The sequence below is a fragment of the Lampetra planeri genome, chromosome 61 (genome assembly GCF_965212315.1).
Source record: "Lampetra planeri chromosome 61, kcLamPlan1.2.h2, whole genome shotgun sequence".
Classification (NCBI taxonomy): Eukaryota; Metazoa; Chordata; class Hyperoartia; order Petromyzontiformes; family Petromyzontidae; genus Lampetra; species Lampetra planeri.
This window is the reverse complement of record NC_136167.1, coordinates 1,985,815-2,049,749: the sequence shown is the minus strand read 5'-3', so window position 1 is coordinate 2,049,749 and position 63,935 is coordinate 1,985,815. Positions and strand designations below refer to the sequence as shown.

The 63,935-nt window shown below is 51.1% G+C and overlaps 2 protein-coding genes across 2 annotated transcripts; both read left to right on the top strand.

Annotated features, from left to right (window-relative positions):
- The first annotated feature begins 6,560 nt into the window (after positions 1-6,560).
- CEL (carboxyl ester lipase) lies at positions 6,561-26,058 on the top strand. Its single transcript, XM_078619176.1, has 11 exons — positions 6,561-6,662; positions 7,025-7,172; positions 8,921-9,040; positions 10,031-10,228; positions 10,747-10,877; positions 12,766-12,873; positions 13,585-13,702; positions 14,188-14,371; positions 17,905-18,105; positions 19,782-19,982; positions 25,462-26,058. Exons 1-11 carry the CDS (start codon positions 6,597-6,599, stop codon positions 25,688-25,690), a joined length of 1,704 nt encoding a protein of 567 aa, XP_078475302.1. The 5' UTR covers positions 6,561-6,596; the 3' UTR covers positions 25,691-26,058.
- Positions 26,059-33,390: 7,332 nt separating this feature from the next.
- On the top strand, positions 33,391-50,346 carry LOC144736549 (uncharacterized). The gene is made up of 6 exons (XM_078619098.1): positions 33,391-35,137; positions 38,700-38,756; positions 41,755-41,991; positions 43,096-43,233; positions 47,125-47,290; positions 50,069-50,346. Exons 1-6 carry the CDS (start codon positions 35,105-35,107, stop codon positions 50,344-50,346), a joined length of 909 nt encoding a protein of 302 aa, XP_078475224.1. The 5' UTR covers positions 33,391-35,104.
- The last annotated feature ends 13,589 nt before the right edge of the window (positions 50,347-63,935 follow it).

Here is a 63,935-nt window from a genome sequence, read left to right as displayed (position 1 = left end):
CACTCACCATAGACTCAATACTGCCCATAGACTCAAGACTGCCCATAGACTCAACACTGCCCATAGACTCAACCCTGCCCATAGACTCAACACTACCCATAGACTCAACACTGTCCATAGACTCATCACGGTCCTTGTATATTAAGCAGTCCCTCTCCTTAACCTCCTTCCGTGCCTTTGATGATGTGGATGCAATTGTCACGGAGTCACACTGCATTGAAGACGTGGATGCAGCTGATGACGGAGGCGTGCTGCATTGAAGACGTGGATGCAGCTGATGACGGAGGCGCGCTGCATTTAGGACGTGGATGGAGCTGATGACGGAGTCGTGTTGCATTGAAGACGTGGATGCAGCTGATGACGGAGGCGTGCTGCATTGAAGACGTGGATGCAGCTGATGACGGAGGCGTGCTGCATTGAAGACGTGGATGCAGCTGATGACGGAGTCACGCTGTATTGAAGACGTGGATGCAGCTCATGACGGTGTCGTGTTGCATTGAAGACGTGGATGCAGCTGATGACAGAGGCGCGCTGCATTGAAGACGTGGATGCAGCTGATGACGGAGTCGTGCTGCATTGAAGATTTGGATGCAGCTGATGAAGGAGTCGTGTTGCATTGAAGACGTGGATGCAGCTGATGAAGGAGTCGCGCTGCATTGAAGACGTGGATGCAGCTGATGACGGAGGCGCGCTGCATTGAAGACGTGGATGCAGCTGATGAAGGAGTCGCGCTGCATTGAAGACGTGGATGCAGCTGATGACGGAGTCGTGCTGAATTGAAGACGTGGATGCAGCTGATGATAGAGGCGCGCTGCATTTATTGACCCTGCAGTAGTATCTACCGACTCTATAGTGGTAACTACTAACTCTACAGTAGTATCTGCTGACTATAGTAGTAACTACTAACTCTATAGCAGTATCCACTGACTCTAGTCGTATCTACTGACTGCAGCAGTATATCCTGACTGTAGTGGAATCTGCTGACTGTAGTATTATCTACTGACTCTATAGTAGTATCTACCGACTCTAATGTAGTATCTACCGACTCTAATGTAGTATCTACCGACTATAGTAGTAACTACTGACTGTAGTAGTATATAAGGACTATAGTACCTACTGAATCTATAGTAGTATATAGTGACTCGAATAGTATCTGCTGATTCTATAGCAGTATCTACTGACTCTGTAGTCATATCTACCGACTCTGCAGCAGTGTATACTGACTATAGTGGTATCTGCTGACTGTAGTAACACATTCCTGCAGAGGGAGCTGGTAGGAACGTTGGGTTGCTCGGTCAATGACCAGGGTCAACGGCGGCGTGGTGTATTCCGCAAATATGCCCGACTGTGAGGGCGGGCTCAAGTCGGCTTGAGTAGGTTAAACGTTGAGTTTTATAAGGGCACCACGGGGTGACCAGCCCCTCCCCACCTAGCCCCACCCCTCCCACCCTCCACCTAGCCCCACCCAGCCCCTCCCCACCCAGCCCCTTCCCACCCAGCCCCACCCTCCCCTCCCCACCCAGCCCCTCCCTCCCCACCCAGCCCCTCCCTGCACGATGGACACAATAATCCCCTGTGGGCTGGTGTAACCAGGAGGTTCCTACCAGTATTATCTACTGACTGCATTAGTATCTACCGACTTTATAGTAGTAACTACTAACGCTACAGTAGTATCTACTGACTCTATAGTAGTATCTACTGACTGTAGTATTTACTAACTTTACAGTGGTATCTACTGACTAGTAGTATCTACTAACCGTAACAGTATCTACTGACTGTTTAGTAAAGCTACTGACTTTAGCAGTGTTTACTGACCATAGTGGTATCTACTGACTGCAGGAGTTTCTACTGACTCAATCGTATCTGCTGACTCGATAGCAGTATCTACCGACTATAGTCGTATCTGCCGACTATACAGCAGTATATACTGACTGTAGTAGTATCTACTGATGATATAGTAGTATCTACTGACTCTATAGTAGTATTCACTGACTATAGTAGTAACTAACTCTATAGCAGTATCCAGAGGTGTGGACTCGAGTCATGTGACTTGGACTCGAGTCAGACTCGAGTCATGAATTTGATGACTTGCGACTCGACTTGGACTTGCATAACAATGACTTTGTCCCACCTCTGAGATGTGGACTCGAGTCATGTGACTTGGACTCGAGTCAGACTCGAGTCATGAATTTGATGACTTGCGACTCGACTTGGACTTGCATAACAATGACTTTGTCCCACCTCTGCCAGTATCTGCAGACTCTATAGCAATATCTGCTTATTATAACAGTCTACCGATTATAGCAGTAACTACTGACTCTACAGTAGTATCTACTGAATCTATAGTAGAATATATTTACTCTATAGTAGTATCTACTGACTATAGTGGTAACTATTAACTCTATATCAGTATCTGCTGACTCAATAGTAGTATCAGCTGACTCTACAGTAGTATCTACCGACGTTACAGTAGCATCTACCGACTCTACAGTAGCATCTACCGACTCTGCAGTAGTATCTACCGACTCTACAGTCGTATCTACCAACTCTACATTCGTATCTCCCGACTTTACATAGTATCTACCGACTCTATAGTCTTATCTACCGACTCTTTAATAGTAGATATCGTCTCTATAGCAGTTGACTACTAACTTAACAGAGTGCCGTGGTGAGGCCTAGTTCAGTGCAGAGCCCCCGGCCTCGCCTAGCAATCTAGGTGGCACCTTTGCAGGCTGGGGCTGGGCTGCTATACCCCCCCCACCGCCCGCTCTACAGTAGCAGTAACTCCAAACTCTGCAGTAGTATCTACCTACTCTATAGTTGTATATACATACTCTATAGTCGTATATACCGACTCTATAATAGTATATATCGACTCTATAATAGTGTAATAAACCCACTCCGGACGATATCGTAATTTCGTGTCTTGTCTTTACCGTTCTTCGTTACACAGCTCTCTCACATCACTGGATTCCTTTTTGCCGTTACTCCCATTACCCGAGCGTGGCGTTTGCTCGCTTCTCTCGCTCCCTCACACCGCTGGCTAACGGCGTTCTGGAGACAGCCTCCGGCCTGCCACGTGGCTGCTGGCGTGCCGGAGGCACAGACGTGGTGTCTCCTCAAACCTCTCCACACTGACCACGAGCTGTCTCTCTCCACCCCTTATAACACCTGGCTCACATGATGCCACGCAGCCAATCATCAGCCATCTTGAGGTCGTTAAGTCTAAGATTCTCAGGATCTCGCCTACAATTGTAGCACTGGCTGCACACCGGTACCACGAGTGTCGGAATGTCCCCCCTGATCAATGCCACATGCCACTCAGCCTTCATCAAGTGTAGGATGTCGTGTGGTATAGCCACGCACCATTAGCCCCACGGTAGGCTACAACTGAGCCAATTCATTGAAAATTTATCCTGCACGGTATCCGCAGCCTATACCCCCTCCCCACGCTATATCGCTAAAGTTACATTGAGGCTAATTTGAGCAAACAAAGCTGTACAAATGAGAGAAGAGCAACCAATCAATCGTGGTGATTGATTGTGGGATTGCGACCCTGAGCCCCGGCGGTCAGGGTGCTGTTGTATGGGTGCGGCTAGTTCATCGTTCAATGCCGACTGGAGATTATTAACTCGGGTTGTGTCAACATTGTGGTTGGACAAAAAACAACAACCCTCTCCGTATCTGAAATTGGTAATCACCGACGTCGCTGTGCAGAATGTACAGGCACACCTCTTATAGCACTGCCTCTTATAATGTCATTTCGTTATAACGCTCTTTGTCCTGGAGGAAAATTCCTGCGTGGATCAGCCCGTATAGGGAAGAAAGTTGGCGTGCCGTTGCTTTTAGGGCCGTATCTTTGCCCATATATACGGTCTTGTGAAACCTAGATCGAGGATTCTGTTGTGATCGATTATGTTCACGGACGGTCCGACAGTCATGTTAGCGTATCGATTAATCGAGGGTTAATTGCTGCGTAGATTCACTGGCGATCCACGGATTGAGTCATCCCATTTGGTTAATGCGGCTTCCCACGGTACGTGTGTTTACGGCAGACAGTGGTTAATCTTCCGGAAGCTCCGACCCAATGCACTGCTGAGTACATAACTTATTGTACATTTTGTACGTCATCACCAACAAAGTATTTTTTTTATTATAAAATGCTTTAGTAAATTTATTATGTGTACAGTAAGACTATTACCGATAGCTAAATGAAGCCCTCATATATCACCCATAGGTAAAAAAAATAGCGGTCGGTAACGCATCTCCATTGGAATCATGTTATAGTGACCTTCAATAGCATTGTTTCATACAGTGCTGTTGGTAATGCATCTCCATTGGAACCACGTTATAGTGACCTCCTATAGCGCTATTTCATACAGCGCTATTGGTAATGCATTTCCATTGGAGGAGCCACGTTATAGTGACCTATAGCACTGCTTGGTTATCGCCCTCCGTTTATCAAGAACGCATCCTAAGCACTATAGGAGGTGTGCCTGTGTTATAAATAGTATAAATGGTCAAACAACGTCCCCTTTGCGTAGAATCCGTCCCTCAACATAAAGCAATTGTTACGCGGCAAGGCCTCGGCAAGGGTTTGTTTTTTGAAAGTTTGCGCAAAATTAGACTTTGTGAATGTTGATACCACGTTTACATGGGAAACAGGCGGTAAGGTTCCCAAGTCTGAGTGAACAATACGGGAGAAAATGGAAATGTGTTATAGCATTGACTCCTCTGCGCTACACGTAAATAGCATCATTACGCTGACCAGAATTGTACAATACTTCACGTAGATGATGACGTAAATAATACAACAAAGCAAAATGTGAATACGTTATACTGTACATTTGGATGTTTTATTTTAGCTCAACACAAAACGTCATGGCGTACTTGGACGTTATTGATCTAGGGGTGCCGTGATGGTCAGGAGCTGTTAACTGCCTCGCCTGGTGTACAGGAGGTCGTGGGTTCGATCTTCGACCCTGACGCCTGCTGTATATTTGGAGTTTGCGTGTCTCTCTCGCCGTGGTCACGTACATTTTATCCGGGTCCTCCGAGTTTTCCCCTCACATTTAAAAGCACGCGTTCAGGGTATGTGGCTGCTATAAACTTCCACGTGATGAGCCACTTCGTTGAGCTATCATTTGTGGCCAGGTCGCTTCTGAAAAAGAGATACAGAGTTCATCATCTCCAATGAGATATATATCCCTTTTTCAGAAGCAACCTGGCTATCACGAATGCTAGCCAGACAAAGTGGCTCATGTGGAAATTTATAGCAGCTAACTACTCTAAACGCACATCGATTCAAAATGTGGAGGTAAAAAAACCGCAGGACCCGGATAAAAATTCACGTGAGCACGGGGAGAGAGACATCTGCAGGCGTCAGGGTCGTGATCAAACCCACGACCTCCTGTATATCAGGCGAGGTAGTTAACATCTCTTCATGCAGAAGAGAGAGAAACACGCAGACTCCACATATACAGCAGGCGTCAGGGTCGTGATCAAACCCACAACCTCCTGAATACCAAGCGAGGTAGTTAACATCTCTCCATGGAGAAGAAAGAGACACGCAGAGTCAATTTCTGCAGCAGGCATCAGGGTCGTGATCAAACCCACGACCTCCTGTATATCAAGCGAGGTAGTTAACATTCACCGTGTTTATAAGCAATGGCTGATCCGGACAATCAGTGTCTCATCAGCAGTCAGGCTCAATTGAATCAATGCTGGTAAGCTGCCAAATGTTTACAGGCCAATGAGTGATTTCAACAATCAGTGCCTGATCACCAAAGTCAGGCTCGGCTTGATCCAGTGCTGGTGAACGACCAAAATAAATCGTCAAGCTGCGTCGGCATACGGTGGCTGGGCACGTGGGCTACACGACCCAGCCAACTTAGCCTCGCCGGGCCGGAGGAGCTCACCGATGGGAATGTGCCACACAAGCCACGCGCACACAAAGATCCCCCGCGCAGCCTTCATAGACTGCTGGGGCAAGGTGCTGTTAGCGAGTAGGGGCACCTATGCAGGCCGGCACTGTGGCACAACAGGGGCGGGTGGGTGGCCAGCACCACGCCCGGCCGCCTTTGTCTTCCCAGTGGCGATGTTTACACACCAAAGACAAAGATCCCCCGTGCAGCCTTCATAGACTGCTGGGGCAAGGTGCTGTTAGCGAGTAGGGGCACCGATGAAGGCCGGCACTGTGGCACAGCAGGGGCGGGTGGGTGGCCAGCACCACGCCCGGCCGCCTTTGTCTCTCCAGTGGCAATGTTTACACCACACCGCACCAGGTACTCATTTTAGGCTGAGTCTACCTAGGGGAGGCCTAGGACCGGTTCAAATGATCGTCACTGGGTGTTGGCCGTGAGCGGGAATCAAACTGGGTCCGCCGGGTTCGTAGCGCAGTGTACTGACCGCTACACACACAGCCCCCACCCCCCACCCCCCCTACCACTCCACCCACCCGGCCACCCCTCCCCTCGGGAGGCGCACCTGGGACCGTCCCCATCACGCGGTGGGCGAGCCCCCCTCCGCCCCCCCCGCGGGTTCAATAAGAAGCGCGTGGGTGATGTGGGAGCCACAAAGCCAACGGAGGAGCAGCCATGGCGGGGTCTCTGCGATTCGCCGTTCTCTTCCTCGCCACCGCAGCGAGCGCCTCCGCTGCGTCGGTGCGTGACGGAATTCCGCCCGTGTGCTCCACCTGTGCGCTCACCTGCACTCACCTGTGCACTCACCTATGCTCACGTGCCCTCACCTTTCTACTCACCTGCGCTCACGTGCATTTACCTGTGTACACACTTGTCCACACGTGCACTCACCTGCGCACCCACATATGTACACGTTCGCTCACCTGCCTACCCGTGTGCTCACCTGTATACGCGTGCCCTTCACCCACGCGCAGAGGGCACGCGTACAAAGGTGACTGCCGCGTGTACATCACCATCGCGAACAGCTGGCCCCCGACAAGTTTGTTAAAGGCTTCGCGGTGTGACGTGGGGGGGGAGGGTTGCCCGCTTTGTTTCTGTTGCAGCTGGGTGTGGTCACGACCGAGTGGGGCAACGTGGAGGGTCGTCGCGTCTCCACGGGCCTCCTCTCCTCCGTCGACGTCTTCAAGGGAATCCCCTTCGCCGCTCCTCCGCGCCCCTTCAGCAAACCCGAGCCTCACCCGGGATGGGGCGGTAACACTTCGCCCGCACACACATACACACACACCACCTAACCAACACCACTACCACCAACACCACCACCAACACCACCACACACGGGGCTGGATCAAGGTGTGGGGGCTTTAGGGGCTGCCGCCCAAGGGGCATCTGCCAGCTGGAGTGCCCCCAGAGATGAAGTGAAAAGTGATTTCGCTTGTGAATGCTGCATTTTATTTAGTTGTTAGCCTTGTTAAAATTAAACTTTATTTTTCTTTAACTTTGTTTCCCTTTCGAAAATATTATTGGTGGGTGGCCTCACAGTACATGTAGCCCAGGGGCCTTACAAAATCTTAATCCCGCCCTGACTACACACCACCTCCTCCTCCTGCTCGCTCGCACCATCACCTCGTCACAAATCAGCCTCCTAAGCCCCCTCTCACCTCGTCACGATTCAGCCTCCTAAGCCCCCTCTCACCTAGTCACGACCCTCCTGGTGACTCTCACGCTCATACGACAACGACGCCACTAAGTGGCCGGTGACATCACCGCGGTGCTTGTGCCAGGCTAGGTGCACTTTGAGGCTATCGCGTGAAGTGTGGAGGGCTGCTGACAGGTCACGGGACAGACCCGGCAGGTGCCACGGGTTGACTGACTGAGATGACTGGCCGATGCACCACCCGGTGCTCTGCACGTTGTTGTGAGGGTCACTCCTCTGCCCACCGTTATTGCTGGAGGGCGACTGCCTCCAACTGGCCAGTAGCAGCAGCAGCGTCCTTCACGAGCCTCCTCAACAGAGGCCGATCTTGACACCGCTGGTTTCAGTCATAGGCAAGTCCACTCAGCTCCACGTCCTCCCGTACCGCATCACTCCAACTCTTCTCCAGGCTGTGCCGCGCCCGTTTAGCCCCCTCTCTCCGGCCAAACAGAAGCCACTTGGGCATGCGGTGGCTGGGCATGTCATGTGGGCTCCTCCAACGTTGCCTCGCTTGTCGGAGGAGCTCATCAATGATGGGACCGTGTCCAGATCTTTCAAGGATCCTGTCAGCTTCTCGCCTCATGAATTAAGTTTGGTAACATCCGGGATGGAGCGTAGGCAGGGTCCGCCCGACTGTTTCATCCTAACCTCTTCACCCCCTTACCTCCTCACCCGTCACCTCCTTCATCGCTCACCTCTCAATTACGCAGCTGATCCCCGGACAGAGCGCTAACGCTTTGACCTCACGACCTCTAACTCCGTGACCTCTTGAATCATCACTCACTGACCTCCTACCTTGCGCGTGTGGTGTGCCCATGTGTGTGTGTGTATCAGCGTGTGTGTCCATGTGTGTGTGTGTGTCAGCGTGTGTGTCCATGTGTGTGTGTGTGTCTGTGTGTGTGTCTGTGTGTGTGGTGCTGGTGGGGAGCGGTGCTGTCGCGGTTAGCGCACTGCGCTCCGAGCGCGGCGATCCGAGTTCGATTCTCTCTCACGGCCAACACCAGTGACGATTATATTAGCTGAATCGGTCCTGGGCCTCCTCTAGGTCAACTCAGCCTCAAATGAGAATCTGATTGCCACGTGTCAAAATATCGCCACCGGGGCGGGGGGCGGAAGGGGGTGTGGAGACGAAGGCGGCCGGGCGTAGTTGCTGGCCACCGCCACCCTCTCGTGTACCGTGCCCGGCCTTCATAGACGCTGCTTGTCGCTAACAGCACTCGCCCCCCCCCCTGCCCCAACAGTCTTATGGACTACAACGGGGCGATCTTTATCTTATTTGCGTGAACGTGCGGGGAGCGCGCTCCAGGTACTCTGAAGGCCTACAACTACCGTGACCGCTGCCTGCAGACCACCATGAGCCAGACGGACACGCGGGGGTCTGAGGACTGCCTCTACCTCAATGTCTGGGTGCCGCACGGCATCAAAGGTAAGGACCGCGTGTGCGGAATGCGTAGACACACGTGGGAGTGGGAGAGTGGCACGCACGTGGAAGACGGAGGTTGGCACGCACGTGGAAAAGAGGGAAAGTGGCACGCACGCGGAAGGCAGCTGAGTCGGGGTGAATGTGCTGCAATGGTGCGATGCCGTGCGTGTTGGGGGGGGGGTATGTTTACAGTGAACGTGCGAACGCACTGCGACTGGAATAGTTTTATTTTATTTTACTTTTGTTTTAATTGCAACAAAAGAATACGCGGGCACGGTACAATCAGCCGCTGTTCAAAATAAATCGACGAAATTCCTGAACGGCGCATCGAGTACAATAGAGGAGGTACACGAGGAGGCTGTATATTTGGAGTTTGCGTGTCTCTCTCTCTCCCCGTGGTCGCGTGGATTTTTCTCCTGGTCCTCCGGTTTATTCTCTCCACATTTAGAATCAACGTCGCGCGTTTGTAGAGTTTTTGGCTCAAGCTATAAGTTTCCACACGATGACAAGCCACTTTGTTGAGCGATCATTTGTGGCCAGGTCGCTTCTGAAAAATACCTATATAGCTCAGTGGGCCTTACCTGGTAAAATACAGAGTTTGTTTTTATAGTTTAGAATTCATAGAGGACTGTGGGGATAAGAGGTGACGTCGGAGGAGGGACCAGAGGGGAGAGCTGTGGATGGAGGGAACTGTTGATAGAGAGGAGAGAGCTGTGAATTGAGAAAGAGAGAGAGAGCTGTGGATAGAGAGGAGAGAGCTGTGAATTGAGAAAGAGAGAGAGCTGTGGATAGAGAGGAGAGAGCTGTGGATGAAGAAAGAGAGAGAGAGAGCTGTGGATGAAGGAGGGCTCTGTGTGTGATGGAGGTGGAATAAACGGACGAGAATGCTTACCTGCCTACGCGTGTTTATGGGGAGAGTGCCCACTACAGGAACACCGATCGGCCCTCTCACACCCCCCAATCCCCAACGCTCCCCCCCCCCCTTCCTCCTAGTGTCGAGGAACCTGCCCGTGATGGTGTGGATCTACGGGGGCGCGTTCATCTTCGGCTCGAGCGAAGGCGCCAGCTTACTCGACAACTTCCTCTACGACGGCCAGGAGCTGGCGGACCGCGGCAAGGTCATCGTGGTGACCTTCAACTACCGTCTGGGGCCCTTGGGCTTCCTCAGCACGGGCGACGAGCACGGGCCCGGTGAGGGGGGGGGGCACGTGGGAGCAACACGGTGGGGGAGGGAGGGAGGAGACACGTGGGGAACACGAGACACTAAACCAAGCTAAAAACTCAACTAATTTCTTCTCTTTGATTTACGTCGCTTCAAAATTCGTCATCGCACCTTTGAGGAACGCATCCCCAATGTAAACCGCGATTCTAAACGTGGAGGGGAAAATCAGAGGCCCCTGAGAAAAATCCACGCAACCACGGCGGGAGAGAAATAACACGCAAACTACAAATACACAGCAGCAGGCGTCAGGGTCTGGATCGAACCCACGACCTCCCGGATACCAGGCGAGGTAGTCAACACATCTCCTAGTCACCGCAGCAAGACATGCGGGAGATATGGGGCACTCTGAAGACGAGGATATGGGGGGCGGGGCAGCGATATGGGTGACATGGAGGGACACGGGGGGACGTGCGTTGCTATCACTCGCCCTGGTATCCTCGAGGCTAGATGGCGCGGGGGGTGGGGTCTTTGTCTTTGTGTCGCCCAGGTAACTACGGACTGTGGGATCAGCACGCCGCCATCAAGTGGGTGAAGAGGAACATCCGCGCGTTCGGTGGAGACCCCGACAACATCACCATCTTCGGAGAGTCCGCGGGGGGCGCCAGCGTCTCCCTGCAGGTGCGGGAGAAGGGGGGGGGTCATGGAGGAGGCATGGTGATGGTGGGGGGGAGGTGATGGAGGAGGCATGGTGATGGGAGGGATGTGGTGATGGGGGAGGCATGGTGATGATGGGGGGAGGGCATGATGATGGTGTCCTCCCACGTGTATAATAAACGACTCGTCATTCATTGGCTGATAACATCTTTAAAAATTAAAAAAACCGACGTTGAGGCGGGAGCCTCGTGAGAAATATCGCCACGACACGGTGTGTGTGTGGAGGGTTCCCCGACCGATGTCACGATTCGTGATGATGATTTAAACTCTTCACCCTTTCTGGCAATAATCCGGCGGGTGTTAAGATGCGTCACAAAGCAAAGGACACGAGAAAGCGGACAGCACAAGGGCCATGCAAACGCCAAAGCATTCGTAGCACGGATTTAAGGAGTTTTAGCACCGCTGAGACAAAGAAGCCATAGCGGAGGCTGTAGGTGCAGGCCAATCAGTGTCAAGGACAATGCATACATTGTTATTGTTATTAGCAAAGTGTGTTTGTTTGCATTGTCCTTGTATTAGTAATAGTTTTTTACCCTTTCAACTGGTACAAAAAACTGACACCTTGATACAAGGCATCATTGTTTGCAATAACCACAACACAATCAGTCAAAATGCAAACAAAAAGAAACAACTCTGATGATGATAATTACTTCAAGGACGGTGCATATCATTATCATCATCAGAGTTGTTTCTTTTTGTTTGCATTTTGACTGCTTGTGTTGTGGTTATTGCAAACAATGATGCCTTGTATAAAGGTGTCAGTTTTTTGTACCAGTTGAAAGGGTAAAAACCTATTACTATATTTTGCCACTGGTAAAGGAGGTTTCATAGTGTCCTTGTACCGTTCACTTTTTGGCGTTTTTCTCTGCTGTAACACCGGTGGTGAGACGAGGCCATGGCAGAGGCTGTAGCTCAGGTGCAGGCCAATCAACTTCAAGGACAATTCGTTATTACATAGGCGGAGTGTGACTTCTATATTTGGGGGGGCAGGAGTTTGCTTAATAGAGACTCATAGAGACTAATAGAGTTACACAGATACTCATAGAACCTACGATAAATACATAGAGACTCATAAATATGCATAGCGACTAATATAGACTAATAGAGATACATAGATACTCACAGAGATACATAAAAACTAATTTAGCCTATTCTTTGGGTCTTTCGGTAAAGCCAAGTAGATAGAAAAAAAATATCACGAAGTTTCGATCACAACACAAGAAATCGTCATCAGGTGATAAAATATATAGCTGGAGAGCTGCTGTGGCAGTATGTCATATCCCGCTATAAGACCCAAAAAATATAAATGCCTGCAATCACAAAAGCTATAAGTCAAGATTGAATATAGCCTAATCAAAATACATAGAGACTCATAAAGATACAAATACACATAGAGACTGATAGAGATACATAGAGATACATAAAGACTCATAGAGATACATAGAAACGGGGTGGAAAGTGAGCGAGGTTTTGGCCGAATCATGTCCTGCTGGCTCAAACCACATAATCAATAAAAAATTAAAAAGCCCTCCCACGACACGGCCACAGAGAAAGTCAAGTCGTTCACGTCCCGATGACCAATGTGCTTCATCGGCAAAAGCAGAGATAGGAGGAAGGTTGAAAAGCCACCAATGATCATTCGTTGGTTAACCAGACGCTCAACTCCCGCGTGGATCTTGGCAATCTGTCAACGCCTTACGATGCTCCATGCAATCTCGTTGTCAAAAAAAATGAAAATGTGGCTTGCTTCTCAACAGGTTGGCCAAAGTAAGCCCCTTAGGTTTACGACGAAGATGACGAGGGGGGATGATGATTATGATGATCACGAAGGGGGGTGATGATGTCGTTACAGATGCTATCCCCGGTCAACAATGGGATTTTCCATCGCGCCATCAGTCAGAGCGGGTCGGCCCTTGCTTCCTGGGCCATCCAGAGGGACCCGCTATCCTGGGCCATCAAGGCACGCGCGTGTACCTACGCACACATAGCGCAATGCAGCAACGCACACACGTGTGCACGCACGCACACACGCACGCACCACACACATGTACCACGCGCGCGTAATGCACACCGCACACACTACGCACACAGCACCACACACACTGTACGCACGCAGCACACACACAACCCATACATGCGCAGCACATACACAGACACACGCACCACGCACACAGCGCCACGCACACAGCACTGGTGCGATGTGTAAACATGTGTAAACATCACACCGGTGTGTAAATATCGCCACTGGAAGAGACAAAGGCGGCCCTGGGCTTGGTCCTGGCCATCACCCATAGGTGCGCCTCATTTTCATAACGCGCATTGGGTATGACACGATCGAGCAAACGGAACTACGTCGCAGCGCGAGTGGGAATTAGTGGTAGTATGGCTGCCTCGGCGTAGCATCGCGCAAGGGATTGGGATGCTGCTGGATGCCTGTAGATGCTATCCACGCACGCCTCGGTCTTTGTTCAGCGTGTGTACTGCGCATCTCACGCGTTATTGCCGACTGCGCTTTACCCCTATATTATACATTTATTGTGAGGCGATTTTCCCCCATAACGCGGTGCTCTTCAGGAACACCATAGGAGAACAGACCATACTCGCTCCTAGTGTACACGGCTGTGTCAAAGGCTACACGGGGGGGGGGGGGGGGGATGTTGTCTCTGTCCAGGTGGCCGAGGTGGTGGGCTGCCCGACGGACGACTCGGCGCGCCTCATGGGCTGCCTGCGCATCAGCAACCCCGTCGACGTGGTGCACGCCATAAAAATTGTTGTGCCCTCCACCACAGGTGAGGAGGGCTTCACGGCACCCGTGTGGCCTAGCAGCAACCGTTTGGCCTCCCATTAGGGCCTAATAATGCCCGTGTGGCCTAACAATGCTCGTTTGGCCTCCCATGAGGGCCTGACAACACCCTTGTGGCCTAGCAGCAACCGTTTGGCCTCCCGTGAGGCCCTAATAATGCCCGTGTGTCCTAAAAATGCTTGTGTGGCCTCCCGCAAGGGCCACAGGAACGCTGCTCGTGTGTGGCTTCTCCAGGAAACATTCGTAGTCAACGACGTTTTGGGCAGTGGCCCTTCGAAGTAGCGTAATTAGTAAGGACGTCAACGGTAGATTAGGGGCGTCCCTCACTGTACCCCTCTCACAGCACAACCCCTCACCATTCACCCTTCACCGAACCACCCCTCCACACCCTTCATCGTACACCTTGTACCACACACCCTCACCGCACCGCACCTGCCACCCCTCCCCCCTGACCGTCACCTGGTACCGTAGGTCCCTTGGTGAACTCTCTAGCGTGGAGCCCCGTGGTGGACGGCGACTTCCTGCCCGAGGAGCCGCACCTCCTCGTGGGCAACGCGGCGCAGATCGACTACATGGCAGGCGTCAACAACATGGACGGACACCTCTTCGCAGGCGCGGACGTGCCGTCCGTCAACACGAAGGACAAGACCACCAGGTGGGCTGACGACGACAACAGCAGGAACAGAAGCAGGCATACCGTGTAAACACATATGGTTTACCCCGTATTCCTGTGCAGGGAAATTGAGTTTTCAGGTTCGTATGGTCTACAGCCATTTCAAAACTGCAAAAAACTAAGATAGTCTGTTTATGTTTCTCTCCTTGTGATGGGACTTTGTAGGATGATGGTTGAGAATTATAAGGGCAAGGGGTGACAAATAAAGTTTGGAATTGGTCTTTAAGAGGGTAAGCACTGATAAGGGGTTGATAGGTATGTGTATGTACGTTGAACTTCATTCGCACCGCACATAGCCAACTGTGCTTATCGGAAATACGGGGGAAGGACAACAAACTAAACACAAAAAATCAGTTTTAAAGAAACGAGTTTGTTAATCTATATGATGATTTAAAAGTGTGCAGCTCCCAGTGAACAGACAACAGCACCCTTCATTTCCCCCTTCCCCCACGTGGTTGTGACGATGTTACAAAGGCGCTGTGACGCGATACCCAAGGGGGCACTTGGAAGTGGGCGTTTCTGTGTCGTGACGTCAAGAGGGTGCATGTTAGGTGTTTTGGATCGATAATTGTGATCCAATACATCGATTCTGCCGCCCAAAAAAATCAATTCTGTCCGACAAAAACATCGACTCTGGTCCGGTCAACTCGGGACCGTCTTCTTGAAAAAAGCTTAAAACCAGCCGTTAACGGAGCTACAGTAACGGGTTTTTATTACGATATTTGTATTGTCAGTCTGTTATAGCACTAGATGAGACTGCTATGTTGATTCGCTATGCAAAAAAACACGTTTTTTATGCCTTAAAAATAGCTTTTACCATGTCCGATTTCATGATAGCTGCATGTGAGTGTTCGCTTTTATTCGTATTACAGCCGCTTGTGCCAGCAGGCCCAGGTGCGCTTTGAGGCCATCGCGTGAAGTGTCGAAGGATCGCTCGCTGACAGGATGGTCACGAGATAGACCCCCGGTGCCGTGGGTTGACTGCTGTGCCAGGTTAGGTGCAGAAGGTTCACGTGACAGAGCCCAGTTGCCGTGGGTTGACTGCTGTGCCAGGCTAGGTGCGGGAGGGTCACGTGACAGACCCCAGGTGCCGCGAATGTACGTATGAATGTACGTATGTTGAACTTCTTTCACACCGTACGTAGCCAACCGTGCTAATCGGTGCTGCGGGGGAAGGACAACAAACTAATCACAAAAAGCAATTCTAAAGAAATTAGTTTTCAATCCAGAAAACTGATTTCTGAGATGACTGGCAGATGCACCAGCTGTAACCCCTATGTATGTATGTATGTTAAACCTCTGTTTCATCGTACGTGTTAATTGGAGGTGCCAATATGCTGCATTTTAGCCACCTGGCGCTCCGCTAGTTGCTGTGAGCGTCTCTCCTCTGCCCTCCGTCTTTGTTGGAGAGTAGCGTGAGTGTGTGAATGTGAGTGAATGTGTGAATGTTAGTGTGTGTGTCTGTGAGCGTGAGTGCGAATTGGAGTGAATGTGTGAACGTGTAGAGTAAATCTGTTGTCCCCATGTCCCGCAGTGTGAGGTCGTGTGTGAGTGTGTGGGGAGCGGTGGTGCAGCGGTTAGTGCCGCGCTGCGCTACGAATCCAACGACCCGAGTTTGATTCCCGCTCACGGCCACCAACACCGGTGACGATTATGTCAACCAGTCCTGGGCCTCCCCTAGGTCGACTCAGCCTCAAATGAGTACGAAAGCGGCCGGGCGTGGTGCTGGCCACCCACCCTCTCATAGGCACTGCTTTGCTAACAGCACTCGCCCCAACAGTCTGTTAAGGCTACACGGGGGATCTTGGTGTTTGTACGAGAGCAGAATGGAGTTTGTGCTATCTCTCCCCCTGTCCTGCATGGGCAGCCTCCTGGGTTCTCCGGTTTCCCTGCCCAGGGCTAAAACCCCACAGGCCCAGTGTCAAGCGTATTGGGCCAAAACATCCCAAATGCTTAATCGTTGGTTATTTCGGTAAAGTCACTTAGGTGTAATAAAAGACTCCGTTGGCACTGCTGGTCTCCGTTGGTCTTTTATTTAGGTTCTTTCTCCGCACCCCGCTGGTCCCCTCCGCGGACAAGCGTCGTCTCGCGCGCGCCCCACACGCGCTCCCTCGTCAGCTCCTCCACTCGTCCTCACACCCCGCTGGTCCTGACATGGGACCAGCGTCTCCTCTCGTGTGCCGCGCACGCTCCTCCGTTAGCTCCTCCACTCCCGCACTCCGCACACCGCTGGCCGACGGCGTGCTGAAGGTCCTTCGGCCACGTGGCCGATGGCGCGGATCTCCTCTCACCACCTAACGTGGCTCAGCCTCTTAACTCCCCCAACTCTCACGATCTCTTCCGGGCTCCCACTTATATCCTCTCCCCCCACGTGACCCTGACTCCTCCCCTTCCGGATCGTCAGATCCGGCCTTCCCGTACTGCCCAGCTGGCTCCGCCCCCATTCACCTCGCTTCCCATTGGAGCCGAGGTGAACGGCGGTCCCTCCCACACGCCTCCCAGACCGGGCTGTTTTGATTGGGCCAGAGGCCAGCAGGAACTCCATTTACGCTCGCATTACATAGGTATAAAATAAAATAAATCACGACGTTTCGGGCGCAACACAAGCCTCCATCATCAGGTGGGAAAGCGTGGTCTGCTGCTGAGGCAAACTGTTTTAAAAAGGTTTGAAATGGGTGTAGCCCAAGGGTTATACAGCAGTGGCCAGGGCTAGTGATGTTAATATGAGAAATTAGCATGTGACTGTAAGATAGGAGAGCGGCCTCCTACGACGAGGGCACGGACGTGGCTATGTTAATGTGAGGGATTAGCATGATGTTAATCCCAAATGCTGCAAAATCACCTGCACATTCGATGACAGGTGCTGAGGGTTCGGGAACACGTAGCACCGTCGCCCCCTACTGCGAAGACTCAGCAGGACCCTTCTCGCAGAATCTTGAGGCTTCCTTGGAAAAAGTAGGGCAATAATAACAATCATCATCATTACATCACCATCTACATCAGCTGTGGTGGAGAAGAACTATTGCTATTTTCAGACCCACTGAGCCATTTGGTTCTTTTTCAGAGGCGACCTGGCCACAAATGATCGCTGAACGAAGTGTCTCATCATCATCGTGTGTACATTTATAAGCAGCCAAATAGTCTGAACGCGTGACGTTGATTCTAAGCGTGGAGAGAAAAACAGGAGGACCCGGAGAAAAATTCACATGACCACTCCGAAATATACAGGTGGTCATGGTTGGGATCGAACCCACGGGCCTCCTGCATACCAGACGAGGTAGTTAACATCTCCTAACCACCGTGGTGCTGAAGAAGTAACTAATTAGCACGTTTGGTTCACGTGGCAAACCTCACTGATTGGCTGTGTCGGGTGGTGGTGGGTTTTTATATTTGTGCGCTCTAACCCATAACCAAAACATTTACGGTTCAACTAATCACTGACATCTGATCTAATAACCCACAACAACCCCAACTACTCCCCCTCCCCCCTCGTACCCCCCCCCTCCCACCTCCAGGATGGACATCTACAAATTGGCCATGGGCTTCGCGAAGGGCCACCGTGACGTGGGCTTGGAGGTGTCGAACCTCTACTCGCACGACCAGCAGGTGGCCGACTACTCGGAGGAGGCGGCGCGCGCCGCCGTGGAGCTCGAGACCGACTTCCTCTTCATCGCGCCCTGCCAGAGACTCCTGCAGATGCACTCGCAGCGCGCCACGTGAGAAGCGCGGAGACGCGGAGAGCGCCCTCGCCTCACTCGCCCTACACTACCTGGTCACCTGCACGCGTGGTCACCTGCACTACCTGGTCACCTGCACGCGTGGTCACCTGCACGCCTGGTCACTTGCACGCCTTTTGGCGTCATCTGGTCCAACACCATGTGAGACTGGGCTCTAAGAAAAGCTGTCTCGGGTGTGGACCAATCAATTTCAAGGACGGTGCATACATTTCGATTTAAAGCTTTCGTGACTGCAGGGATTCATCTTCTTGGTTCTTTCGGTAAAGTCACGTAGAAGAGAAATAATAAAATAAAGACAGCTGTCTTTCCGACAGACCTGTTCTTCACCTGAGGACGGCTGCTTGCGTTGTGGCCGAAACGTCGTGAGAATTATTTTATTGTTTTATTTGTATTATTTTATTATTTCCCTTCTACGTGACTTTACCAAAAGAACCAAGAAGATGAGTGCATACATTATCAGAGTTTTGTTTTTTGTTTGCATTCCGACCGCAGGTATTGTGGTCAATGCAAACATGACTCCCTGTAAAAAAAGGTGTCAGTTTTGTTGCCAGATAAATGGGTATAAAAAAACTATTATCATATTTTGCTACTGGCAATGGAGGTTCCAATGGTCCTACAAATACAATAATTTAACATTGTTATTAATACCGTAGTATGTAAGGGGCCGTCCATAAATGACGTCACGCACCTTGGGGGGGGGGGGAGGGGGGTCAGACATTTATGACGATGCGTGACGAGGAGGGGAGGGAGGGTTTGAGAAATGTGACATCACATCAAAATGCGCAACTTTAAGTAAATATAATTGTTACAACAACACTCATTTCGATTAACTTTAATTATTAACTATTTGATTATTTCAATTTACGAAGGTCACCTTTCATTTATTCCATGAAGGAGCATTTTGCTTCTCCATGGGAGAATGGATAAGCATACATTTTGAATTTTTATTTAATGATTGTTATTAAACATTTTGATTCTATTTTTGGATGTAAAGCTTTCGTGACTGCAGGGATTCATCTTCTTGGTTCTTTCGGTAAAGTCGCGTAGAAGGGAAATAATAAAATAATAAAAATTTGCATAATAAAATACAATTATTTGTATTTTCTGTGGGGAAGCCATTTTGAAGCCTGATTGTGTTATTTGTGTTTTACGGCATTTTTGCTTGCTTGGTAGTCGTAGGAGTAAATGTGACTTGTTGTTGTGAGTTTGTTTTTGTTTCTTTAGTAATGACATTGATTTGGGCTATGCGTTGTCTATTTGTGATGCAGCATCCTGTCATACTGCGTAATAGTGGTACATCCTTGATGGTTCCAGTCACCATGTATTCATGTCTCTGCAATTAGTGTAATGTAACTCTCATAGGTGTTGAGCCTCGTGTTAAATCACTTTATTCCACTCGATAAATGTCCCTGTCATTGTGAATATGGGGTGGTTACGTCGAATGACAACAGCCTTAGTGTCATGGTGAGGTTATTCGAAGGCGGTTTAATTGCAGGAAGATAGCACTGAAGGCCTAGGTGTAAAATACACGGCCCGCCACTGGGTAAGCCGCATGGGTTGACAGCTATGTATTTGAGCCTCTCCCGTCTCGATGCTTTAACACGGGCGCGCCCCCCATCGCTCCCCCCCCACTTTGTCTTTTGCTTTGTGCGCAGTGGTGCCCGCACATACTCGTACCAGCTGTCCCACCCGAGCCGCATGCCCTTCGTCTACCCCAACTGGATGGGCGCCGACCACGCGGACGACCTGCAGTACGTGTTCGGGAAGCCCTTCCAGACGCCGCTGGGCTACCGGCCGAAGGATCGCGACGTCTCCGCTGCCTTCATCGCCTACTGGAGCAACTTCGCCAAGACCGGGTAACGGCAACGGCATGGCACGGGGTGGCACGGAACAGCACCTCCGATTAGCACGGTTGGATGCGTACGGTGCGAAAGAAGTTCAACGTACATACATAATGCCCATTGACTAACACTACCCATAGACTCAGCACTGCCCATTGACTAACACTACCCATTGACTCAACACTGGCCATTGACTAACACTACCCATAGACTCAACACTGCCCATTGACTAACAGTACCCATAGACAATATTGCCCGTAGACTCAACATTGCCCATAGATTCAACACCGCCCATAGATTCAACATTGCCCGTAGACTCAACACTGCACCTCCGGTGAGCACGGTTTTCTATGTACGGTGCTAAAGAAGTTCAACATACATACACACATATGTAGAAACATGCAGGCGATGCAAACTGTGCACACACGCACCACGGGCAGGTAGGGGGGACCGCGTACCGACCCCCCCCCCCCCCCCCCCCCATGTGGCGGGGGGAGGGTGCAGGGTGAAGGGGAGGGTGGTGACATGGTGATGGGGTGGTGGTGATGGAGTTGGGGAAACACGATGATGGGGGTGAGTGACTGGGTGAGTGGGTGAGTGAGTGAGTGAGTGGGTGAATGAGTGGGTGAGTGGGTTGAGTGAGTGAGTGGGTTGAGTGAGTGAGTGAGTAAGCCGGCCTTTGCCCCCCGTCTCGTTCTGGCCATGTACCCTGTCGGTTCTGTCTATTTCCTCCTTTCCACACAAGGTGGCGCATTGGGATCTACGGGCGGAATGCTCCGCTGTATAAATATAAATTACTAGTGGGAAGTACCCGGCATTGCCCTGTCAAAAAAAACACACACACATCGACTTACACACACACAGACATAGACCCACACACACAAACACATCAAGCCACACACACACACACACATCAACTCACACACATACATAGACTAACACATACATCGACATACACGCACACCTATATGGACTTACACACACACACATATTGACTAACAAACACACACATGGACTTACACACACAGACATCGTCTTACACACACACATAACTTGTAGAGCAGGTTGGCAGCAAATGGGTAACTTTGGCACAAAACAAAGAACGCCATCAGGATGGTATATTGTGGAGCCAGGGCCTGTTGTTGGTCAATTATTTTGGTGAAGTAGATGCGTTGACCATTTTCGAGTTGAACTGCCAAATGGACGACTGTGGGGGAACGATCATGGATGGGGGAGCCAAGAATGATCGAAATGGCCTGATTGTTGCTGATGTATCTTTCTTGGACAAGAAGACGTAACCTCATCCACACTTTGCCCCTCTTTTTGTAAGGCAAAAATAGGCATGTCAGAGCCATTGTTGATGTATTTGCAAATATATTTGATGGTTTGCACCGAATTGCAGAATTTAACAATAAAGTGGGCCTCGAAGATCTTGCACAGAAGAGGGCAGTAGAGAACGATCCACTGGTTGTCAACCTTCATTTGAGAGTTAGTGGCAGGTCTGAGCGTTGTTTGAAATCCACCATGCTCAGTATTTCTGCGCCGATATAGAGGATAGCCATGATGGCCTGACTGAGTGTTTTTCAAGAAGTTGCGTGGGTACTTCTTCGTACACCTGCGGTCTTGCATACATGGCGAATTTGGATTGATTGCCCACATGGGCCATGGACCATTTGCTTGCAGACCACATCAAATAGGGCAGGGTCTTGATGGGGGTCAGGTAGCTCAGCACTGAGGATTGTGTAAATGTCACTTGCATGAATTGTTCCTGTCATCCATAGAAAAATGTGAGCATGAGTAAGAGCACGTTTTTGGCAATCATTGATGTGCAAGTTACATGTTGTCTTTCCAAAGACACTGCCTTCCTTAGTCCTAATAAGCCTCATGAGTTCATCAACTTTGAGTTTGAAGACTCTTGTAATGGTGTCATGTCTATCTGTTGCCTTTTGGTTTGGATAAAGCTCAACCTGGATCTCCTTCCATTTAGGATTGCAAGTGAAGGTGATAAAGAAGTTGGGCCTGCCATATTGCCTGATGTACATCATGCCATACTGAGTCTTCTCATGCATGTATCTTGGTCCACCTGTGAAAGATTACGGCAAAATAACTAATCAGCCCACATTCTTCTATACACAGGCGTTTTTGATTAAGTTGAATGTAAAGAAGATGCTACCTCTCAATTTTGGCGTACTCATCGACAACATACTTAGTTGAAGAGGTTGGCGCACCGTAATATGGGGTTTCCTCCTTCTCTCTCCATGGTCATGAAGGAATAAAAGTCTTTAGAGGAGACAGTTTTGTGAGGATGTCTTTGTCGTGTAGTTTTGATAATTTGACGAATCTGGACATGGTACCCATCTTGGACTTTGCACAGTATAATGGGGTATTGTAGGGCATCATATGCTTTGCTTGTCTCAGGAAATCGTTTGATGGTGTTGTCTTGATATCGAAGCACAATGTCTCATACCGACTGTGGTGGTACCTGCTTTCAGTACAGCAGTGCATACTGGCTGTGGTTGTACCTGCTATGATTACAGCAGTGCATACTGACTGTGGTGGTATCAGCTATCACTACAGCAGTGCATTCTGTGGTGGAACCTGCTTTCACTACAGCAGTGCATACCGACTGTGGTGGTACCTGCTATTGCTACAGCAGTGCATACTGCTGTGGTGGTTCCTGCTATGATTACAGCAGTGCATACTGCTGTGGTGGTATCCTGCAATGACTACAGCAGTGGTAACTGACTGTGGTGGTGTAAGGGATGGTATCTTGTTATTACTACAGCAGTGCATACTGACTGTGGTGGTCCCTGCTATGATTAGAGCAGTGTATACTGGCTGAGGTGGTACCTGCTATGATAACAGCAGTGCATACTGACTCTGGTACCTGCTATGATTACAACAGTGCATACTTACTGTGGTGGAACCTGCTATGATTACAGCAGTGCATACTTACTGTGGTGGTACCTGCTATGATTACAGCAGTGCATACTGACTCTGGTACCTGCTATGATTACAACAGTGCATACTTACTGTGGTGGAACCTGCTATGATTACAGCAGTGCATACTTACTGTGGTGGTACCTGCTATGATTACAGCAGTGCATACTGACTGTGTTGGTACCTGCTATGATAACAGCAGTGCATACTGACTGTGGTGGCTCCTGCTATGATTACAGCAGTGTATTTTGTGGTGAAACCTGCTTTCACTACAGCAGTGCATAGTGTTGTGGTACCTGCTATGATTACAGCAGTGCATACTGACTGTGGTGGTACCAGCTATCACTATTGTAGTACATGCTGACTCTATAGCACAAAGTACTCACCTGACAGAGTGGCGTGGTGAGGCCTAGTCCCGTGCAGAGCCCCCGGCCTCGCCTAGTTTGCCCAGCCGGCCGAGGTGGCACCTTGGCAGGCTGGGGGCTGGGCCACTACCCCCCCACCACCTTGCCCGTGCTACAATAATACTATGTAAGCGCTATAATGTTAATATCTGCAGACTCTATAGTAGTAACTGCATGCATCGAGGTGGGGGGGGGGGGGGGGAGGACATCACACTGTGAATAATTAACCTCAGCGTTTTGTATTTTCATTGCATTTGGTAGGGGCCGTCCCCCCCACCGAAGGCAGGTGAGTTGGTATCGTCGAGCAGCAAAAGTAAATAAATAAATAGAAATATCACTAAATAGATCATTTAACTAATTAAAAGTTGAGGGATGTGAAAAAGGAATAGCGCTTGCCCACCGCGGGGCTTACGGCGTGAAAACCTGGTTAATATTTTTTTATATAAACCCCACCGTTTGGGAGCCAAATCCCTCACAGGTGTGCGAACACAAACAGACAGACGGACATACAGACACACCGACAAAAAATGCCTTTAATAGGTAAGATGATTTACCATAATTATTATAATTGAATACGAAGATCGCTGTGCAGAGCATCGCTGTTGGGCTACAGAGCAGAGCGCAACGTTGCGAATCGCAAGTTCGACCCCCTCCCCGACCCGATCGATCGATTCGCTGGTGTAGATTTTTAAAATTTTGGCAAAGTTTAACCGTCTCTCCGACCGGCACACAATGGCCCAGGATGATGCCGCGGGATCTTTAACGTGATGGCTGCTGCTGATGTAGATGCAGAGCCGACGACTACAATTGTCACATTCAAGTGGCCAAGCCCAGACAAGTGCGTCAGGTGACAGCAGAGCGGTCGTATCGCTGTGGTGTCTCTGAGTCTATGCGTTTCCATGGGTCTCGATGAGTCTATGGATTTCTATGGGGTCTCTGAGTCTCTGTGCGTCTCTAATAGTCTGGATCTCTATGGGTATCGATGAGTTTCTGTGAGTCTCTATTAGTCTGGATCTCTGTGGGTATATATGAGTCTCTGTGTGTCTTTATTAGTCTGGATCTCTATGGGTATCGATGAGTCTCTGTGCGTCTCTATTAGTCTGGATCTCTGTGGGTATATATGAGTCTCTGTGCGTCTCTATTAGTCTGGATCTCTATGGGTATCTATGAGTCTCTGTGCGTCTCTATTAGTCTGGATCTCTATGGGTATCTATGAGTCTCTGTGCGTCTCTATTAGTCTGGATCTCTATGGGTATCTATGAGTCTCTGTGAGTCTCTAGTAGTATGGATCTCTGTGGGTATATGCGAGTCTCTGTGCATCTGTATTAGTCTGGATCTCTGTGGGTATCTATGAGTCTCTGCACATCTCTATTAGTCTGGATCTCTATGGGTATCTATGAGTCTCTGTGAGTCCCTATTAGTCTGGATCTCTATGGGTATCTATGAGTCTCTGTGAGTCTCTATTAGTCTGGATCTCTGTGGGTCTTTATGAGTCTGGATCTCTATGGGTGTCTGTGTGTCTCTGTGGGTCTCTTTTTAGTCTGGATCTCTGTGGGTATCTATGAGTCTCTGTGCATCTCTATTAGTCTGGATCTCTATGGGTATCTATGCGCCTCTTCTTCTTGCGTATTGCTGCTGATGTAGATGCAGAGCAACGACTACAATTGTCACATTCAGGTGGTCAAGCCCAGACAACCGATCCAGGATCCAGCGGAGTTGTATCGCTGTGATGTCTCGTTAGACCTTGCACTGCGTCTGTTCTGGATGACCATAGTCGCCGCACCGCTACCGGAGAGTTTTTTTTCTTTTCCATTCGTGCGTGAAAGGTATCATGCGCATCTACTGCTGCCATGGCATGTGCGGTGGGTGATGGTCCACGGCGCCAAGTGATGATGGGTTTATAGCGGGCTGTGGTGATGAGGGCTACGTTGCTGTTGCTGTTGCGCGTAAACACTCAACAATCGGCCAATGACACCGCCATATGTAGAGGACCTTAGAGCTTTGGGAAATTGTTGGTAACGGCGACCGCTCACCACCGCATGGCTGCCACTGCCGCCGACGACGACTTCTGTGTTTGCCCTGCACGTCCGAGTAGTGACGGCGGCGCCACCCGGGGCCCTCACCAATTATTTCTTCTTGCGCGCTCGCAGGGACCCGAATTACGGGGATAAGGCGGTGCCCACACACTGGCCGGTCTACGACGCGAGCACAGAGCAGTACCTGGACATCACCAGCAACATAGACTACAGCTCCGTCAAGCAGCACCTGCGCCGCGACTACATGGACTTCTGGATTGACGTCAACTCGAGATACCACCATCTGGGCACCGAGGGCCCGTCTCAACCCGCGACTGAGCCTCGCACATCCATGGAAGCGTGATCTTCCGCTCGAGCTGGCCGCGTCCGCGTACACGCGTGCGTGCGTGCACGCGGAAACCACACGAGGGACACGCTCACACGGGCCGCACACACACGCACAGTACACTCACACGGGACACACACACACGGGACACTCACACGGCACACACACACACGGTAAGCACACACACACGGGACACACGCAAGGGACACACACACGGGACACACACACACACGGTAAGCACACTCATACGGTACACACACGAGGAACACACACACACGGGGGACACCAAGACAATAGGAAGAAGACACGATCATGGAACGTAGTGTTGAGTCGATGGCGTGTGGTGAGCGTGCACATGAGGAATACAATAAACTCGTGTAAGGCCAGCAGTGTTGACGTGTCGGTATGTTCACTTGTGTGTGTTTGTGTGTTCACGTGTGAGTGTGTTCACGTGTGTGTGTTCACGTGTCGGTATGTTCACTTGTGTGTGTTCACGTGTGAGTGTGTTCACGTGTCGGTGTGTGTGTTCACGTGTGAGTGCAGTCACGTGTGTACAGTGAGGGAAAAAAGTATTTGATCCCCTGCTGATTTTGTACGTTTGCCCACTGACGAAGAAATGATCAGTCTATAATTTTAATGGTAGGTTCATTTGAACAGTGAGAGACAGAATAACAATGTAATGCGAGCGTAAATCGGGTTGTTGCTGGGCAAGATCCCCCTGCTCAAGAAAGCACATATACATGCCCATCTGAAGTGTTCCAATGAACATCTGAATGATTCAGAGGACAACTGGGTGAAAGTGTTGTGGTCAGATGAGACCAAAATGGAGCTCTTTGGCATCAACTCAACTCGCCGTGATAATTGGTTTTTTACCCTTCTATCTGGCAACAAAACTGACACCTTTTTACAAGGAGCCATGTTTGCATAGACCGCAATACCTGCAGTCAGTTTTGTTGCCAGATAGAAGGGTAAAAAACCAATTATCATATTTTTACTGGCAAATGAGGTTCCCATAGTGTAGATGCTTGCCCCGAGCTCTCATACTCTGATGGTGCATTGTCTTTGAGTTGTGCGCCTTTTGGCGTCATCTGGTCCAACCCATGTGAGACTAGGCTCGAAGGAAAGCTGTCTCGGGTGTGGACCAATCAACTTCAAGGACAGTGCACATTATCAGAGTTATGTCTTTTGTTTGTATTATGACTGCAGGTATTGCGGTCTATGCAAACATGACTCCTTGTAAAAAGGTGTCAGTTTTGTTGCCAGATAGAAGGGTAAAAAACCAATTATCATATTTTTACTGGCAAATGAGGTTCTCAACTCGCCGTGTTTGGAGGAGGAGGAATGCTGCCTATGACCTCAAGAACACCATCCCCACCGTCAAACATGGAGGTGGAAACATTATGCTTTAGGGGTATTTTTTTCTGCTAAGGGAACGGGACAACTTTACCGCATCAAAGAGACGATGGACGGGTCCATGTACTGTCAAATCTTGGGTGAGAACCTCCTTCCCTCAGCCAGGGCATTGAAAATGGGTCCTGGATGGATATTCCAGCATGACAATGACCCAAAACATATGGCCAAGGCAACAAAGGAGTGGCTCAAGAAGAAGCACATTAAGGTCCTGGAGTGGCGTAGTCAGTCTCCAGACCTTATTCCCGTAGAAAATCTGTGGAGGCAGCTGAAGATTCGAGTTGCCATACGTCAGCCTCGAAGCCTTAATGACTTGGAGAAGATCTGCAAAGAGGAGTGGGACACAATCCCTCCTGAGATGTGTGCAAACCGGGTGGCCAACTACAAGAAACGACTGACCTCTGTGATTGCCAACAAGGGTTTTGCCACCAAGTACTAAGTCATGTTTTTCAGAGGGGTCAAATACTTATTTCCCTCATTAAAATTAAAATCAATTTATAACATTTTTGACATGCGTTTTTCTGGATTTTGTTGTTGTAATAAGTCAGGCACTGCTGGTCTCCGTTGGTCTTTTATTCAAGTTCTTTCTCCGCACCCCGCTGGTCTCCTCCGCGGACCAGCGTCGTCTCGCGCGCGCCCCGCACGCGCTTCCTCCTCAGCTCCTCCACTCTTCCTCACACCCCGCTGGTCCTGACAAGGGACCAGAGTCTCCTCTCACGTGCCGCGCTCGCTCCTCTCGTGTGCCACGCACGCTCCTCTGTTCGCCCCTCTGTTAGCTCCTCCTCGAGCGCGCCCCGCACGCGCTCTCCCGTCAGTCGCTCCGCTCCTCCTCGCTCCGCACACCGCAGGCCGACGGTGTGCCGAAGCCCCATCAGCCACGTGGCTGATGGCGCGGCGGCCACCCAACGTGGTCCCGCTTCTTCACTTCAACAACTGACCCCGATCTCTTCCGGGCTCCCACTAATATCTTCTCCCCCACGTGACCCTGACACCTCCCCTTCTGGATCGTCAGATCCGGCCTTCCCGTACTGCCCTGCTGGCTCCACCCCCATTCACCTCACTTCCCATTGGAGCCGAGGTGAACGGCGGCCCCTCTCACACGCCCCCCATTACCGGGCTCCGCCCCCCAATACCCCGGGCCGTGTGAATGGGCCAGAGCCCAGCAACAACCAGATTTACGCTCGCATTACATTATTCTGTCTCTCACTGTTCAAATAAACCTACCATTAAAATTATAGACTGATAATTTCTTTGTCAGTAGGCAAACGTACAAAATCAGCAGGGGATCAAATACATTTTTCCCTCACTGTATGTGTTCACTTGTTCACGTGTGAGTGTGTTTACGTGTCGGTATATACACGTGTGTGTATATACACTTGTGTTGTGTTGGCGTGTCGGTATATGCACTTGTGTTGTGTTGGCGTGTGCTCTCATGTCGGTATGTTCACGTGTGTGTATGTATGTGTGAGTGTGTTCACGTGTAAAACAATCGATGATCGAAAACAACACGCACGCACGCAGATCCCTGTACAGCCTGTAACAGACTGTTGGGGCAAGTGCTGTTAGTGAGCACCTATGAAGGCCAGCACGGCACACGAAGGGGTGGGTGGCCAACACCACGCCCGGCCGCCTTTGTCTCCCCAGAGACGATGTTTACACACCGCACCAGGTACTCATTTGAGGCTGAGTCGACCTAGGGGAAGCGCTGGACCGGTTCAGATAATCGTCACTGGTGGTGGCCGTGAGCGGGAATCGAACCCGGGTCGCCAGGTTCATAGCGCAGCGCGCTAACCGCTACACTACCGCTCCCCACACACACACGTACACACACACACGTGTGTACGTGTGTGTGTGTACGTGTGTGTATGTGTGTGTGTGTTCCTATGATTACGAACCTCGCGTGACCACATCCTTAACGCCTGCACCCATCCATCCTCCCTATCAGCAGCAGCAGCGGAGTAGCAGTGTTAGGGTTGACGCCCTGGTTCCGTTGACTCCACCTCTCCTCGCCCCCCACTAACCCCACCCACCTTGCCGTGTCGACCAATATTCGCAGTGTCCAATTTATAAGTTACATCGTTCCACGCTGGCCACGCCTGATGATTGGTAAACTTCACGCTCTCGCTCGCCTCTCCCTCTCCAACACTGCCCAGAGACTCAGCACTGCCGATAGACTCAACACTGCCCATAGATTCTACAATACCCATATACTCAACACTACCCATAGACTCAACAATGTCCATACAATCAGCACTGCCCATAGACTCAACACTGCCGATAGACTCAGCACTGCCCATTGACTCAACACTGCCCATATACTCAACACTGCCCATAGACTCAACAATGTCCATAGACTAACACTGCCCATAGACTCAACACTGCCCATAGACTAACACTGCCCATAGACTCAACACTGCCCATAGACTAACACTGCCCATATACTCAGCACTGCCGATAGACTCAGCACTGCCAATAGACTCAACACTACCCATAGACTAACACTGCCCATGGACTAACACTGCCCATAGACTCAACACTGCCCATAGACTAACACTGCCCATAGACTCAGCACTGCCGATAGACTCAGCACTGCCCATAGACTCAACACTACTCATAGACTAACACTGCCCATAGACTCAACACTGCCCATAGACTAACACTGCCCATAAACTCAGCACTGCCGATAGACTCAGCACTGCCCATAGACTCAACACTACTCATAGACTAACACTGCCCATAGACTGACACTGCCCATAGACTAACACAGCCCATAGACTCAGCACTGCCCATAGACTCAGCTCTGCCCATAGACTCAGCACTGCCCATAGACTCAACACTGCCCATAGACTCAGCACTGCCCATAGACTCAACACTACCCATAGACTCAACACTATCCCTAGACTCAGCACTGTCCTTATGCTCCTTCCGTGGCTTTGATGATGTGGATGCAATTGTCACGGAGTCGTGCTGCATTGAAGACGTGGATGCAGCTGATGACGGATGTGCGCTGCATTAAAGACGTGGATGCAGCTGATGACGGAGGCGCGCAACTGCTGCCGTGTGTCGGTCCCGTGTTGTTCAACGCCCTGATTGAACTTTGTCCGCTTGGCCGCAGGCTCCGTGTGAACGCGACATGTGCCCCAAACGAAACAAATCAAACATAAAAACCAGAAAGCTTTCCCCTCCCGCGGCCTTGGGCACCGCGCGCGTTCTATCGACCGGGCGCCCAGAAAATCTCACGTCCCGGACCCAGGGCACCTGGTCGCGTGATGGGGGGTCGCGTTATAATGGGTGGTGGTGGAGTGGTGGTGGTGGAGTGGTGGTGGTGGAGTGGTGGTGGTGGAGTGGTGGTGGTGGAGTGGTGGTGGTGGAGTGGTGGTGGTGGAGTGGTGGTGGTGGTGGTGGAGGGTGGGAACATGTATCTGGTCGTGGTAGTAATGTGCAGAGGTGGGTTGGGGCAGGTGGTGGTGGTAGCGATTGGTGGTGGTGATTGGTGGTGGTGATCGATGATGGTGGTGATTGGCAGTGGTTTGTGATGATGAAGAGTGGTGGTAATTGGCGATGTCGTTGGTGGTGGTGATTCGTGGTGATTGGTGGTGGTGATCGATGGAGATTGGTGGTAATTGGCGATGGTGGTGGTGGCGGTGGTGGTGGAGCGGTAGTGTGGTGGTTAGCGCTACGCTGTGCTATGAACCTGGCGACCTGGGTTCGATTCCCGCTCACGGCCAACACCGGTAAGGATTATCTGAACCGGTCCCGGGCTTCCCCTAGGTCGACTCAGCCTCAAATGAGTACCTGGTGCGATGTGTAAACACCGTCACTATGGAAACAAAGGCGGCCGGGCGTGGTGTTGGCCACCCACGCCCTCGTGTGCTGTGCCGGCCTTCATAGGTGCTCGCTAGCAGCACTTGCTCCTACAGTCTGTTAAGGCTATACGGGGGATCTTTGTCTTTGGTGGTGGATCAGCTGCAGGTGAATCTCGCTCGCTCGCTCGAACGTGCCGCGGGCGCGCGCTCTGCCGACCGCGGCGTGCCACGCGCGGCTCCACAAACACGCGGGGGGCCATTCATTCACCAAGACAATGGAACTTCAACAACAACAACAAAAACACACAACGACTCGGACACACACAGAGGACACGCTAACAGACACACAGAGACACACTCATAGACACGCAACAAAGACAAAGATCCCCCGCGTAGCCTTAACGGAGAGTTGAGGGCAAGTGCTGTTAGCGAGCAGCACCTATGAAAGCGGGCACGGCACACGAGGTGGTGGGTGGCCAGCACCATGCCCGCCCGGCCGCCTTTGTATCTCCAGTGGCGATGATTTTACACACTTCACCAGGTACTCATTTGGAGGGGGGGTGGAGGGGGGGGGTGGAGGTGGGGTGGAGGTGGGGTGGAGAGGAGGGGTGGAGAGGAGGTGTAGGAGTGGGGGTGTGGGGGGGGGTGTGGAGGGGGGTGTAGGAGGGGGGGTGGAAGGGGGGTGGAGGTGGGGGGGGTGGAGGGGGGGTGGAGGAGAGGGGGTGGAGGGGGGGTGGAGGAGGAGGGGGGGGTGGAGGGGGGGTGGAGGAGGGGGGTGGAGGGAGGTGGAGGGGGGTGGAGGGGGGGTAGAGGGGGGGTAGAGGGGGGGTAGAAGGGGGTAGAGGGGGGGTAGAAGGGGGGGGTGGAGGGGGGGTGGAGGGGGAGGTGGAGGTGGAGGGGGAGGTGGAGGTGGAGGTGGAGGTGGAGGGGGAGGTGGAGAGGGAGATGGAGGTGGAGGGGGTGGTGGAGGTAGAGTGGAGGTGAGGGGTGGAGGGAGATTATGATCCCGTGGGACACGGCGCAGGTGTCGTGGCGCGGCGCGGCTCACACTCGGCGCCGATGTTTGCTCTCGGCTTGGGGAGAGAAGATTGAAGGCGCGTGCAGATTTGTGCATTACTACACTGGGGGCTGGGGGTGGAGAGAGAGCACGCGAACACGTGTGGGATAGGGTTACAGGATGCGGGCTGTAGGGTTACAGAGGAGGAGGGGGGTCATGACGATGATGACGACGATCTTCTACTACATCTTCTGATTTATTTCGTGCGGCGGCTGATGCAGATGCGGAGTCAACAACTTTACAACGCTACATTCAGGTGGCAGAGCCAGCAGACAACCACAGCACAAGCAGCCAACCGAGTTGTATCGCTATGATGTCTCTATAGGGGTCTCTGAGTCTCTGTGGGTCTCTATTAGTCTGGGTTTCTATGAGTGTATATGATCTATGTGGGTCTCTATTAGTCTGGATCTCTATGGTTGCCTATGAGTCTCTCTGTGTCTCTATTCGTCTGGATCTTTATGGGTATCTATGAGTCTCTGTGGGTCTCTATTAGTCTGGATCTCTATGAGTTTCTATGAGTCTCTTCTGCTTTCGCATGGCTGCTGCTGATGTAAATTTGGAGTCAACAACTTTACAACGCCACATTCAGATGGCCGATCCGGTCTTCATCGGTGATGCTCGCTAACATAACTTGCCCCAACAGTCTGTTATAGGCTGTACGGAGGATCGTTGTCGTTGTGTATGTTGAACTTCTTTCGCACCGTACGTAGCCAACTGCGCTAATCGGAGGTGCGGGAGAAGGACAACAAACTAGAACACAAGCAGCAGTCCGAAAGGAATGAGTTCGTCAATCTAGATGATGATGATGACGATTTAAAAGTGCGTAGCTCCTCCAGTGGCTTCCGAACATCGGAAGGGCAGAGCGTTCCAGACGGCCGCGGAAGCAGCGCGTGGAGCGAACGAGGTGACACGTGGAGCGAACGAGGTGGCGAGGAGGGGGGCGATGAGGAGGAGGATGAGGACAGAGGTTGGCTGGCGTGCGTGAGCCTGGGTCATTCTAAAACTAAAAATAATAATAAATAAACGTATTTCGCCAGGTAAGACCCCACTGAGCTGTGTGACTCTTTTTCAGAAGCGACCACCTAGCTACCGCAAATGACAGCTCGACGAATGTGTCTCATCATCATCGTCGTCGTCGAGTGGAGAAAGTGTAGCAGCCGAATACTCTAACCGCGCGATGCTGATTCCAAATGTGGAGTCAGATAAACAAAAATACACGCGGCCACGGGGAGACAGACAGAGAGAGACACGTAAACTCAAACTATTATACAGCAGGCGTCAGTGTCAGGATCGAAGCCACGAGCGAGAGGGGAGAGTGGGGAGGAGAGGAAAGAGTGAGGGAGCGAGAGAGGTGAGGGAGAGGAGAGTGAGGGGTGAGTGAGGGGTGAGGGGAGGGTGAGGGGGGGGAGCCCTGGGAGGTGCCCGGAGCGAGCCCCAGAGAATGCGAACCGAGCCCCTGGGCGCACCACGCGCTCCATGCGCCTGGTGTGAGCAGCACGGAGCACACAGAGACACACAGAAACACAGAGAGACACAGAGACACACACACAGAGACACAGAGACAGACACAGAGAGAGACACACAGATAGACACACACAGAGACACGCACACACGGAGAGACACACACAGAGATACAGAGAGAGACACACACACAGAGACACAGAGACACACACAGAAACACACACACAGAGACACAGAGAGAGACACACAGAGACACAGAGACAGAAAGATACACACAGAGACACAGAGAGACACACACAGAGACACAGAGAGAGAAAGACACACACAGAGACACAGAGAGACACAAACACAGAGACACACACAGAAACACACACACACAGAGACACACACAGAGACACAGAAAGACACACACAGAGACACAGAGACAGAAAGACACACACAGAGACACAGAGAGACACACACAGAGACACAGACGGAGAAAGACACACAGAGACACAGAGAGACCCACACAGAAACACAGAGAGACACACACAGAGACACAGACAGATAGAGACACACAGAGAGACACAGAGAGACACACACAGATAAACAGAGAGACACACACAAGGACACAGAGAGACACACACAGAGACATAGAGAGACACAGAGAGAGATACACACACACACAGACACACACACACACAGAGACACACACAGAGATACAGAGAGACACAGAGAGACACACAGAGAGACACACACACAGAGAGACACACACAGAGACACAGAAAGACACACACAGAGACACAGAGACACACACAGACACACACACAGAGAGACACACAGAGAAACAGCGAGACACACACACACAGACACATACACACAGAGACACACACACATACAGTGAGACACACATACACAGAGAGAGAGAGACACACACACAGAGACACAGAGAGACACACAGAGAGAGACACACACAGAGACACAGAGACACACACACAGACACACACAGAGAAACAGCGACACACACACACATACAGAGAGACGCACAGACACAGAGACACACAGAGAGAGAGACACACAAACACACAAACAGATGGACTGACAGACACACGCACAAATATCCCCCGACAAGTCTTAACAGACTGTAGAGGCAAGTGCTGTTAGCGAGTAGCACCTATGAGACACACACACGCGCACACACACAGGCAGACAGGTGGGGGACAGGTGCTGTGACCCTACACCACCACAGGTGACTCGGCCCGGGACGAGGAGGAGGAGAGAGCAGAGGGAGGAGCAGAAACTGGAGCAGGAGGAATCAGGCAGTAGGAGGAAGCTGTCAGATGTAGCTTCTGCGGCCGTCTGGAACGCTCTTCTCTCCGATATTAGCAACAGACGTGGTGCTACGAACTTTAAAATAATCGTCTAGGATTGACAAACTCATTGGTTTCGAACAGTTTTGCGTGCGCGTGTGTTTAGTTTGTCCCCCCCCCCTTCCCTTTGCATCTCCGATTAGAGCGGTTGACTACGCGCGCTGGTGTGAAGGAAGTTCAACGCACGCAAGGAAGCGGGTGGGTGCAGAGTCATCAGCTAGCAAAGAGCAGACAGGGGCGAGGAAGAGAGAGGAGGAGGCGATGCCGCGCTCGTTCCTCGTCAAGACGCGCGCGGTCCGCCGCGCTCATCCGCAGCTGCTGCTGCTGCGCCCTCTGTCCGGCGCTGCCGATGCCGCTGCCGATGCTGCCGCTGCGGCCACAGGTACGGCACCAGTCCTGGCACTCAGGGGCCCAAGTTGCACGACAGATCTCACGCGAACGCCGCCCTTACATCGCTGAGAGGCATTTAAATCCTAGCTAAAGGCGGCGGTGGCGCTGCTGCTGCTGGTGGTGACGCTGGTGGTGGTGGCTACGCTGGTGGTGGTGACGCTGGTGGTGGCTACGCTGGTGGTGGTGGTGGCTACTCTGGTGATGGTGGTGGTGGCTACGCTGGTGGTGGTGGCTACGCTGATGGTGGTGGCTACGCTGATGGTGGTGGTGGCTACGCTGGTGGTGGTGGCTACGCTGATGGTGGTGGCTACGCTGATGGTGGTGGTGGCTACGCTGGTGGTGGTGGCTACGCTGATGGTGGTGGTGGCTACGCTGGTGGTGGTGGCTACGCTGATGGTGGTGGTGGCTACGCTGGTGGTGGTGGCTACGCTGATGGTGGTGGTGGCTACGCTGGTGGTGGTGGCTACGCTGATGGTGGTGGCTACGCTGGTGGTGGTGGCTACGCTGATGGTGGTGGTGGCTACGCTGGTGGTGGTGGCTACGCTGATGGTGGTGGTGGCTACGCTGGTGGTGGTGGTGGCTACGCTGGTGGTGGTGGCTACGCTGGTGGTGGTGGTGGCTACGCTGGTGGTGGTGGCTACGCTGCTGGTGGTGGTGGATCAGGGGTGGAAAAAACCTAATCCTTTCACATCCGAATTTGAGGTTTAAGGTTCAAACCTTAATAACCCTTAACAACCCTTAATAAACCTCATGGTTGTATTCGCAATACTCCCAGATCAGCAGGAGTCCTCCTCCGACGTGTCCATGTCGTCGCCCTCGGACATTTAACTGCATTCGGCCCCATAGTTGCTCTCGAGGTAGACCAACTTCTCCACCGAACTGGGCGCCAAGCTGTTCCTGAGCTCGCTGTGTATGAAGCCTATAGTTGAGAAGTTACGCTCCGAGGCTGCAGAGGAAGGTCGCCATCATGAACAGCTTGACGCCGATCTTCTGAAGATCGGGCCAGGCCACGCCGTCAGACTTCCAATACTGCCGAGGTGTCTTACGTCCCTTGAGCAGCGTAATGAATCTAAACCCGCCGGCATCCTTCTCCTGCTGCGCCGAGATGATGTACTCGGTGAGCTGCGTAAAGAGCGCCTCTCGTCTTCAACCGCCGTCTCATTGTCGGTCGGTGTCTCCAGTAAGATGTTCTCCAGCTCTTTTCGATTACCCGGGCTCAAGCCCTCTCCAATGAAGCGAGGATCTAACAGATACGCCAGTCCATGGGGGCCTTTCCGTACATGAACTGAAAGCGACTTGCTGCCAACTTGATGAGGTAGTTGATCTCTTCAGTGGTCGCATGACCGTCTTCATGCAGCTTGGCAAACTCAGCATGGATTGTGTGAAAATCCGGCAAGACTTCAGTGACTGATACGGAATCGGATTGATATTTAACAATCAATGCGTCGATGGGCGTGGCAATGGCGAGGGATTTCTGCAACAGAGAGACGAAGTCGTCGCTCGTAATGACGGTCTTGATTCACATGCGCTCGGATTTCTGAGCTGCCGTCCTCCTGATGAAGTCACGAGCTGTGACGATGGAATGCAGAATCCTCTCCGACGACAACAGTGTCTCGCAACAGCCTTTGATCGTTCCCCAACGTGTAGGAGCCGGCCGAACCAACGCTCGAACGCCAGCGATCTTCTGTTCAGCCTGCAGTTGCCTTGAGAACGCGACTGTTGTGAAACAATTTGACCGTGTCCTTGCACCCCACGATGAACTCAAGCAGGTACTCGAACAGATAGTCGATCGAGTATGTGTGTTCTGATTGACCGGCTTTCCTCATCTTCGTGGAAGAGAATATGTCCATGACAAGCAAAGCAGACCATGCGACGTACAGCCTTTGAAATAGGAGGATGGGTGAGCCGTCGAGAGCTGTTCCCACGCATTCTTGTTGGTGGATGTGTTGTTTTCGGTGACCGCGCCAGCGAATGTAGTCTTCTGATGGGACGCCATCACACGTTGAAGATCCGAGGCGATCCAGTCAGCGTTGTGGCCCTGTTTTCCAGTGGACACCGACTCGAGAAACAACGTTGTGGACGGCGATCTGACCATGTAGTTCACAATCGGATCATTCTTGATGTTTATCTACGCATCAGATGTCAGGCAAACGGGCTTATTGTCCAGGATGCTGTCAACCTTCTTCTTCATGTCGATGTACGCCCTGTCGAGCAATGGTCCGGCCAGCCTTGTCCTGTTCGGCAGCACCGCATCTGGGCGAAGGGCCTACACAGCGATTACCAGGTTCTCCTCTTCGACCCGCTGGAACGACGTGCCTGAGACAAAGTAATGCATTGCTGTGGCCTGCTCGAACTTTCTCCTTCGTTTGCTTATCGAGCTTTGGTATTAGGTGATCTTTGATCGATCCTTGCTTCATCGACGAAGCATTCGATGTAGATGGAGTTGAGCTGCCGCTTGCCTTCGATGTCTTCACCCACTTCTTGTTCGACGTATGCCACTCGGGACGATCATCTATCTCGGTGACATTCGTTGCCCTCCGAAAAGCGGCGCATGCATTCAGGTGCCTCATTGCCTGCTCATTCTCCTTGTGATGGTTGAATCTGATGCGACAATGTTTGCAGACGGCACTCTTCAACTTGTGCGGTTCCGGATCATCGGTGAAGTCGGGCCAAAACTGGCCTATCGAGTGTCCTCTGGCCTTCCCTGCATTCCCCGACGCCTCGTCGGCCACTCCATCCTTCTCCGCGTTGGCCACTGCATTTCCCCCCATCACAATTACGACATCACTATCACATTGTTCGGAATCGAGTAAATCCTCATTCAGGTCCTGATCCATGATCCTGCTCGCGGTGGTTCGTTTGATGACACTAGTAACTCAGGTAATGCCAAGATTTCTCATTTCCAGGCTCCAGATTTCCGCAGTCTGTTACTTCAGTCAGACTTCCTGCAAAAAACAAAATGGCGTCTTTAAAAAATAAACATCAAAACCTCACCCTAACTGGCCCAACGGGATATTGAGGTTGTTTACTTAAACCTTATCAAACCTAATTGTTTTAAACCTCGCCTTGCCACCCATGTGGTGGCTACGCTGGTGGTGGTGGCTACGCTGGTGGTGGCTTCGCTGGTGGTGGTAGTGGCTACGCTGGTAGTGGCGGTGGCTACGCTGCTGGTGGTGGTGGTAGGGAGTGGTGGCGTAGCGGTTTTAATGCCCCACGCTACGAACGTGGCCCACCCGAGTTCGATTCCCGCCCACGGCCAACACCAGTGATGATTATATCTGAACCCGTCCTGGGCCTTCTCCCCCTAGGTCGACTCAGCGCCAAATGAGTTCCCGACGCGGTGTGTAAACGCCCACGTAGTTACGCCACGGCGTCTACAGAGGTGCTCACCCCTTCTATGGTGGTGGAGACCCATTTCCGTCAGCCGTATCGTGAGCACCAAATCTGCATGGGGGTCTGCGCGTTCACTGTTCACACCTGGACCCGCGCCTCCCCTTCTCCTACCTTTCCCTCCCTCCCCGTCTCCCACCCTTCCCTCCCTCCCCATCTTCCAGGGGAGCTGTGGCCCGGGATTCGGAGTCCCAGATCGGGGGAGCAGGAACCCCAGCCAGGTATCCTTCCTCTATGCGAGTCGAGTTTTATTATTTACTATTTTTGTGGGGTATTTTTTTTTCTACCGGGCAATGCCCCCTTAGCTATGTTAGCTTTTTTTCAGAAGCGACTTGGCCACAAATGGAAGCTCAACAAACTGGCTTATCGCGTCAACATTTGTAGCAGCCAATCACTCTAAACCGACATTGTTTCTATATGTGGAGGGAAATACCGGAGATCTCTACGTGAGTCTATGAGTCTTTATTTGAGTCTGAGTATCTGCGTGGTGAGTCTATAGGTCTTTACGTGAGTATATGGGTCTCTGTGAGTATATTGGTATCTATGTGAGTCTATGACTCTTTCTGTGAGACCTATGGCTCTCTATGTGAGTATATGAGTCTCTGTGTGAGTTCAATGGTCTCTGTGTGAGTCTTTGGGTCTCTATGTGAGTCTATGGGTCTCTGTGTAAGGCTAAATGTATCTGTTTGAGTATATGGCTCTCTACGTGAGTCTATGAGTCTCTGTGTGAGTCCATGGGTCTCTGTGTGAGTTCAATGGCCTCTCTGTGGGTCTATGGGTCTCTCTGTGTGAGTCTATAAGTCTCTGTTTGAGTCGATGTGTCTCTGTGTGAGTCTATGGGTCTCTCTGTGAGTCCATTCGTCTCTGTGTGAATCTATGAGTCTCCGTGTGAATCTATGAGTCTCCGTGTGAGTCTGTGTGTCTCTATATGAGTCTATAGGTCTCTGTGTGAGTCTATGGGTCTCTATGTGAGTCATTAATAACCAGGCTGAGACCATCAACTAGCAACACTTGAGAACACTGTTTAATCTCGGGCAGCAGCTGGAACCCGGATTGGAACCCAGGCATCTCAGCAGCGCCGGCTCAGCCATAACGACCCGACCAACTTTCTCATCATCAACACGACTCCACATTGGGGGGCATTGTTCAGGTCGAGGATGAAGTCGGTAACAAGAGCAGGCAAACAAAGGCAACACTTTTTATTTAAAATTGTATTTCACTAGGTATAGACCATGAGCTACTACGTAAGCTCTTTTTTCAGAAGCGACCTGGCCACAAATGATAGCTCAACGAAGTGGCTGATCAACACGTGGGCATTTTTAGCAAGTCAAGAACGCATGTTTCTAAATGTGGAGGGAAATATATATATATATACAGAAGGCGTCAGGGTCGGGATCGAACCCACGAGTTCCTGTATACCAGGCGAGGAAGTTTACATCTCCTAGCCACCGTGATGATGATGAGAGAGAGAGAGACACGCAAACTCCAAATATACAGCAGGCGTCAGGGTCGGGATCGAACCCACGACCTCCTGCATACCAGGCGAGGTAGTTAACATATCCTAGCCACCGTGATGATGATGATGATGAGAGAGAGACACCGCAAACTCCAAATATACAGCAGGCGTCAGGGTCGGGATCAAACCCACGACCTCCTGTATACCAGGCGAGGTAGTCAACATCTCCTAAGCCACCGTATTAATTTAGTGTGTGTTGGGCTGTTCTGAGTCAACGGTGCCGTGTAACTCGGGGAAGAGGCAGCAGCAGCAGGAGCTCTGGTCGCGGGCCACAGAGAACGTGTTCACAGTTCGACACCTGCCCCACCGTGTGTGTGACGTTTCGGGTGATACAGGCCTCGCCCAGTGGCCTCCTAACCCCCCCCCCCCCCAATTCTGGGGTGAGGGGGGGGTTCTCCCTTTGCCTCGTACACAAGAAGTAGTCGGTTGGATCCCGATCCCGACGCCTGCTGCTGTATATTTGGAGTTTGTGTGTGTCTCGCTCTCTCCCCCCGTGGTCGCGTGGATTTTTATCCAGATCCTCCGGTCTTTTCCTTACACATTTAGAATCAACATCTCGCGTTTAGATTATTTGGCCGCTTATAAATTTGCACGCGATGGTATGAGCGACTTCGTTGGGCTATCATTTGTGGCCAGGTCGCTCTGAAAACGAGCTACATGAGCTCAGTTGGCCTTCCCCCGGACCTCCAATTAGCACGGTTGGCTACGTACGGTGCGAAATAAGTTCAAAACACACAAAGATTCACCATTATAGCATTATCAGACTGTTGGGGCAAGTGCTGTTAGCGAGCATCTACGAAGGCCGGAACGGCACACGAGGGGGTGGGTGGCCAGCACCACGCCCAACCGCCTTTGCCTCCCCAGTGGCGATGTTTACCCACCGCACCAGGTACTCATTTAAGGCTGAGTCGACCTAGGGGAGGCCCAGGACCGGTTCAAATAATCGTCACCGGTGTTGGCCGTGAGCGTGAATCGAACCCGGGTCGCCGGGTTCAGTAGCTCGGCTTGCTAACCGCCACCGCTCCCCACATACAAACACACACACACACGTACATAGCTGGACAATAAAATAGTTTCATGTGAGATATCAATCCCACCCACCAACTCGTGACGCCGACTCGTGGGGTACCGCCAGCGTCTCTCGTTGTCCACCGCAGTGCATTGTGGCTGTTGCAGTAGTGATGGGCGGTTGTTTCTTTCTTTAGCGAATCAAACCTCAACCCCCACCACCCACGCCCCAAAGGGAATGCTTTGGTTGCGGGCCCCCTAGACTACGACTACATCAGTGCCCCCCACAATAATTACCATCTACTGATGCCCCCTCCCCCTATCCCCCCTCTTCCTATCCCCCCCCCTCTATCCCCCCTCTCCATCCCTCCTCTATCCCGCCTCTCCCCACCCCCCCCCCCTTTATCCCCCCGCCCCCTACACCCCCTCTATCCCTCCTCCCCATCCCTCCTCTATCCCCCCCTCTCACCCCCCTCTATCCCCCCTCTATCCACCTCTCCATACCCCCCCCCTCTATCCCCCCTCTCCCCACGCCCCCCCCCCCCTTTATCCCCCTACCCCCCCCCTCCATCCCCCTCTATCCCCCCTCTCCCCACCCCCCTCTATCCCCCCTCTATCCCCCCTCTCCCCACCTCCCCTCTACCACTTCCCCCACCCCCGCCCCAAATCCCTCCGTGCCCCCACCCCATTCACAGGCGACCCCCCCCAGCTCCCAGTGGCACCCCCCCGCCCTGGGGCCCCCACCCCCTCTCCTCCACCTGCACCCCGCCCCGCGCCTGTCCCCCGGCTGGGTCACGACCCCCGAGGCTGGAGGAGGGTGGAGGTCGCAGGAACCTCGGGGTCACGGTTCGACTCCCGGCTCGGGGCTCGAGTTGCTGAGGGCGCGGCTGCTGCTCCACGGCGGGGCCTGCACCTGCGTGCAGTGCAAAAAGGTGAGGCAAGGGCAATGGCAAAGGGTCAACCACCACCCTCACTGTGTAGCCTCAGCAGGTGGTTGGGGCAAGTGCAGTCAGCGAGGAGAAGCAGCGACGACGACCGGCACGGCGCTCCCGGACAATTTTGTTGTTCCCACCGAATGCCGATGTTTGACACGTGGGGCAGCGGGACACTATATATTTATTCATTTTCTTGAGGCCGAGTCGACCTAGGGGAAGGCCCAGAACCCGCTGTTGGCCGTGAACAGGGAATGGAACTCGGGTCGGTGGGTTCGTATCGTAGCGCCAGCACGCTAACCGCTGCGCCACCACTCCCCCGCAGGAGCAGTCAAGGGCACCTGTCACGCTGAGCGTGGTGGCTAGTAGATGTTGACTACCTCGCCTGGTATACAGAAGGTCGTTGGTTCGATCCCGACCCTGGCGCCTGCTGCTGTATATTTGGAGTTTGCGTGTCTCTCCCTCTCTCTCATCTTCATCACGGTGGCTAGGAGATGTTAACTACTTCGCCTGGTGTACAGGGCGTGGGTTTGATCACGACCCTGGCGCCTGCTGCTGTGTATTTGGAGTTTGCGTGTCTCTCTCTCATCTTCATCACGGTGGCTAGGAGATGTTAACTACCTCGCCTGGTATACAGGAAGTCGTGGGTTCGATCCCGACCCTGACGCCTGCTGCTGTATATTTGGAGTCTGCGTGTTTCTCTCTCCCCGTGGTCGCGTTGATTTTTCTCCGGGTCCTCCGGGATTTCCCTACACATTTAAAATCAACACCACGCGTTTACGATGATGATGGTAAGCCACTTCCGTTGAGCTATCATTTGTGATAGCCAGGTCGCTGCTGAAAAAGTGCTACGTAGCTCAGCGGGGCCTTACCTTGTAAAATAAAATAAAAAGTTTCGATTTTAGTTTAGAATCCGGACTGGACACGGGAATTCCAATGGGGACAGGCACGTGAGACGCGGGATCTGTGCCTCTGCAGGGATTCTTCTACTTACGAACGAGTTAGGTTCCAGATGTCTGTTCGTAAGTCGAATGTTCCTAAGTCGAATCGTCGTAATTAGAGGACTCCCCGCACCTGTTGTGTGCTGCTGCCCCTCCCCGCCAGGTGTTCTCCACGCCGCACGGCCTGGAGGTGCACGTGCGGCGCGCGCACAGCGGGGCGAGGCCCTTCGCGTGCGCTCGCTGCGACCGCAGCTTCGGCCACGAGCACAGCCTGGAGCAGCATCACGCCACGCACACACAGGTAGCTGCACTGCTCGTGATGATGATGTTGATGATGATACAGCCACCATCACAACCATCACCACCATCACCACCATCTCCACCACCATCACCACCATCACTACCACCATCACCACCATCACCACCATCACTACCACCATCTCCACCATCATCACCACCACCATTACCACCATCACCACCACCATCTCACCATCACTACCACCATTACCACCACCATCATCACCACCATCACCACCACCATCATCACCATCACCACCATCATCACCATCATCTCCACCATCACCATCATCTCCAACATCACCACCACCATCACCACCACCATCACCACCACCATCTCCACCACTACCACCATCACCACCATCACCACCATCACCAACACCACCACCACAGAGCTTGGAGCAGTACCACGCCACGCACACGCAGGTAATGGCACTGCTCACGATGATGATGATGCTGGTGATGATGAAGCCACCATCATCACAATAACAGCGACGAAGGTGACAGCGGCAAAAGGATGGTTACTGGGTGTCCCAATCGCTGTTTGTTTGGTTAAAAGTGTTGATTATTTGATTTAAAATCAAATTCGAGCAATTCACAGGGTCAATAGCAATGTGGTCTCAACGCCCTTCCAATGACAAACAGTTTAAAGATGATTTTAAAATGTAAACAAAGAAAGCAGAGCTCCTTTGTTATAAATTCATGACCGGGTGGAGGCAATGCTCACCACACCAGGTCGGTAACGGTGGATTTTTTGACCATACGCTGGTCAGTGCGGGCTGCTAAAGGCGGCGATCGGGACAGGTTCAGGCATCGCTCCTCACACGGTGCTTATCGCCCTGTCCGGGATTTTAACTCAGGTGGCGAAGGTTCGTTTCAAAGCGCAGTGCGCAGCAAACTTGCCCCGTAATTCCTCAAATCAGTTTCGAGCAGAAAAGCACGATTTTTGAGGCAATGATTCCTGCAAATTGAGGAGGTGTTCGATTTCTGTGCAAACGATCAGTAAGCAGATCCTGCCAATTCTGTTTAAACAGCTGCTCCCATTATTTGATGATGTCCACTGTTATTGTATCGGCTCCGACGCCGTGGGGGGGCTGAGTTTTCATGCCGGTGGCTAGGAAATGTTAACTCCCTCGCCTGGTGCGCAGGAGGTCGTGGGTCCGATCCCGACACTGACGCCTGCTGCTGTATATTTGGAGTTTGCGTGTCTCTCTCATCATCATCACGGTGGCTAGGAGATGTTAACTACCTCGCCCGGTGCGCAGGAGGTCGTGGGTTCGATCCCGACACTGACGCCTGCTGTATATTTGGAGTTTGCGTGTCTCTCTCATCATCATTACGGTGGCTAGGAGATGTTAACTACCTCGCCTGGTATACAGGAGATCATGGGTTCGATCCCGACACTGACACCTGCTGTATATTTGGAGTTTGCGTGTCTTTCTCCCCGTGGTCGTCGGGATTTTTCTCAAGGTGCTCCAGTTTTTTTCCCTCCACATTTAGAATCAACGTCACGCTACATATGTCCACACGATAATGACGTCATCGTAACCGGAAGCGTTAGGCCGTGGGCGTTGTCAAAGTCCAGCCAATCGGATGCGCCCTGAACGTTCCCGCCAAAAAATCCCCGCGCTCGCGGACACAAACCGCACGTTCCGCGAGCGCGCGCGCTCATTGGCCTGGCGGGCGCGTGGCTCGTCGAGATTGTCGCCCGAACGCGACCGTTCAAACATGCACGCATGGCACGACCGCGTGTGTCGTGTTTGCATGTTGAGCGGTGGTGGAGCGGTTCGCGCACTGCGCTACGAACCTGGCGACCCGACTTCGATTCCCGCTCACGGCCAACACCAGTGACGATTATTTGAACCGGTCCTAGGCGTCCCCTAAGTTGACTCTGCCTCAAATGAGTAGCTGGGTGCGGTGCGTAGTAAACGTGGCCACTGCTGAGACAAAATCTGCCGGGCTTGGTGCTGGCCACCCACCCCCTCGTGTGCCGTGCCGGCCTTCATAGGTGCTACTCTCTAACAGCACTTGCCCCAACAGTTTGTTTGGGCTATACGGGGGATCTGTTTGTCTTTGACTTGTATGTTGAATCTCTTTCGCACCGCCCTCAGCCGCCCGTGCTTAGCGGAGGTGCGGCTCGCGGTAGCGCCATGGCAAGGCGCTCTGTCCCCCATCGAATGCACCTCGTGGTCGCATCGTCGTCTTCACCTGAGAAGTGTTTTCTTTTCTTCCTCCCGTGGGGTTGCGGTGACATTGATCTCTCTTTCTCTCTCTAATTTTTCGGATGTTGTCCAAACAGGAATATAAGATAAACTATATACATGTAAAATGAATACCTAGTAGGGCGCACTAAGCTATGTAGCGCCTTTTCAGAAGCGACCCGGCTATCGCAAATGATAGCCCAATGAAGGGGCTTATCACGACGTGGAAATTAAAAACAAGCCAAACACTCTCAACGCCACGTTTCTAAATGCGGTGGTAAAAAAAACGCAGGACCCGGAGAAAAATCCACGCGACCACGGACAAAGAGAGAGACACGCAAACTCCAAATATACAGCAGCAGGCGTCAGGGTCGGGATCGAACCCACAACCTCCTGCGCACCAGGCGAGGGAGTTAACATCTCCGAGCCACCGCGGCGCTCCAGTCGCTGTAGGGATCGGGATAGAGTCCTGTCACTGGTTCCATGGCCTTGTCGTCGCTATCAGGGTCCACGTCGCTGCCTCAACAGCTACCAATTGCGATGTAACAGCCATCGCACCCGCGATTTGTAGAAATCAAATGAAACGCGAGACGCGAACGGGCGAAGTGCGAATGCCATTCGCGACGTGTTTGACAAACAAATGAAAGTGATTGTTTGAGCAACACAATACCGTAATAATGCCCAATGTAGATGCACACATACGGTGCCAATTCACTGCAGGCAAAACATGGATGAGGATAATTAAATAAAGAGGAAAACGAGATGGCTTTTAACAAAGAGTTAATTTGATAACGAAACGCATTTGGGTACACAGTCCCCACACTGGCTCATGGTGAGTGGTAGAGTTGATGGTTGAGCAGGTGTTTGTGCTCATTGCAAGGTTGAGTGATGGTGCCGGTGAGTGGTTGAGTGTTGGTGTGAGTGGTAGAGTGAACGGTGAGTGGTTGAGTGGTTGAGTTAATGGTTGAGCAGGTGTTTGTGCTCGTTGCGTGGTTGAGTGATGGTGCTGGTGAGTGGTTGAGTGGTGGTATTAGTGAGTGGTCAAGCGGTTGTGCTGTAGTTGATTGGTTGTGTCGAGCTGGTGAGTTTCCCTGTTAGGAAGTGAGTGGCTGTGTGGGTGGTTGAGTGGTTAAGTGGTTGAGTGGCCGTTTGGGTGGTTAAGTGGTTAAGTGGTTGAGTGGTTGTGTGGTTGGTTGTGTGGTTAAGTAGTTGAGTGGTTGTCTGGTATTGTGGGTGGTTAAGAGGTTGAGTGGTTGTGTGATTGGTTGTGTGGTTAAGTGGTTGAATGGTTGTTTGGTTATGTGGATGATTAAGTGGTTAAGTGGTTGTGTGATTGGTTGTGTGGTTGAATAGTTGTGTGGTTATGTGGTTGGTTGTGTGATTAAGTGGTTGAGTGGTTATGTGGTTGGTTGTGTGGTTAAGTGGTTGAGTGGTTGTGTGTTAATGTGGTTGGGTAAGTGGTTGAGTGGCTGTGTGGTTTGTTGTGTGGTTAAGTGGTTAAGTGGTTGTGTGGTTATGTGGTTGGTTAAGTGGTTGAGTGGCTGTGTGGTTGGTCGTGTGGTTAAGTGGTTGAGTGGCTGTGTGGTTATGTGGTTGGTTAAGTGCATGTGGTTTGTTGTGTGGTTGAGTGGCTGTGTGGTTATGTGGTTGGTTAAGTGGTTGAGTGGCTGTGTGGTTGGCTGCCGTGTGTGCAGGAGCGCAGCTTCGCGTGCGACATCTGCGGCAAGGCGTTCAAGCGCTCGTCCACGCTGTCCACCCACCTGCTCATCCACTCGGACACGAGACCCTACCCCTGCGCCTACTGCGGCAAGCGCTTCCACCAGAAGTCCGACATGAAGAAGCACACATTCATACACACAGGTGAGACACACACACCTACACACCTACACACACACATACACACTGGGGAGACACACACACACACCTACACACACACCTACTCACACACACCTACACACATCTACACACACACCTACACACCCCTACACACACCTTCATACACACCTTCATACACACAGATTAGACACACGCACACCTACACACACACCTACTCACACACACCTACACACACATCTACACACACACACCTACACACACCTACACACACACCTTCATACACACCTTCATACACACAGGTGAGACACACGCACACCTACACACACACCTACACACACACACCTACACCTGCACACACACACCTACACACACGCAACTACACACACACCTTCATACACGCCTTCATACACACAGGTGAGACACACGCACACCTACACACACACCTACACCTGCACACACACACACACACCTACACACACACGCAACTACACACACACCTTCATACACACAGGTGAGACACGCACACCTACACACACACCTTCATACACACAGATGAGACACACACACCACAACAACAACCGCCATTCGCCACTAAGTGGCGGTGTCGTCACCACGACGCTTGTGCCAGGCCATGTGCACCTTGAGGCCACATGAAGTGTCGAACGAACGCTCGCTGGCAGGAGGTCACGGGGCAGACCCAGGTGCCACGGGTCGACTGACTGAGATGACCGAGATGACTGGCTGATGCACCACCTGTGCACCCTACTGTGCCAACTTGCCGTGCGTTAGCCACCCGGCGCTCCGCTCGTTGTTGTGAGCGTCGCTCATCCGCCCTCCGTTGTTGTTGGAGGGCGACTGCCTCCAACTGCCCAGTAGCGTCCTTCACGAGCCTCCTCCACAGAGGCCGATCTTGACACCGCTGGTACCAGTCATCGGCAAGTCCACTCAGCTCCACGTCCTCCTGTACCACATCACTCCATCTCTTCTCTAGCCCGTGCCGCGCCCGTTTAGCCCCCTCGATCCGGCCGAACAAAAGCTGCTTAGGCATGCGGTGGCTGTGCATGCGGGCTACATGACCCAGCCAACGCAGCCTTGTCTGTCGAAGGAGCTCACCGATGGGACTTTGCCCAGATCCTTCAAGGATTTGTGAGCTGCTCACACAATCCAGCCTGGTTAAACCCAGGGTGGATCGAAGGCAGGCCAGCCTAAATGTTTCTAACCGGCGGAGATGCTCCATTAGGGGGGTCCACGTTTCGCAAACGTAGAGAAGGGAGGGAATGACCGTGGCCGAGAAGACCTGAAGCTTCGTGTAGCTTCCACACAACGTTACGCAACCGATAAAAAGATAATGCGCTCGACTGATTCTGAGTGAGACCTACACACACACCTTCATACACACAGGTGAGACACGCACGACCACCTAAACACACACCTACAAAGATAAAGATTCCCCCATATAGCCTTAACAGACTGTAGGGGCAAGTGCTGTTAGCGAGCAACTATGAAGGCCGGCACGGCACACGAGGGTGTGGGTGGCCAGCACCACGCCCGCCCGCCTTTGACTGCCCAGTGGCGATGTTTACACATCGCACCGGGTACTAATTTTAGGCTGAGTCGACCTAGGGGAGGCCCGGGACCGGTTCAGATCATCGTCACTGGTGTTGGCCGTGAGCGGGAATCGAATTCGAGTTTATAACACAGCGCACTAACCGCTACACTACCGCTCCCCACATACACTTACACACACACGTTCCCACACACACGGGCGAGATATACACACACACCTACACATACACAGGTGAGATACACGCACACCTACACACGTGTTCATACACACGGGTGAGACACACACCTATAAACAGGTGAGATATACTCACACCTACATACGCACAGTTGAGATATATACACGCGCATGTTCATACACACGGGTGAGACACACACACACACCGAAACACCTACCTACATACAGGTGAGAAATATATACACACCCATACACAGGTGAGACACACACACCTAAATGCACACGGGTGTCACACAACACAACAACAACAACAACCGCCATTCGCCACTAAGTGGCGGTGACGTCACCACGACGCTTGTGCCAGGCCATGTGCACCCTGAGGCCACGTGAAGTATCGAACGCCCGCTGGCAGGAGGTCACGGGGCAGACCCAGGTGCCACGGGTCGACTGACCGAGATGACCGAGATGACTGGCTGATGCACCACCTGTGCCCCCTACTGTGCCAACTTGCTGTGCTTTAGCCACCCGGCGCTCCGCTCGTTGTTGTGAGCGTCGCTCCTCCGCCCTCCGTTGTTGTTGGAGGGCGACTGCCTCCAACTGCCCAGTAGCGTCCTTCACGAGCCTCCTCCACTGAGGCCGATCTTGACACCGCTGGTCACACACACTTACACACCTACACACACACAGGTGACACACACACAGGTGACACACACATACACAGGTGACACATACACACACGTGACACACACACACAGTGAGACACACACACAGGTGATACACACACAGGTGACACACACACACAAGTGACACACACACACAGGTGACACACACACAGGTGACACACACACAGGTGACACACACGTGACACACACACACACAGGTGACACACACACGTGACAACAACCGCCAATCGCCACTAAGTGGCGGTGACGTCACCACGACGCTTGTGCCAGGCCTGACACAAGTGACACACACACACACGTGACATAGACACAGATGGTACATACTGAGTCGACCCCCCTACCCCCATCGTGTTCCTTGCCCCGCCCACACACACACAGGTGAGAAGCCCCACAAGTGCTCCGTGTGCGGCAAGGCGTTCAGCCAGAGCTCCAACCTCATCACGCACTCGCGCAAGCACACGGGCTTCAAGCCCTTCGCCTGCGACCTCTGCGGCCGCGGCTTCCAGCGCCGCGTCGACTTGCGGCGGCACCGCGACGCGCAGCACGGGGGCGAGGGGGTCCCGGGGGGCGAAGGGGGCGAGGGGGGAGAGGGGGGCGAGGGGGTCGTGGGGGTCGAGAGCGGCGCGGGGGAGGCGCGGGGGGCGACATCATCTTAGACTGCTGGACGTGTGTGAAAAAAGAGCCGCATTGCTCGTCGGATACCTCCGGTAGAAATAAATATTCTGGTTGTGATTCTGCGTGCGTGTCACTTGCGTGTGTGTCACCTGTGTGTGTATCACCTGTGTGCTGTGCCTATGGGCAGAGTTGAGTCTATGGGCAGTGTTGAGTCTATGGGCTGCAGTGTTGAGTCTATGGGCAGTGTTGAGTCTATGGACTGCAGTGTTGAGTCTATGGGCAGTGCTGAGTCTATGGGCAGAGCTGAGTCTATGGGCAGTGCTGAGTCTATGGGCAGTGTTGAGTCTATGGGCAGTGCTGAGTCTATGGGCAGAGCTGAGTCTATGGGCAGTGCTGAGTCTATGGGCAGTGTTGAGTCTATGTACTGCAGTGCTGAGTTTATGGGTAGTGCTGAGTCTATGGGTAGTAGTAGGTTTTTACCCTTTAAACTGGTACAAAACTGACACCTTTATACAAGGCATCATGTTTGCAATAACCACAACACAAGCAGTCAAAATGCAAACAAAAAGAAACAACTCTGATAATGGTAATGATATGCACTGTCCTTGAAGTTGATTGGTCCACACCCGAGACAGCTTTCCTTAGAGCCTAGTCTCCATTGGTGTTGGACCAGATGACGCCAAAAGGCGTCTTTTGGTCCAACACCAATGGACAGTTTTTTTTTAATGTTTCCATTTTTGCATCAAGGTACCATCCGCTATTCGTGCTGCTTGCTGCCGTGGCTTGTGCAGTTTTAGCGAGGAGGATGAGAGCAACCTTCCCAGGACCCACACCTCCCTACCTCCCTCCCTACCTGCCTACCTGCCTCCCTCCCTCGCCCCCACCCACCCCGCCAGCCCCCAGGGGGAGACACATGGGTGGGTGTGGGTGGGGGTGTGGTTGGGTGTGGGTGGGTGGGGGTGTGAGTGGGTGTGAGTGGGTGTGAGTGGGTGTGAGTGAGTGTGGGTGGGTGTGGGTGGGTGGGTGGGTGGGTGTGGGTGTGGGTGGGTGGGTGTGGGTGGGTGTGGGTGGGGGTGTGTGTGGGTGGGTGGGTATTCTAGCCTAATATATTTACCGAAGGACACGGAGAGGCTAAAACACAGATTGACAAAGGGGGGAGGCTGTACACAGGCAATTATCTCAAATGGGTCTCATAGCCTCGCTTCCCCCAGCCTCGGGGCAACGTGGTTTTTTGTTTTTACACCACCAGCTAAGGCCCACTGAGCTATTATATAGCAACACTGTACCCCGATAACCCCAAATGTGTCTCAGTCTGGCTCTATGAGCGCTGCTCTGTCACTTGCTACCAAATTTCAGGGCAAATTGGGTTATTTCATTTAATAAACAAAGCACTGTAATTAATTTATTTTAATTGTTTATTCTTTAAGTGAGATTTAATATATATATTATTGTTATTTAATAGCTACGGTTCTTCTTCCTGTGGAGGGGTCACCCCGCATCCGTCGTTCGCAAAACTCTACCATGGAACCGTGAATTAATTCAGTTCAGTTCAGCTTATTTGGTATAGCCCTGTGAGCCAATCGGCTCTTGAATCGGGTGCAACCGCAATAAAACAAAAAACAAAACATGAACAAAAAAACATCTTAAAGTGACTACGCGCAAACAGAAAAATCCAGGAAAAAAACTGCAAAGTCTTCCAGAAAAAATCACCGTACACCAACGCTGTGCAAAAATCCCAGTGGGATGCAAGTCAAACAACAACAACAACAACCACAAGACAACTTAGATTAAAGCCATCAGTCTAACTCCGTACTACAACAAACAAAACATGGCCAAACCAAAAAACTTTTCGAAATCACCAAAATAAAGTGACGTAAAATAGAATTGGTGAGGAAAGATTCCACCGGTAATCTTGATTTGAAGCTTTCGTGACTGCAGGAATCCATATTCTTTGGCTATTTCGGTGAAGTCACGTAGGTAGAAAAATTAAATAAAACCAAAAATAACATAAATAACCTCTTGTTGTAACAGCTCTCTCGCTGGTTCAGCATTTCCACTGCTGGATGATATGTGTTGCGATCGAAACGTCGTGATTTCTTATTTTTTGTTTTATTTTCATTACACCTGTAATTACACCTGCGATCTTAAAAAAAATAGTCCTACGTTCATTTCACATCATGCATTCGTGATAATTTGCTAAAATAAATTAAATGACCCTTTGTGTTTTGTTAAAATGAATATATCTTCACGTGCCTTGACTTTTCGGGCCACCGTGTGCACGTACAGTCCATGCATATACGCGGTTCCTATGTGAAGTTCCATATTGATTTAGTGTGCTGATCTTTAAAGGTGCATTTGAAAAATGTAGATACTCCTACTGATGGTTTAACACGTAGGCTTTCGCGACCAATATTATTCATAATATAGGTTTTTGGGTCAGATCGCGTTATTTATAAATGTGTCGTAACCCTCCACCACCCGACACTGCCAAACAGTAAAAAATGTGTCACGTTTTTCAAAGGACGAAATCATTCACTTCTTAATTTTGTCCTATTAAAAAACGTGACACCTTTTTTACTGTTTGGCCGTGTCGGGTGGTGGAGGGTTATGACACATTTATAAATAACGCGATTTGACCCAAAAACCTATATTATGACTCCTACTGATACTCCTGCTTGTGTGGAGTGACTCATGCAGCCAGCTTATGGCTGCAGGGTTTGGTGGTACATGTTGTTTATGTCGTTTATTGTGAAATTTCGGTCACAGTTCCTATGATCACTGTTACATTGCTTTTATGGCTTTATTTTGGTGATTTCGAAAAGTTGTTTTAGTTTGGCCATGTTTGTTTGTTGTAGTACGGAGTTAGAATGATGGCTGTAATCTAAGTTGTCTTGTGGTTGTTGTTGTTTGCCTTGCATCCCACTGGGATTTGTGCACAGCGTTGGTGTACGGTGCTTTTTTTCTGGAAGACTTTGCAGTTTTTTCCTGGATTTTTCTGTTTGCGCATAGTCACTTGAAGATGTTTTCTTGTTCATGTTTTTTGTTTGTTGCGGTTTCACCCGATTCAAGAGCCGAATGGCTCACAGAGCTACACCTAATAAATGAAACTGAAAATGAAACTGATATTCGTCTGTGCATGGAATGCGAGTATGGAGCAGGTCGCAATGAAGCCAGATTAATACTCTACGTGTAATGCAAGCGTAAATGGGGTTGTTGCTGGGCTCTGGTCCAATCACACGGCCCGGGGTATTGGGGCGCGGAGCCTGGTCTGCGGGGCGTGTGGGAGGGGCCACCGTTCACCTCGGCTCCAATGGGAGGCGAGGTGAATGGGGGCGGAGCCAGTGGGGTAGTATGGGAAGGCCGGATCTGACGATCCGGAAGGGGAGGAGTCAAGGTCACGTGGGGGGAATGTATATAAGTGGGAGCCCGGAAGAGATCGGGCAGTCGGGGAAGTTTAGAGTCTGAGACATGTTGGGTGGTGAGAGAGAGATCCGCACCATCGGCCACGTGGCCGAAGGACCTCAGCACGCCGTCGGCCAGCGGTGTGCGGAGTGCGGAAGTAGAGGAGCTAATGGAGGAGCGTGCATGGCACGCGAGAGGGAGCGTGCGCGGGGCGTGCGAGAGACGACGCTGGTCCGAGGCGGAGACCAGTGGGGTGCGGAGAAGAACCTGAATAAAAGACAAGCGGAGACCAGCAGTGCCTGACGGAGTCATTTATTACATACGTCTCAACGTGTTCTGTTGCACCATTGTGGGGAGCGGTGGTGCAGCGGTTAGCGCTGCGTTGCCCTACGCACCCAGAGATCTGAGTTCGATTCCCGCTCACGGCCAACAACACCCGTGACGATTTTACCCAAACCGTTGCTGGGCCTCCCCTGGGTCGACTGGGCCTTAAATGAATACCTGGCACGGTGTGTAAACATCGTCATTTTGGGAGACAAAGGCGGCCGGGCGTGGTGCTGGCCACCCAACCTTAATAGGTGTTGCCCGCTAACAGCAACTTGCCCCAATAGTTTGTTAAGGTTATACGGGGGATTTTTTGTCTTTGTTGCATCGTAGGGTCCACGGTGTATGCTTTGCTGGATTCATCCGAGGGCGGATGACTCAAACCTCACCATCCACAGACGTTCAAAACGTTAGCAACGGAGCGTCTTCACTTTTGCGCGTGTCCGGCACTGGCGGCCCGTGACATCCGAGTATTTCTCTCCACGTGCAGAGAACTGAATTCCTTCAGGACCTGCGCTTACACCGCTGACATTTTTTTTTGTTTTAATGCGAAACGCTCATTTGTATATATTTTTTATTTTGTTGTAGGGGTATTTTTAAAAAAAACATGAATTCCACGTGATTTGAAGCTTTCGTGACTGCAGGAATTACTCTTTGGTTCTGTCGGTAAAGTCACGTAGAAAGAAAATAAATGTAATAATAGAACACGATGTTTCGATTGCAACACAAGCAGTCGTCATCAGGTATAACTAAATTTGAGAGAGAGACAAAACACAAACACGAAGACACACATACAGACACACAAGCAGAGAAAAACAACACAGAGACACACAGAGATAGACACAACATAGACACACTGAGAGAGACACACAACATAGACACACAGACAGACAAGCAGAGAGAGACAACACAGAGACACAGAGAGAGACACACAACATAGACACACATAGACATATGTTGTGTGTCTCTCTCTGTGTGTCTCTGTGTTGTCTCTCTCTCTGCTTGTGTGTCTGTCTGTATGTCTATGTTGTGTCTCTCTCTCTGTGTGTCTGTGTTGTCTCTCTCTCTGCTCGTGTGTCTGTCTCTGTGTATATGTTGTGTGTCTCTCTCTGTGTATCTCTGTTGTCTCTCTCTGTGCTTGTGTGTCTGTCTGTGTGTTTCCGTGTCTGTGTTTTGTCTCTCTCTCAAATTTAGTTCTACCGGATGATGGTTGCTTGTGTTGCAATCGAAACGTCGTCTTCTATTATTCAATTTATTTTCTTTAGACGTAACTTTACCGAAAAAACCAACGAACGAATTCCACACTTTAAGAGTGCCGATGTCTTGCTGGCCGCTTGGTGTTTTGCGCCTTTGGACCAGTGCTACAGCCGAAGCAATTGTGATGATAATAATTTTCAAAAACAAACCCACACCCACCACGGCCAAACAAACACTGCTTTAATGGCTGCATTGTTCTCTTTGAGGCGAGCCGCGCGCTCAATCCGCCACAACCATCCAGCTATTGTCTCAGGCTGGGTTTGGGCAGGGGAGGGGGGGGGCTGTGGTAATGCGGGAGGAGGGACGGTGGGCGGGGTATAACCAAACATTATGTGCGTGTGTGTTGAACGCTTTCGCACCCTACGTAGCCAACCGTGCTCATCGGAGGTGCGAGGGAAGGACAACAAACTAAACACAAACAAAGGCAGCTCGAACGAAATGAGTTTCGTCAATCTAGACGACGATGACTTCAAAGTGCGCAGCTCCCGGTGGGCTTCCTAACAATCGCAAGGGAAGAGCGTTCCAGACGGCCGCCGCAGAAGCAGCGCATCTTTTCGTTCGATGGCCGAGCAGCCCCCCCACAAAAAAGCCGCCGCCACCGCCGCAATGTCGCGTGCCAGGTCGATTGCTCCATTCGCGAGAGGTGTCATGCTCGAATCGCCCACGTCACCTGCTCGCCCCACCGCGCCAGCTGTGTGTGCGCTCTCGAAATCCCCCCACACCCCCCGGGGTTTGCGGGAATTGAACCTGAAACCTCGCAACAGCCCCGAAGCCACTCGAGACCAAAGGCGGGAGCCCGGCTGTTTGTCCTCAACAATCAGAATCGGCGGACGGCACCCGCGTGCATTGTTCGCGCTCACGTGTTTGACGTCGTCTCATTGTTGGTTTTGAGAATCGGGACGAGGTTGGGGTGGGTGGGGGCGGGCGGGGATGTCCCCCCCCCCAACAACCATCACGCATGAGCTCCGATGTCGGAATCCCAGTGTCAACGCCGCCGCCGCAAACAATGCAACCCTCAGTCCTGATGGTGATGATGGCGGAGGTGATGATCGTGGTGGTGATGATGGCGATGATGATGATGAAGCTTGGCAAAACCAGATGGGAGGTCACGAGAAGTCTCTTGAAGCTCACCTTGCTGTGTTTGGTTTGTCCTTCCCCACCACCCGCACCTCTAATTAGCACGGGTTGGCTACGTACGTGCGAAAGAAGTTCAACGCTCAGTACATACAGAACGTACACCTCTTCTGCATTGGCCATTCGCTACCCTCCCCTCCACTGCTTCCCGTCCCCCTGCACCCTTCCGTGACCCCCTAAGTAGCCCTTGATCGCGGTCACTAATTCCCCGACCCTTGCACGGCCCCTGCCATCTCAACCATTCTCTGCTGCCAACTGTTGCTTGTGTGTATCTGTGTATTAAACTACGTTAAGCGCCTTTAGTGAAGGCGCTTGCTATACACAGCGTGCTTCAAAAACATGTTAACACTTGTTATATCGGACTATCGTTTTTAATGAAAAAGGAACGGATAATAATGATACACTGTAACACGATAACATATGTAATGTTAATAGCTTCAAAAAGTCAAAGGGGCCGTCCACAAATGACGTCACGCACCTAGGGGGGGGGGGGGGTCAGATATTTGTGACATTGTGTGACGAGGGGGGGGGGGGGTGTTTGAGAAATGTGACGTCAAATCAAAATGCGCAACTTTAAATAAATGTAGACAACACGTTCTACTTAATTAAATTGACTTTTTAATAAATGTTTTCTCCTACAACATCAGAGTGCAGCGCCACATTAAATACGCATCAAATACGACAGACCTGTTCTTCACCTGAGGACGGCTGCTTGCGTTGTGGCCGAAACGTCATGAGAATTATTTAATTGTTTTATTTATATTTTTTATTATTTCCCTTCTACGTGACTTTACCGAAAGAACCAAGAAAATGACAATAGTTTAAAGTGATCTGAAGCATGTTTTATTTGGGGGGGGGGGGGGGGACGGAGCTTTGTGGGGGGGTCTGACTTTTTGTGACACCGTGTGACGAGGGGGGGGGGGGTCAAAAATCTTCCAAAATCGCGTGACGTCATTTATGGACGGCCCCAAAGAGTCTCACCACTTGTTCGCCACCGTTGTCAACGCATGGCCTGGAATCTCCTCCAGGTGATCTCCAGAGCTCCGGAGGGAGCACATTTCTCGTCGTATCATTGCCAATTTCTCGGAAGTGTTCACATTTTTTTGAAGCACCTTGTATGTGTAACAAATATATATATATAATAAAATTTAAATGACCTCCTCGTGATATAAGAGCCGCCCGTCGGAGGAGGTCCACCGGCTTAGATTCGTCGGCCGCGAAGCTTTTGGGACGCAACTGCTCAATCGCATCAACTGATCACGATCCATGGCAGCTGCAGCAGCGAATGATGTGGACACCTGATGGCTTTTCCACTGCGGATGTACACAGTATTATGGAGATAAGAGTTTAGCGCACCACGGTGGTAAGATGTTAACTCCCTCGCCTGCTGTACAGGAGTTCTTGGGCCCGATCCCGACCATGATGCCTCTATATTTGTAGTTTGCATGTGTGTCTCTCCGCGCGGTCGCGTGGATTTTTCTCCGAGTCCTCCGGTTTTTCCTCCACATTTAGAATCAACGCCATGCGTTTAGAGCGTTCGTAGCGCAGCGCGCTAACCGCTGCGTCACCGCTCCCACGCAGGAGCAGGCAGGGGCACCTGTCATGCTGAGCGCGCGTGGGGAGCCGCGGTGGCTATGAGATGTTAACTACCTCGCTTGGTGTGCAGGAGGTCGTGATTTCGATCCCTACCCTGACGCCTGTTGCTGTATATTTGGAGTTTGCGTGTTACTCTCTCATCATCATCACGGTGGCTAGGAGATGTTAACTACTTCGCCTGGTATACAGAAGTTCGTGGGTTCGATCCCGACCCTGACGCCTGCTGCTGCATATTTGGAGTTTGCGTATCTCTCCCTCATCATCATCACGGTGGCTAGGAGATGTTAACTACTTCGCCTGGTGTACAGGAGGTCGTGGGTTCGATCCCGACCCTGACGCCTGCTGCTGTATATTTGAAGTTTGCGTGTCTCTCCCTCATCATCATCACGGTGGCTAGGAGATGTTGACTACCTCGCCTGGTATACAGGAGGTCGTGGGTTCGATCCCGACCCTGACGCCTGCTGCTGTATATTTGAAGTTTGCGTGTTTCTCCCTCATCATCATAACGGTGGCTATGAGATGTTAACTATCTCGCCTGGCATACAGGAGGTCGTGGTTTCTATCCCGACCCTGATGCCTGCTGATGTATATTTGGAGTTTGCAGTGTCTCTCTCCGCGCGTCGCGTGGATTTTTCTCCGGGTCCTCCGGTTTTTCCCTCCACATTTAGAATCAACGTTATGCGCTTATAGAGTATTTGGCTGCTATAGATTTCCGCATGATAAGCCACTTCGTAGAGCGATCATTTGTGCTTTATCTGGTCAAACAAAAACAAGATTTTATAGTACCCGGCATTATGATGTAATCTGCTGATAATGTGCACGCTAATTTGGTGGTAGTTTTAGAGCGTCCTTAGTGGTGTTTACGTGGATTTGTTGCATTGCTGTTCACGGGTGAATCCTGCAAATGTGTTAAATGGTGTTTTTAGGGTGAAAGTAATTATTGTACACGCTTTTAGTTGAACTCACTCTGTCTGTTGTTGTTGTCGTATCCTCAAATATTGTAACTCAATTTTAACCCACTTCCCAATGTGGTATCGATTGCAAACCTCGTATACTTATGTCATACTGATGACAATACTATATTCTACCATTAAAAAGTAAAATATATTTTTTAACATTATTTTTTATATGTTATGTTTCGGCTTGGGTCTAATTGTCCACGCTCAACTGACGTTGGCTGTAAATCACCACGGTCCCTTACATCATGACAAGCTTCGGGTGTGTGACACACGTGACAGCTGTGTGACACACGTGACAGGTGTGGGTCGTTGCGTTGGTAGCGCGTTGCGCTAACCACTGCGCCACCAAAACACCATACACTACATCAGGCATGTCCAAAGTCCGGCCCGCGGGCCAATCACGGCCCGCGGTCAGATTTCATACGGCCCGCAGCTTTGGTCTTGTGTTATTTATGGCTCGCTAGCTCTGTCAGAATAAATAAATCATAAAATTTTAAAGATGTAATTCCTCCTTTCACCACATGGTGGCAGCACCATTCTAATGCTATCTGGCTCTGCATCCGTGCCGCGAACCCTTCTCGAGTAATTTTTTCCATGGCGACTGCAAAAAAAAAGAGAAAAGTTGACAGTGATGGCCGCCGCTTTCAGGAGCAGTGGGAATTACAACACTTCTTCACTGAAAATTGAGGCAATTGTGTTTGTCTAATTTATAAAGAGACGGTTGCCTTGTTTAAGGATTTCAACGTAAAGAGACACTACGAGACTAAACATGCTACAACATACGACAAGCTAACAGGGAATGACCGCGCTGAAAAAGTGAAGCAACTCCAAGCTGCTCTGGCATCGCAACAGCGATTCTTCACGCAGGCTTGTGAGTCAAAGGAAAACATCACCAAAGCCAGCTACGAAGTGGCCATGTTAATAGCTAAACATGGCAAACCTTTTACTGAAGGTGCGTTTATCAAACACTGTGTCATGAAAATGGTGGAAAACATTTGCCCCGAGAAGACGCAATAATTTATGAATGTTTGCCTGGCATGCAACACTGTGGCACGGAGAGTTGAGGACATATCGTCAGATATTCAGAGACAATTGGGGGACAGGGGAGTGGCTTTTAATTATTTCTCATTGGCCTGCGATGAAAGCACCGATGCATCTGACTCTGCACAACTACTTATTTTTTAAAGAGAAGTTGATGACAACATGAACGTGACAGATGAGCTGCTTGACCGCAAAAGCCTTAAAGGGCAAACTAGAGGAACAGATTTATTTGTTTATGTTTGTGAAGCTGTTGATGATATGGAGTAAAGTTTATGGGATCATTACCGATGGTGCGCCTGCCATGGCTGGTGAGCGAAGTGGATTGTCCACACTGATCTGCAATAAAGTCAGCGAAGAAGCAGGTAACGCTATTAAACTTCACTTTATCATTCACCAGCAGGCTCTCTGCGCCAAACATCTCAAATTTGTCGATGTTATGAAACCAGTGTCAAAGGCAATCAATTCTAGTCGCTCTAAAGCTCTATACCACCGACAGTTTCAGCAGTTCTTGCGTGACATCCAGGCTGAATACGGTGACGTAATATATCACAACGATGTGCGGTGGCTAAGTCGGGGGTCCGCACTGCAGCGATTTTTCTCTCTCAAAGAGGAAATTGGACATTTTTTGGGTGAAAAGGGACAACCAATGGAAGAACTGTCCGATCCTGTATGGCTGGCAAATCTGGCTTTTTGGTTGACATAACGAAGCATCTGAATGCGCTGAATGTTAATCTTCAAGGAAAAGATGCAGTGGTGAGCCAGCTATACGCTCACATCAAGGCCATTGGAACCAAACTGCAACTTTTCCAAAGACACTTGTCCCAAACAGAGCCCTGCACTGCGCACTTCCCAGCTTTGAAAGAGGTCATTGACAATTTCCCACAGGACAACATCGGTGCGCAAGTGAAGAGTTACGCAACAGCTATCGCATCTCTTTCTGTGGAATTTAACAAACGCTTTCGGGACTTTGCAGCTGTTGAAAAGGACATGCTGCTTTTCTCTTCTCCCTTCTCCGTGACCCTGATGATGCTCCTCCACAGCTGCAGCTGGAGCTCATTGAGCTGCAGTGTGACGATGAGTTCTCTTGTTGACTTTTACCGGCAGCTGGACAAAAGCAGATTTACAGAAATTCGGTCATTCGCTAAGAAAATGCGGAGCTTATTCGGCTCCACATATTTGTGTGAGCAAACATTCTCAGTCATGAACTTTAACAAGAACTGATTGAGGTCAAGGATGAGTGACTCCCACTTGCGTGACATTTTACGCATCTCAACCACTGCCCTCAAGCCAGACCTGGTCTCTTTACTGAAATCTAGATCTCAGTATCACCCTTCTCATTAGTGTCAGCAAGTTATCTGTTCCTTGATCAATCTGAAATTGAGTGTTCTGAACGGTAACATCTGTCACTATTAACAGTGAAAAGCCTAAAGTACACTAATGCACTGGGACTTATGGCACTTGTTTTATTAAACTCTTGAACAAAATTTGGTTATAACTGTTGATGTTATGTACCTGTAGATGTGACACAAACTATTGCTTCTGAAAGATCTTGTAAAAAACAAGGGCAAAATTCACTTGTTTTAAAGTTTAATGATAATAGACCACTTTGCATTACTTATAACTCCTGTTTAAAATGTTGATGAGGCAAAGATATTTAACTCATGGAAATTTAAGGTATTCTATACAATTTGTTCAATGTTATCTGACTGAATGAAAGGCAGAATTGTGTTTTTAGAGTTGTTCACATCTGCCTGAGTGGCTTATATTTGGTTACATTGTCATTTGAAAAATAAAGGTAATTGTGGCAATGACAATTTTTTATAACAGTGTGTATTTTCACTTAACTTTTGTGGTTAAAAAAATGTTAAAAGGAACTATTGGCCCCCGGGCATCTTCACTTTATCAAATTTGGCCCTCTTTGCAAAAAGTTTGGACACCCCTGGACTACATCGACATTCTCATAGCGCGGCTGCTGCATCGAGAATTGTGCCGTTGCTGTATCGCCTGACGGTGCCGGTTGTCACCATCACCGAAACGTCGTCCCCAATTCATAACATTTTGCGAGATCGCTCTCCACCACAGCTGACGCCAGTGATGAACTCGGGCACGTTTGTTCATCACGAGACTTCATTCGTTGGCCGTGCCGGGTGGAGGAGGGTTTTTTTACGACACGCAATTGTAGATACCAAAATCAATCGTAATATTGCTCGCCAAGAAGCCTACGGATTAAACGCGTATGGCCTTGGTCTGCGAATAAAGACGATAACCGTATTCACACAGCCCGTTACTTGCACATCTCAGAATCAGTATTCACACATGAGGAATCCGATGAGCTATAAAGCTTTTTTCCCCACAGATGTGCAGTAGGTATTCTTAATAAACTCTGCCCCAACCCCCCACGACTCCCCATCCCCTTCACTGCCCCCCACCCCACCACTGCCCGCTCCTCCCCTCCCCGGCAACACCCTTGCACCCCCCCCCCCGAACCCCCTCGCCCCGCAGCCGGCAGAGGACAGTGACCAATGAGCACCAAGGATTACGTCGGACTCAACTTCCCTTGTGACTGAGATCCCCGGGTAACAGTGAGCAATAAGTCACCCGGGATTATACGCTGAACTGTATTTACCTGGCGGTAGTGATCCCGGGCCATGGTGTGCGACACCAAAGCGGAGTCGCGGTGTGTAGCAAATCCTAGCAGTGTCCGTCTAACCCTGCTCAACTATTGCAACCACAGTCCAGTGGGACAGGGGGGTAGGAAATCGTAGGGATCTCAGTACAAATCGGCCTATGGCTTGGTTACATTTTGCGGCGTCAGAGTAGACGCTGGGCTGGGAAAATCAGGTTGGGCACCATCCATTTAGTACGTGCCCTAAGGGGCCATCCATTGAGTACGCGCCCTAAGGGGCCATCCATTGAGTACGTACGCATGGAGAGGGGGGATGGGGGGTGGTTAACCCAAATGCATACCGCTTGCGTATTGAGGGGGGTCTACTGACAATGTCCGTATGTACGCATAGGAAACGGGATGGGTGGGTTGGGTGGTGAAGCCTTGATAATAATTTGTCTACATCGGCCTTCAGATGAGTTCGATAGTCCGGCGGTGGACTATCTATTTGCTTAAACACGTTCATATTATTAATCCTTGGTCGTTTCTGCGTGGATTAAATATCGGCCGTTCTGTAGGATTCGGGGGGGGGGGGGGGGGCGGGGGAGCGTGTAAAAAGTCCGTGTGCGTACAGGGAGGGTGGGAGGGGATAAGGTTTTTGACAGATTTTAGTGTGCGGACTCAATGGATGACCCCCTTGTCAGGCCCTCTTGGCTTGCTGCGTGCGTGCGTGTTGGATGACACCGCGACTCAACCTTTGATAGGGCGATCGTGCGCTTCGGCACGCGTGACCCCTGGTGTCTGGCTCAGCTCGGTGCTGACCCCTATGGGTTCGTGAGCATCGTTACAATTGGGGGACATCTTCTTGGTTCTTTCGGTAAAGTCACGTAGAAGGGAAATAATAAAATAATAAAAATTTAACATAATAAAATAATTCTCACGACATTTCGGCCACAACGCAAGCAGCCGTCCTCAGGTGAAGAACAGGTCTGTCTGGAAGACAGTGTCTGAATGAAACACCCCAGGCTTGGAGCGTATATTTAAGCTGGGTTGGAGGGGGAAGAGCGCCTTGACAAAATAATATCAAGAGGAATTTAGCATATTTATGGGAAATGCAGATATGGGATTAGTCACTACGTGTGAAATACGTAGGAGGTGGGCGGGGGGTTTCAAAGTCATATTATGCCCGTGCATTATGCAGGATTAGCAGCATCAAAGGGAGGGGATAGGGGTAACATTAATAAAGGGAAGGAATGTTAATAGTATGTAGCTGCAGTAACTAAACACCACGTAAAAAACTAAAGTATAAACT

Excerpts from the sequence above, each read along its gene's own strand:
- CEL (XM_078619176.1), top strand. The coding sequence starts at position 6,597 with ATGGCGGGGTCTCTGCGATTCGCCGTTCTCTTCCTCGCCACCGCAGCG. Across the intron at positions 12,874-13,584 it reads CGCTATCCTGGGCCATCAAG|GTGGCCGAGGTGGTGGGCTG; the intron begins GCACGCGCGTGT and ends GTCTCTGTCCAG. Across the intron at positions 14,372-17,904 it reads ACGAAGGACAAGACCACCAG|GATGGACATCTACAAATTGG; the intron begins GTGGGCTGACGA and ends TCCCACCTCCAG.
- LOC144736549 (XM_078619098.1), top strand. The coding sequence starts at position 35,105 with ATGCCGCTGCCGATGCTGCCGCTGCGGCCACAG. Across the intron at positions 41,992-43,095 it reads CCTGCGTGCAGTGCAAAAAG|GTGTTCTCCACGCCGCACGG; the intron begins GTGAGGCAAGGG and ends CCTCCCCGCCAG. Across the intron at positions 47,291-50,068 it reads GCACACATTCATACACACAG|GTGAGAAGCCCCACAAGTGC; the intron begins GTGAGACACACA and ends ACACACACACAG.